Genomic DNA, 72,089 nt, shown 5'->3' on the forward strand with positions numbered 1-72,089 from the left:
CTGACTAGCTAGCCCCCCACCCCACACACCAGTTGGGTGGTTCTGAGGGTGCTGAGATGAAGTCTCCAGATCAAACCCCACGGGTTTGTCCGTAGCTTTCAGAGGTGGGACACATAAGGCTGGGTGGTCGTGGGGCCCCACCCCAGATTTTTTCTCACTTGGGTGAGGGTTTCTTGTCATAAAGAAAAAAAAAGACTAGTGCCCCTCTCTCACCCCCCAAAACCCGGCTCACATATTGCTTGGGTTGGGTTCGTGTCAACCCAGTATTATTTGGGGCTGTACTTTATGCTCATATTCAGAAATTTGATACAAACCAGACCCATTGACAGACCTAGTCTTTAAGACCACTTTACACATCTTATATCTATCATGGTGTTCGCGGGGGTCCTGTTTTTTCACACCGCCGTGGGGATTACCCATGCGGTCAGCGGGATCATGTGTCAAGCTGAAGGCCCATGATCGAATCCCGTTGGGGGCATGGGGACCCGTTGCTTTATCATGGTTGGGGCATGTAAGGCTGGATGGTCGTGCGTCAACCCAAAGTTTTACTTCACAGGGAAGGGGGCCCCATTAAGTGGCCTGGTTCTTGGTGAGGGTTTCCTTCTTCATCAAAAACAAAATCTATCATGCATGGTGTAAGTATAATTCACCTATAGTGACAAATCTAGCAAGATTTATGAAAATATTGTGAGAAATTATCCGTTAATTAAAAAAGGTGATTTCTCACAAGTTTTTCGTCAAAAACATAAATGTTGCATTTTAAACACGATATTTATGTTTTTATCAGCTGTTTATCATGAAAAGACCATGTTTTTTTTAAATATTTTTTATTTATATTTTGTATATTTTAAATGTTTTTTTTTTGCAGAGATATTGTCAAAAATATGAAAATTTCAAAAAAAAAAATCAAATTCTTAAGAGTTTTTGGCTGCCGATATTTTACGGTTTTTAACTTTTGTCACTGTGGTGTAACCCTGACCTAAAAAAAATTGCAGGTTTGACACCACAAATATAGAGGGATTGATGGAAGAGATGTCAAGAGAAGAGAAGGCAAGTTTTGGGTTCGACATGACAAGCATTGATTGGAGGGACTACCTGATGAACGTCCACTTCCCTGGTGTTCGAAGGCATGTCCTAAAGGACATAAGATGAACGAGACAGAAGTCTCATGATCATGGTAATGGCGTTGTTCAGTTTTGGCTCTGCATTCATTACAATAGATGCACAAAATGTCCCTTTGACTGCTTCCTCCTGTGAAACAGTAGTTTGGTTATGTTATTGTTGCTGTGTTCTTGTTTCATGTGATGTGTTACTCATCTTAGTCACAAGAGAACTCTTGAATAAAGGAAAAGACATAAAACACAAACATATTTGTGTGTATGGACGTGCGCGCATGCTATGTTACAGGTTCATATGTGTCTGCACATGAACACATGGTGCCTAAATAGAGAAACCCTAGTGAAATTATAGAATAATTTGATAAACAGGTATATTTTGCTTTTGCACTATTAGATTCTCTCTCTCTCTCTCTCTCTCTCTCTCTCTCTCTCTCTCTCTCTCTCTCTCTCTTGTTGAGTGCTTGCACTGCTCTTATGGGGAGTAGTCATTGTCATATTGTATATGAGAGTTATATTCCATCGCCATCGCCATCGCCATCACAGATGTGTTGTGGTTTCTGCCATGCTTCCATACTTTTCCTGTTTGTGAGCAGTCGCATTGCTGAAACAATGGGTTGGGACAGGTGTTGGCGAACACTGATCCCATCATTTGAAGTAGGATGGGTTCCATCATACATTCAATCATATTCATCCAGCAGAACCATCAGGCTGTTGATTGGATAGTTAGGATTGAATGTATGACGGAACTCATCCTATTTCAAATGATGAGATCCGGCCCAAAACACCATATTTCAACACCTTTCACCAGAGGATGTTTTTGGCAACTCTCTCTCTCCCAACATCATACATTGGCAAAACTATATTTTGGCAACACAAACATATATATAGCCTTGATAGAGGTGAGTGTGGGCCTCACTCCCACAATCCCACGGTTCCCAAGTGAGATGTTCTATGGGGATTGAACATCACCAGCCATTAGTTATACAACTGTTTTATACATGCGTATGGTCTTGTGTGTATCAAAAGCATGGCTAAACATATATTGAGGTGTTACAGAAAGATTTCACATTATATGCAGCGTAGCGGCCTGCCTGACAACTAGGGGTGTCAATGGGTCTGGTTTACCAGGACCCAACCCAGATCAAGCCCTATAGGGTCTAGGTATGGTGACAAATAAGAAGGCCCGATTAAGACTCGGGTAGGGACCCAAAGATCTGATTAATATATGTACTCGGGTATAGTTTGTGAAATTTTATACCAGACCTGGGTCCGACTCGGGTTCCGATTAAGACCCAAATTTTTTCATTGTCAAAATGATAAAAAAATATGATTTTATCGGGTATGGTACGAGTCTGGTTCATGTATTTCTTATCAGATCCGGGTATGGTTTCTCTTATAGTAGACCCGATTAGACTCGGGTCCGGACTTGACACCATACCCATGTGGGTCTGAACCAAACCTTGACACCCTATCCATCTTGGCTTTTCTCGATATGGGTGTGTTGTCCAAGGCATGTTGTGATGGATGGTCAGCAGTAGTGCACCACTGCATAAAAAATGGCTTCTTACCGAAATAGGAGAACAATTTGAAAAAGTCCATGTCCTGGTTGAGGTCCCCCTGGCTAGGGGAGAGGAAAAAGAGTCCGAAGGCCCTACATGTCTTGAGGTCGAACTATCAGAGGGTGTGCCAGTGATTTTACTAACACATTGTGGAGCCCATTATGACCTGTATCCTAGGGACATGCCATTTTGGTGATGGCGTGTCCTTGGTGACATGATAGGACACGCCATTGACACATACAGACACTATTTTGATATGATTTTATTATCTTTTAATATTATAAGGTTTTATTTCAATAAAAACACGTTTTTAACATTTAAATATAAAAAAATATATATTATTGATTAAAAAATTTAAAAAAAATCTGCATCCTCATACCCTATTTTCCAAAAAAAAATCGAACTTGCATGTCGAACCATCACGCATCCTCGTGTGCTCGTGTCTTTGAGACATAGCATGTATCCTGGGTGGGCTCCTCAGAGAAAACACATGAGGGTCCAGAACTTGGTCTTACACTGTGAAACAGCTGATGCATGTAAAATTCCAATAAAATGACACTAGATTAAAATGGGTGTTTTACTGGCACAAATGCATGCCCTAATTTGTTTGTTTTTGTTTACATCTCACCTCCTAAATGCTGCAATTCTTCTCATTTTTTCCCAAATGTACATTGAGAGTTTAGTTTAGAAAGTATAGCATGGATTATATCATCCTTTCTTTTTTTATGGTCTAATATTTTCATTTATATATGCCTTTTTATTTTATTAATAATATATTCATACTATACAAACTTGCAAAGTTTGGTCTTCATTGTTACATAAAGTATGCTAGAGGCCCCACTAATGCGGCATTGATATACGTGGCTGGCTCTGATTCGCTATAGTCGGCGCGATTATCAGAGAAACAGTCATTAGGGTCTGGCCCACCAACAACTGCTCCAGTTAAGATGTTGGGATTGGGATTACTGCTATACAATGAACTAAAACCTTCTTGACATCCAATGTGTTGGGGGTGAGTTGCTAGGGAGGGTAAGGATGAGCCCCTGTGGTGTATCCTCTGTGGAAACTTTCCTCCATAGCCTACCATGTAGGAAATCCCTTGCGGGTTGTCACCTAATATGTAGTCCACCTGAATAATTTCACATCACTTAGTTGCTACATCATCATACAAAGAGATTCATCAGGTACAAACGTTCTTGTAAATAAAAAATGCCTATGTTGTACATCTTTAGCCTACAAGGTCTCCCCTCCTATGGTAAGGGCAACTTGCATGTGAATGTCACCAAGTTGATGGGACCTTCAAAGTTCAAAACCCGTGGGTGGCATCCCTTTCTGCAAGGTCGAAGCTGGGTATACTCTCCAGTGAGCAAGGGGACCTCAAGGGATTTACCAAACAGTGCGATCGGTAATTGTTGTTGTGTGTGTGTGTGTGGGGGGGGGGGGGGGGGGTTCTCTTGGACTATAAAAAAAATGTAATATATCTTTAATGCTTTTCATGCTTATAGAAAAATGTCAAGAACCAAAATATATTAAAATATTCATAATAGAGGTGATTCTTAAATTCTATAAACTTGGATAATGGATATAGTATTTCTTAGTTCTTACCATGAAGTAGCATCACTTTATGAAAAAGGACAAAAGGAGACATGAAGAAGAGAACATTTTTACCTGTCTCTTGGCTAGCCTTTTGAGGTCATTTGCGGTAACATTTACATTTCCACAAGTGAATGTGTGCTTAGAGACTGTCATATACTTAGAATATGTTGACAGCAGGAAGGAAATGGATGTAACATATTGAAGATTACTCCCGCTCAACTTGTATATTAGTCCACCTGCAAAACAGCCATATATGCCAATGAAAACTTAGAGAAAATGAGAATTTGATGCAGGAGTGGGAGCAAGACACCACCAGGTCTATAGAGTTCATTTGGATCCATTTTGATTATGAACTTTTTTGTATAATTATTTAGTTGATTATTAGTTATTGAGTCATATTGGGATCATAGTTCAGAATTGAGATTAATTTCCAGTTTTTCCTATTGTCTTGTTATTTTTTTCTTAAATTATCTTAGATAAATTAGCTTCGTAGCTGCACTAGGGTGCCGATTCTTGCAGGGTTCAGGAGCGATCCTCCTGTTCACTGCATAAAGAGCCATGTGTATGTTTCAAGGTAAAAATAATGCTTCTCCAATCGTAGAAAACTCATCTTGAAGAGAGAGAGAGAGAGAGAGAGAGAGAGAGAGAGAGAGAGAGAGAGAGAGAGAGACCTGGCGTGTAGTGGGTAGTTGATGAAGGAGAGTTGGGAAGAATGCTGCACATGAAGTTCTCTGCCATCAAACTGAATGGTTTGTAGGACTGGTCATTGTTCACTAGAAAAAACTGCACAACCACAGTACAGGTGACCACATTTTTGCAATTGAAAAATGGCACTCATATTGGTATACATAATTCAACATATGAAAGAAACAACCCTGCATTAAGCAGAAGCATACCTTCGATAGAAGAACGCGCACACCGGCGAACTTGTTGTCCCAACTGAAGATATCTGTGTAGTCATTAGCTCCCAAGGAGTTCAAATATGCAAAATAAGATTTATTATTTGTTGCTCTGAGAAGCCATGAAGCACCCCAGAGCAATTCATCCTTCAACACAAAAAGGAAAAAGAAAAAGATCAGTCCACGTTAACAGAACAAGGCTATGATTTCCACATAAGAAAGAAATCAAACACTTGGGAAACTAAATAGGCACACATGATCGTCATCAAAATCAACATCATCACAATTGTTGGAAAATTTGGTTAGGCTATTCTGACCCTGATGAATTCTGACTTGATTATGGTACTTCATTGTTGACTAAAGGCATCTTGACAAACCACTGAAAATACTAATACCAATTGATCAGCAAATTTGGCACCAATTTGTAGAATTTAATTTGTTCACTTTTTCCATTTGTTTGTGATACTTGTGAGAATCTTTGATTGTTTTGTGTTAATAATAGCAACAAATTCTTGCAGAGTGCCGGGACCTATAACATGCTGCATCACTTTCACACTACCAAATGCACTAAAAACTTAGTCTAAATGTATCAAAGATGCACAAAAAGTTTATGAACTCCAGAGTTTGGTTAATAATAGATACCGAATTAGATGTACTTATAGTGTAAGGCAATTCTTGGCATCATAATTAGCATGACCAAGATCATTAACTCTATACACCAACATGCCATTACTATGCAAAGACAATGCAATTAGTGTCATAGTTCCTTGTATTCGATACCGTATATCCAGAATACGAGCAATAAAATGGGCAGACCACCGAGCCCAGCGAGTCGCTGTATGCCCCTCGGTACTTATCGGCGAAGTCCATCAACTTTTTCGCCGTCGAAAGCAAGGCTGCCGAGTAACGTGTGTCTCGCTGCCTGAAAACCAATGATGCAGCTGCCAATGCTGCTGCTGTTTCTGCTGCTACATCAGAACCTGGGTTCTGTGGGGAGACCCAGTACACATTTCTGGGTGTGTCCATGTCCTCTGGCCTCTCCCAACATTTATGGTCTGCGTTTGGATCACCGACACCAACATAGAGTTTTCCTGGCGTTCTAGTTGCTGCCTTCATTAGGTAGTCTGTTGCCCATCTCACAGCTGATCTAGCACTCTCAAGATTTGCTCCCATCTTTCCTCCATACTCAAGGATGCTCCATGATAGCATGGTGGTTGTGAAGGCCATTGGGAAGCCAAATTTCACATTGTCCCCAGCATCATAATATCCACCAATCAAATCAACCTGTAGCATAAAATAAAAGGATAACTTTTTGTCATTTACAAGTAATGAGAGACTAATTAGGAGCAAGATTAGCAGCATCTGGCAAGACATTTTATGTAACGAGTGCCTGAAAAACACATAAGTGACATGTTATTAAGTGTCATGATTAAATCTGCAGACTGATAAAATTGACCTTAGCCCCATGAAGTGTTTAAAGAACTGTACCTTGAGATAATTGTGATTAAATTGCCCCCAACAGTTTTTATAAAGTTGTTAGAAACATAAGTTGGTGTATAATTCCCTACATGACTCGAAAATAACCAAAAGGTTATATGAGATGCTATGGTTGAATCTGCAGTAGTAAGAATGTATTAGCCTCACAAGGAAGTGTTGAAAGAACTCTTGCTGCCTTGCACCATGAGATGATTAAATTACTGCTAATGTTTTTTTTTCTAAAGGGTACTTGGAAAAATTGCCTAGGTATATTTATACATGTCTCATATAAAAAAAAAAAAAAGTTGCATGAGTTTCTAAAATGTGTTCATATGAAATCTCACCATATTTATACTCTCATCCCCACCGGTTCGCCCACATGGTACTGGGCTTGTGGATAGGGAGGTCTCTTCCCTCCTGAATTCAAGATCATGTGTGGTTGCCCCGAAACATATGGCTCTTGGTCGAAGGGAGTGCTCACGAGAGAGGATCAGGTGCAATGTAATTGCACACTTTTAGTATGCTGCTGCCAGCTGCCATCATTGCTTGGGCCCCACGCTGGCAGGCTGTATCTTAAAGATGGAGGGTGATCAGGTGCAGCAGCACACTAAAAAGAAAAGAGGTTGAGGTCATAGGGGCTTTGGACAGAAAAACCGTCCATGGCACCTTGGATGTCATTCATCATGAAAATGAACACCTGACAAAAGCATCTTGTTTTGGATGGTTCTCAGCCCTTCATTTTTTGTCATTGATGCCCTTCATCTACAAAAGGAACAACATCAGAAAATTTTGTGGGACCTATCTAGGTCAAAACCGACATTTTGAATGGGTTTTGGGTGCCATTCATCTCCATGATGAACGGCATCCAGGAACTCCTTGGACCTGATCCTGTCTCCACTAAAAGTGTTCAATCACATTGCACCTGATCCTCTCTCAGAGCTCACCGAGTTTTACGCCGTTGGGACAAAGTCAGAAGGTACAACAAGCTAAGACCAGTATGATCAGGTTTCCAAGTTTCAGGTACAGTTTCTCTGTGTAATTAAAAACAAATAAGTTATGAACTCCCAGCATTTGAAGCATGACCAAAGTGATGCATTACAAAGGCAAGAAGTTCATGAACAAGGGTTCTGCTAAGTGCATGCTTATAAACACATGCTTTTGTATTGAAAACAGATCCTGACCACTTACATATATAGGTCATACGATGGTGAACAAGTTGATGAATTTCCTAGCTGGATCGTTCTTCGACAGAGAAAGCTGGGGTTCGGCAGACCATATACCATGGGGATTCGAACTTGCAACGTCACAACACAAGGTGACGTGCACTAACAGATTCTGCCAGACATGGGGAGCCCTTTCCTTGAAACCCTTCACCATGAGTGTATACCCTTCATTTGATATAAAAATCTTTGAGCTATAAAATAAATATTTTTCTGTAGATAATAATGGTGTAATTGATATTGATACAGGATAAGTTACTATAAAAATGAGATAATGTTTGCTACCCTCATGGGTAAGGAACTCCCTAGTAAAAAAATGTAAATTTTTTTTTGGACATAATAATGGTGTAATTTATATTAAACTTATATCTACATATTAAGTTTAATATAAACTGACTTTTGGATCATATTTTTCTGATGTATATATCAGATTTTACTAGGGTTGAAAATAAACAGCTTACAATCCACCAAATTTTCAAACATATTTTTTTTTTAAAGTTTAACTTTGATCCAAGGGTTGATTCCTACTATTTTGACCATGCTGAATACATCTATGAAGTGAGATTTGGTCAAAACAACCTCAGCTACGAGTTCTAACTACAATCCCCTATAAAATATGACAATAATATTTGAAATAAAATAAGGCTGCACATCAGAAATTAGATAACTGAAATAGATCAAAATCAGAATGCCTGTGTTTAGATGACCAAGTTGCCATCACCTTTTGCTTTAATACCCTAGTTAGATTGATAACTACCAAACTGTTTCAGGTGAAGCCAGTTTTTCAAGATGACCAAAATGCCCCTCTAACTTAATCAAAATGACAAAAATATCAATGTGCAAACTTTCTGTGTGTGCAGTGAAAGAACAAGCTAACTAATCTGGTAACAAGTAATGCTGGACGAACGTTAGCTGCAGCACCATCTTTAAGGCCCGAGTTCGACTGCCAAGTGATCTTTTGGTCCGGTGGGAGCTTCCCGGATCGCTGACCCTGGAAGAACAAGATGGATTTGGAAAGTGCATCCTGGTAGTTAGGACGGCCATGGCTGACACAGGCAGAAAAGGAGATGAGGAGAAGATAAAGAAGGTGCCTTGTCGCCATGGAAGGAAGTTGGAGACTGTAATTGCACAAGAACACCTTGGGCTCTACCATTTATAAGGAATGTGATAAGGGCAAAATGGTAATTATACATAATGTAAAAACATGTCCAATAGGTCTTTGGATCTTCGGTTATGCCTAGTTGGGCCCAAACACCAATGTAGTAAAAGTTTGTGAAGAAGGGGGTAGGAAAGAAAAACACAAAAATGCCCTTCAAGTTTTGTTAAGAGTCAGAGAGGACCTTTTTGTTTTGGTTCATAACACAATTAAAAGAATGACATTATTTGTCTAGCAAAATCAGTACCAATCTATTGAGCTCGTGACTCAGTTCGTGTTAGCATTTAGTCAAATTCTAATCGAGCTTGTTCTTGAATGAGATAAGCCGAACATGAGCTACCTCATGTAAAAATATTTCATATTATTTATACATGGAATATATAATTTTTTTATATATTATACTTAAAATATATATTTTTTGAGTGATGCGTAGTTGCGCAATCACTAGGAGTGCAACGTCCATCGCGTGCACGGCGTGATGGACGCTCACAATTAATTTCCGCAAAAATACTTTTATTGATGCACTAAAAGTGTGTGCCAATAAAAGTTCGGGACCTTTAGTGGTGCACCCCAGACCTTTACTGACGCTTTTATGAAGGTCCTGGACCTTTACTAGCACACACTTTTAGTGTGTCAGTAAAGGTCTTTTGTGAAAATTGAAGTTGAGGGAGATATTCTGCTGGTAGTTGTGCACCTAAGGATTGCGCAGCTACCACTTTTTCTATATATTTTATAACTATTATATACTTTTGATACATCCTTCTATTTGTATATATATATATATATATATATATTTTATGCATTCTTCTTTTTATATATTATACTTAAAAATAAAGATTTTTTATTTATGTGAGCTCTCCCAAGCCAAGCTACGACTGAGCTGAGCTGAACACCTTGTGTTCGGGTTCAACTCATGACTCAGCTTGCCAGCTATATGAACCGATCACAAATGAGTTTGTACCAGTGGATAAGGGCTCCACTCATCTGGTAGGGGCAACTTGTGAATGTCAATAAGTTGACGGAATGTCACAAGTTTGAAACCCACGGGCGGTGTCCCTTGCTACAAGGTCAAAGCTGGGCCTACTCCCTAGTAAGGGAGGGAGGAACACCAAGAATTTTACCAACCAGAGGCAATATACCTGATGAGGAGTATTTTCGTTGGATCATCCTAAAAAAAAACAGTAGTACTATTTTACAAGATATTCCCATGCTTGACCCATTTATTATGCATTTACTAAAAAGCAATTAGGGGCAATGATGTCTTTTTTTTTTTAATAATCATGGATACGAGATAAAAAAAACTTTTTCTTGATTTTAGTAAGATTTTAGGTTATTCTTGTCACTAATCCCCAAAAAATTGATACTTAAGAAAGGGATAAACTTTTGTACTTTCTTGATCTTAACGAGTAATGGCCTTTCAAGTTGACCAAAAAATAATCATTGAAAATCAAGGGCTTCCAATAAGTGCTCTCTAAGGATTTGTGACATTATCTTTCATTAGTCTCAAACAAGTCTTGGGTTTTTTCAGCCAACTTATCCACAAGTTCCATAGCCAATCAAAATTTGAAGACCACAATCTTAATTGGGACTTGGCAAGCCCAGGTGGGATCAAGTCAACTGGGTGAGGCAAAAATCCAAGCCTGGCGAGAGTTTGAAAAAACAAGCTTTCTCAGGAAAATCCCCCAAAAATTATCAGTATATATAAAAATATAAAATGTATATGAAAATAAATAACAACATGAATAATATAAAATTCCAAAAACGGTTTCTATTGCATAAATATTGTGGAAACATCACGACATTTTCAAAGTAATTTACATTTTGAAAATATTGCATTATTTTAGGGCATTTGAAAGCTTCACGATAAAATCATGATGTTTTCAAAATATTGGCAATATTTGTAACTATGGATAGAACTTTACTAGCTCATGGGCACATTAACTGCAACTAGGACTCGAAGATTGGTTAAGTCGTCAATAAGACTGGGGGCATGTCTGTGCCATTGTTGACAAGTACCAAAACATGCTTAGAAAAATTATTGATTAAGGATATAATCACTTCTTGTTTTTCACGTTATATTATTTAAAGGTTGTATTAAATCTGGGAAACCATGTGCTCAAGAAAGAAAGATGCATGTATGGAACCCTTGGACTTGATGAACTTTACCACTTGTGCTCTCTCTCTCTCTCTCTCTCTCTCTCTCTCTCTCTCTCTCTCTCTCTCTCTCTCTCTCTCTATATATATATATATATATATATATATATATATATATATATATATATATATATACAAATGGACTACAATTTGCTGGGTTATACTAAAAAAGCTAATATTTAATTAGCCAACTTAACCGAACATCATGCCAAATATCTGAACAGAACCATTCTTTAATTGTTAGAATATTTAGCATAAAGCCCGCTGCTGCAGATGCTAATGATGGTATTAGAACAGTTGCTAGTAATAAGGTTACATAAATCAACGACATATATCCTTTACATTTTTTCACTAATGCCCAAATAACAGACTAACTTCTTAATGCACAAGGATTGCAACCATGGTATAATTTCAGCTAATTCCAAACAGATAGAACGCATGCGTTGAAGCATTTCTTGTTACAAGAATCAGTTTAGGGCTATCATAATCATACCGATAACTAATATTTACTGACAATGCTATTTGGATTACTAAACAAACAAAGGGTGACAATGTAACCTTCAATCTTACATATGCATGAAAAGGATTGATACTGATTTTAGTTTTACACTTGAAGTCTAATCAACACAGGTATCTCAAACTTGAGTGGTATTGCACTATGATATCAACTTTTCCAAATATACAAGCAATATGAAAAATTCAACCCCATCCATTGATTATTTTAAACTCAATCATTGGATTGGACTCCAAGTTGAGCAACCACAGAGGCGCCTTAACTGAGGGATTCTGGGTTCAAATCCATAGAGAAGAAAGTCAAGATATCCATGTAGAAACCACTTTGTCAGGAATATAGTTTCCAACATTTTATGTGCAATGTAGTGTAATGAAATGGTGGTCTTCAACAAATGCACAAATAACTCACAAACAAGTGTCTATTGGAGACACTACAAGCATGACCCTTGAAAGGGTATAAAAGGAAGAACACTTGAAAAATAAATAATACTTTATTCATGAACAAAATGCTTAAGAAGCATGGTCATATACATTGAAGGGGTTCACCCCTATATATACAAAAAAGTGGGAGAGAGGAGAGCTCATTTTGAGCTCTCCAAAAAAGACGTTGGATTCCAACGTCTCTTAATATAGTTGTTGGACTACAGTCCAACAGCATTTATTATTATAGCTGTTGGACTATTATAGTTGTTGGACTACAGTCCAACAGCTATTTGCACAGTCAAGTTCCAACAGGAACTTGACTGGATCAAATATCTAGTTTCTATTAAACTAGATGCTAAAAAAGAAAATAAAGAAAAATAGAAAAAGAAAATAATAAAAGAAAATATAATAATATTAAATAATATATATATATATATTACAGTTTACATTTTAACACTCCCCCTCAAACTTACGGTACAATGAGCGAAAGTTTGTCTAAGAGGAAGTGAAATCTGGGAGCAGCGAGAGGCTTGGTGAAGAAGTCTGCTAATTGATATTCTGATATAACATATGGCAGATCAATGGTTCCATGTAAGTATTCCTCTCTGACATAGTGACAGTCCATCTCAATGTGTTTAGTGCGCTCATGGAATGTCCGGTTGCTTGCAATGTAGATCGCACTTTTGTTGTCACAACACATCTTTGAAGCTTGCGTTGCTTTAGCTCCCATATCCGCCAGCAATCGTCTGAGCCAAACAACCTCCATAGTGGTGGTTGCCATGGCTCTGTATTCAACTTCGGTGGAGGAAAGAGAGACTTTCTGCTGCTTCTTGCACCTCCACGAAATTAAGGTTTCACCTAGGAACACACAAAAACCAGTAGTTGAGTGTCTATTATTGGGATCACCTCCCCAGTCAGCATCAGTATATGCAATTAAATTTAATGAAGATGAAGCAGACAAGAAGAGTCCTCGTGAAAGAGAGGATTTTAAGTATCTAATAATACGCAAAATCGCTCCCATGTGCACGGAGGTGGGAGCATGATGAAACTGACTGAATGTATGAACCGCATGAGTTATATCTAGCCTAGTAATGGAAAGATAAGAAAGAGCTCCAACAAGCTGTCTATAAGGAGTAGGATTATCAAGAAGTTCTCCATCATCAATTTTCATTTTAACATTGACCACTTCTGGAGTGTTTACTTTCTTATCATCTGTAATTCCAGACCTGGAAACGATATCAAGAGCAAATTTAGATTGAGATATCAAATACCCCCGAGGGGAATAAGCAACTTCAATGCCTAAAAAATATCTTAATAAACCTAAGTCAGTCATTTCAAAGTGAGTTTTAAGAAGAGATTTGATATTTGCAAATCCCTGTTTGTCGCCTCCGGTGATGATCATATCGTCCACATAGAGAAGAAGAATAATGATGCCTGCATCAGATTTCTTAACAAACAAAGCAGTGTCAGTTAAACAAGGTTGAAAACCAATATCAAGCATAACATGACTAAATCGGTCATACCAGGCTTTTGGAGCCTGTTTAAGACCATAAAGAGCTTTTTCTAGACGAAGAGCTTTACCCTTAGGGATACTAATACCAGGTGGGGCTTCCATGTATACTTCTTCAACGAGATTCTCATTCAAGAAAGCATTTTTGACATCTAATTGAAAGATAGGCCATGTTCTAATGGAGGCCAAGGCTATTAAAGTTTTAATAGTGGTCATACGGGCCACAGGAGCAAATGTTTCTTCATAATCGATGTCATACTCTTGAGCATATCCTTTTGCTACTAAACGGACCTTATATCTTTCCAGGGTCCCATCACTTTTGGTTTTGACTTTGTATACCCACCTACAACCTATAGGTTTCTTACCCGGAGGAATATCTTGCATCGTCCAAGTATTGGCCTTTTCTAGTGCATCCAATTCTATTTTCATGGCTTCTATCCATTCTATATGATTTTTTGCTTGAGAATAGGATGATGGTTCAACATATGATTGTATTAATGTAATGGCGGCCCTATACGTGGGTGAAAAAGATTCATAAGACACAAATTTTTCTGGAGGTTTAGAGATTCTAGACGTTCTTCTAGGTGAGACTTCAGAGTATTTTTGTAATGCACATGGAAGATTTTGCTCTCTACGTCTTGAATATTGTAGACTAACATCCCTATGGATTTGCTCTTCATTATCATCATTTTCAACAACAATAGGACTTTGATCATTGTCAAGGTCACATTCAACATCACATTCATTGGATTTTGAAGTTGGATCAATTAAAAACGAGTATTCAGTGACATCCTTGGATTTTTCAAATTCAAAGAAGCTTTCTTTTTCCAAAAAAGATACATTTCTTGACACATATAATTTGTCATTTTGAAAATCGAAACACCTGTAACCTTTTTTATTATCAGCATATCCTAAAAAGGCACATGGGATTGCACGAGGAGAGAGTTTGTCATTTCTGTTGGTGAAAACAAAACATTTGCATCCAAAGACTCTTAATCTAGAATAATCTGGAGTTAAATTAACAAGCTTTTCTATTGGATTTGTATTCTTTAATGAAGAAGATGGCATCCTATTAATGAGGTAGGTGGCAGTTAGGACCGCTTCAGCCCAAAAACTTTTTGGAACTTGATTTGCAATTAGCAATGTCCTAGTAGTTTCCATAATGTGCCGATGTTTGCGTTCGGCTAGGCCATTCTGTTGTGGAGTGTGTGAACATGATCTTTGATGTGTAATACCATGTAAATTGAGATAGTCTTTGAATTCGTTGGACATAAATTCTCCCCCTGAATCAGTGCGAAAAACAGAAATATCATTTTGAAACTTATTTTTAACCATTTTATGAAATTTTTGGAAGTTAGCAAAGACATCAGATTTATGTTTAAGAAAATAAATCCAAGTATGTCTAGAAAAGTCATCAACAAAAATGACATAATATGTATAACCACCTTTGGAAATAACTGGTGCGGGGCCCCAAACATCCGAATGTATTAACTCAAGTGGTCGTGAGGAAACAAAAGTTCTACTAAGAAATGGTAACCTTTTCATTTTGCCAAGAATGCAGTCTTTACAACAAAAATTTTCAGAATTACAAAATTTTTCCAAACTTGGAAAATATTGAATTTTAGACATATGAGGATGGCCAAGCCTTTTGTGCCATAAATCCAATTCTAATTTCTAAATATTATAACAAAATGCATTCTTGGGTAATTCCAAAAAGTCCATGTAATAAAGTCCTCCTTCTCTATGGCCTTCCCCAATCAGCTTCCCTGACTGGTGATCCTGTACCCAACAACCATGAGAAGAGAAAGAGATATTACATCCATAATCAGATATTTGCGAGACAGATAAGAGATTCAAATTAAGTTTAGGGATATATCTAACTTTTGGGATAAAAAATCTTTTGAATTTTTGAAGATTTTCAAAACATCCTATTCCTTTTACTTCGAGAGATGTGCCATCGGCTGTAAAAACCTTTGACACACTTGAGTTATTTTTAAGACATTCGGATAGACTATTAACATTTGGAGTCATATGAAAAGAAGCACCAGAATCTAAAAGCCAAGGAAAGTTACCTGGACCGGAGAAAGATGCAACTGCCGCTCCAGTTGAGGCTTCGGTTGAGGAGGATACCCCTTTGAGAAGAGGTTGAAGGATTTCCATCAGTTGAGCCATAGACACAGGTGCATCTTGATCTTTTGACTCAGATTCAACAGATGCAACTCTTTTTTCTTCTCTTCTTTTTAACTTTGGACATTGAGGCCTATAGTGCCCCGGTTCATGACAATGATGACAAATAACTTTTCTTTTATCAAAGTCGTCGTTTTGCCTTCCAAAATGAGGCGGCTTGTAAGTACGAGTATGATTTCCCGGTCTAGATACAGCTAAAACAGAGTCATCATCAACTTTTGGAGTACTTTTTCTAAGTCTATTTTCCTCCATAGTGAGCTCTTCTATAGTATCAACAATAGAAGGAATTTTTCGACGATGTAAAAGGGCCGATTTGGTGGATTCAAACTCCGGCCTTAGACCATTCACAAATTGATAGAAATGTTCCATATCGAGTTGCTTTTGGCGAAGCTCGATGTCTTCGGCACAATGCCATTTGGGCTCAAGAAGCGCCAACTCTTCCCAAAGTTCGGACAACTCATTATAATATTCTCGAATAGTTTTATCTTTTCGAGTCATTGTCCGAACTTTATCTTGTAAATTGCATACATGTGCAATATCTTTAAGGGAATACATGTTTTTGAGGTATTCTCAAGCCTTATCGGCATGCTCAAACTTAGTTAGACTAGAGCATTTTTTAATGTCTATGCTATTGATGAGCCATGACATAATTTTTGCATGCCCTATCCTCCATTCTTTCCATTTCTTTTCATAAGTGGCTAATGCCTTACTCTTCTCTTCTTCCGTTAGAGGAACCTCTTTATCACCCGCTTTCTTGGTAAGAGATAGTTTAGGTTCCAAATCGGAACCATCCACTATACCCCATAAACCTTTTCCCCAAATGTGGTGCTTCATAATTGAAGCCCACATTACATAGTTAGTATCATTTAGCTTCATAGGAATGATGGTGATCTTATCATTGTCATCCATCTTTTACAAGGGTAAGAGAGAAATAAATAGGAGGAGAGAGAGAGAAAAATAAAAAGAAAAGAAAGAGTAGACAAAGGAATAAGAGAGGATACAAAACCAAAATTTTTTGTAGCACAAGTTTGCCTTTCTTCAAACAAATCTTCTTGAGCCAAGAACAAGGTGATGAAACACCTTTTGTAAATGTGGCACGGAAATCGAAGCGGAAGCACTTCAAGATCTAAGGATTTCGTAGCTCTGATACCATGTAATGAAATGGTGGTCTTCAACAAATGCACAAATAACTCACAAACAAGTGTCTATTGGAGACACTACAAGCATGACCCTTGAAAGGGTATAAAAGGAAGAACACTTGAAAAATAAATAATACTTTATTCATGAACAAAATGCTTAAGAAGCATGGTCATATACATTGAAGGGGTTCACCCCTATATATACAAAAAAGTGGGAGAGAGGAGAGCTCATTTTGAGCTCTCCAAAAGAGACGTTGGATTCCAACGTCTCTTAATATAGCTGTTGGACTACAGTCCAACAACATTTATTATTATAGTTGTTGGACTATTATAGCGGTTGGACTACAGTCCAACAGCTATTTGCACAGTCAAGTTTCAACAGGAACTTGACTGGATCAAATATCTAGTTTCTATTAAACTAGATGCTAAAAAAGAAAATAAAGAAAAATAGAAAAAGAAAATAATAAAAGAAAATATAATAATATTAAATAATATATATATATATATATATATATATATATATATATATATATATATATATATATATATATATTACAGTTTACATTTTAATAGGACCTGTGGATCCAAACAAGATTTCCATTCTCTGTAATCAGCCTACAATTCCACCATCCAAATGGCTTATGATGAATTTTCTTTCTGCATATAATATAGGCCATACTAATCCGGGAAGTGTCACTAAGACAAAAATGAACGAAAAGATTCCTTGACCCAGCTGTGAATTTGAAAAATAAGTCTTGACAGTTATTTGCTGCCACCCCAAGGTTTTCACATGTTTCTCTCCAAAATCTCTTCACCCTCTCCTTGGGATCCAAATCAGCTACTGTTTTTTACAACTGGTGGCACGATGTGAAGTAACTTGACTTGCTGAATTCTATTATGGGTACATGTACCACTGCTCATTTCAAACAAGGAGAGCAGAAGGGTTGATCTATGACAATGTGAAGACATTAGTGAGTCTCAGATAATCACCAATAGTCAAGACACGAACATCTTCCCAATTTAAAATGGTGAAACCTGCTGCCATCCCTAACAATCAACTCCCTGTCAAACACCTTTGAGATCAGCTTGATAACCTCATGGCAATCCCAACAAAAACGCAGATTTTTTACAATGTGAATTGGACATGCCGCATCTATCACAAACAGCCCAAATGCTACAGCCAACCTCTCACTGTGCTCTGCTATGACATGCTCCTTCTCTTCTTCCTCTATGTCATGTAGAACAGGTGATGTGTCCGGCGTGTAACCAGCATGTTTCAACCTTCTTTGTATCTCATTCAACATTTTGTAAATTTCAGCAGTCTGAGGGTGGTCTCTGTCTCCCATAACAAACCTATGTACTTTCCCTTCAGCTTCTATCAAACTCCACCCAGGAACTTTCTTTGTAATTCTGCTTTTCATCAACTCTCTGACTTGCAGTACATCGCTCCATCTCCTTTCTCTAGCATAGATGCCAGCCAAAAGCACATAGTGCCCATCATGGTCAGGCTCCAAGTTCAGAAGCATCTTTCCGACCAGTTCACCCAAGTCGGTGTATCCATGTATCTTGCATGCATTAAGAAGCATTCCCCAGATCACTGGATCAGGTGCACCCGGCATTTCCTTGATCAGGGCTTCTGCTTCAAGCACCAATCCAGCACGGCCCAACAGGTCTACCATGCATCCATAATGCTCCATCTCGGGCTCAACCCCGTAGTCCTTCACCATGGACTGAAAGTAGTGCCTCCCCTCTTCAACCAAACCCGAGTGGCTGCATGCGCTCAGCACACCCACAAAAGTTACGTTCTTAGGCCGAAATCCTTGGTCTAGGAATTGCTTGAAAAGGTCCAGTGCAACTCGGCCATGCCCATGGATTGCTAGGCCACAAATCATGGCATTCCATGCTGAGACGTCTCTTTGATACGTCGAAACAAACACTTGGCGTGCACATTCTATGCTGCCGCATCTCACGTACATATCGATCAAAGCCGTGGCCATTGTGTTGCTCATTGGGATCTCAGAGGATCTGATATAATCATGAATGCCCTGCCCCTGCTCCAACAAACCCAATTGCGCCGAAGCAGACAACACCGTAACGACCATCGCCTCATTTGCTGGAAAACCATTCTCTCTCATCGATTTGAACACCGCCAACCCTTCTTCCAAGCGGCCGCTCCGAACGTACCCAGATGCCAACGTACTCCAAGAAACACTATCTCTCTCAGGAATTCCATCAAATACTTGGCGCGAAACATCGATCTGGCCGTCACAAACATAAACCCCAAGCAAAGCGTTCCAAGAAACCACATCTCGTTGAGGCATTTCGTCAAACACTTGCTGAGCAGATCGGAATCTCCCACAGCAACCGTAGAAATGGATCAACGCGTTCGCGACGAAGACGTCGGCGACAAACCCGAGCTTTGCGACGTGCCCGTGGATCTGCTCGCCTTCTGGCAAGGCAGGGGAGCGCGCGCAGGCCTTGAGGACGAAGGGAAAGGTGTAGTTGTTCGCGGAGACGCCGCGGGAGACGAATTGGGCGTAGAGGGCGACCCCTCGGAGAGGGTCCCGACGTTCGGCGAAGCCCCGGATGAGCGTGTTCCAGGCGAAGGTGTCGGGGTTGCGGATTCGGTGGAAGACGGCCAGGGCGTAGTCCGGAGAGGAGGAGGGGGAGAGCGAGCAGGCGGCGACGAGCGGGCCGGCGGCGGCGGTGACGCCGGCGAGGCCGGAGGTGACGAGCTGAGCATGGGCTTGCTTGATGTGGGACAGCGGCGAGCATCGGTGGAGGAGGGAGAGGGAGGGGTGGGTTGCCAGTGCGGGAGACGTTGCCGGAGGAGGAGGGTGGCGGAGGCGGGTAGGAGAGAGAGAGTGTGTGTGGTGATGGGTAGCGGTGGGCATTTGGGGATGGACCATGGGCTGTGGTGGTGGGAGGGTCCAGGATGTCTCTGAGGAGGTCCATGGGTCAGATGGGAGTGATCCGATAGCTATTCCACACAAATAGGGGTGTCAACGGGTCGGGTTTGGGTCGGGCCCAAGTGGAACCAGACTTAGACCCGATTTTTGGGTTTGGTTCGGACTCAGGTGAAACTACATGAATCATACCCAGTAAAATAATATTTTTTTATCATTTTTACATTGAAAAATTGCTGGTCTTAATCGGAACTTGGGCCAGGTATAAAATTTTACAAACTATATCCGGATCCATATATTAATCAGACCTTTGAGTCTGAACCCAGGTCTTAATCAGATCTTATTGTTTATCATCATACCCGAACCCTATATGGTCTGGTCCGGGCGGATAAACCCGACCCATTGACACCCTTACACACAAATATATCGAACATTTATCTAAGGGAAATACTATAGGGTAATAGGGAATAGGGAATAGGGATGTCAATGAATTGGATTTTATCGGACTGAATTTGATTCCCAAGTAATAGGGAGATGTTGGAGTTTAGGTAGAGTTGAGTTGAAACCCAAATTTGTTATTTCCAGTTTAATTTTATTTATGTCAATTATTTTCTGTTTTTCAATAGGTTTCTTGCAATTTTCCGTTATTTCATGTTCTTCCTATATAATCAGAATTTTTGGTAGAATTTTCTGTAAATTCGTTTTTGGGTTTAGGTTTACATCACTTGCACAATTGCACTTACCAAACAAACGGACCAAAAAATGTGTTGTTCTCATCATTACACAAAGAGAAAGCAAGCCCAATAGTATGGTTTAGGGATGGCAGTAGACCCGGGGGAAAGCGGCCCCGCCCCGCCCTGCCTCACCCAGTTTGGACCGGAGATGAAGGGCATGAAACGGGGATGAAGGTTAAAATCCATCCTTGCACGGGGATGGACTTATGCTTTCCCCCGCTCTGCCCCATCTCCGTCTCAATCCCTGCCTTGCCCCACCCCGCCCCATTCTCAATACTTCTAAGGGATGATACTAGACCGAGGGAAAATGGGGCCCCGCCTCACCCCGTTTGGATCAGGAATGGAAGACATGAAATAGAGATGTAGGTGGGGGTGAAGGTTAAAATCTATCCCTGCCGGGATGGAGGTTCGGATTTTGAGACGGGGCAGGGGTGGAGACCTTGTCCACCGTCCCCGCCCCGGTCTATTGCCATCCCTAGTATGGGGTCTGCTCAGCTTTCTCTGTCAAAAAAAAAAAATAATCAACGTGGTTGGTAGGAGCTGTCAGTGTACAGTCTCCTTATGATGGAAGGTTGCAGGTTCAAACCCTAATGGTAACTTAAATAATAACGGGTGTGTATGCCTTTAATATAAAAAAAAAGACAAAAATTTGTGTTTTGACATATCACTGGATCCCCACCACTCTTTGGTCATTTGTCTGTGGGCACATGGCAAAGGAAACGGTCCAAAGATCTCAACCTGCCCATGCAAACTCGCCGAATCAGGAGATGTCAGAGACAGTTAACTGTGGGTCCCAAAGATTTTTTAGATGCCCAATCATCCGTCGATCTCAAAATCAGGCCCATCTTTTCCGGGTATTCCTGCCGTTAGATTTGGATTCTTCTGCACTTCTCACTCCAAATCGTTTGTTTTGTGCTTGGCTTTATTGATTCATATCATTTGAAAATGTGAGATGGCTTAAACGACTCAATTCTCAGTCAAAGACCAAAATAGACCTTAATTATGGTTGTAGCTAAATCTGTGTGTGGTCCTTGGCAATTAAACTTGGGTTACCAACTAACAATGGATTACAGGTAGTTAATTGAAGAAATTAGATAGAAAATGGCTCGAATTACTAACACCAGCTCCACCTGTTTTTTTTTTTTTTGCTTTAGCGACGGTTCCTCATCATAAAAAAAAGGTATACGAGAAAGATAGTTTTGTTTAGCTTTGAATTAAACGCTTCAAAAGCGATTTAGTAAGAAATAGTGTAAACAATGTTGTGATTTGTTCATTAAGTTTTTTTGATCGATCCGGAAACGAATTTTTTTTTTTAGCACAACACAATCAAGAATTGGTTTTCTAGATGTTGAGAAAATTAAATATCTAATTAATGGCCTTATTTGTTCTTTAATCAACACAATTTGTCTCTTGCTCCCTACTAAATCTTTGTAATTAAAACAATAAATGTTCTCATCCATATATATTGGCCATTATTAGCATGATCAAGGTTTTTTTTTGGTAATTTAAATATTAAAATAAAAAAGGCAAGAATTGAGAAAGAAGGGCCCTTTAAGGCTTTAACGACCCAAAGAGAGGGCCCATGGTCTCAACCGTTGGGACCCATGTCAGCAAAACTAGCCGTTACCCACGTCCACGTCATCACAGTCCACCAAATTTAGGGGCACCCCTTAACTACCCCGCCATTTCAGTTCATGGGAGCTCACCCATCCCATGTATTTGCATCACTCTCCATATGACTCCTTCCTCATTTTCATCACCATCTTAAACCCTAACCCTAATTCTAGCAAAGCTCCATTTTTACACCGAAAGGTACTCCACTAAACCTGCAATCTTAGGCTATTTTTGGCAGCCCCCCATCCCTATAAATCACTCCCTGTCCCTGCTCCACCAGCCACAGCTTGTTTCTATAGTCGTTATAGGGATACTCTATATACCCTACAAATGGCTAGCTTTAGGGTTGTTCTACACATTTTGGTCATACTTTTAAGTCTCTTGGTGGTGGGATCGCATGGTAGGAAAGTGCACCACGTTAGAGGGTTCGTTAGGGCACATAGGAGCAGGTTCTTCCTCAATGGCTCCCCATTCCTGTTTAATGGGTTCAATGCCTACTGGATGATGCATGTTGCTGCTGAGCCAAGTGAGAGGGAGAAGGTCTCAAGTGTGCTCCAAGAGGCTGCTGCTGCTGGCCTCACTGTGGCTAGGACTTGGGCTTTTAGTGACGGAGGCCACCTAGCTCTGCAGATCTCACCCGGCGTCTACGATGAACGCGTTTTTCAGGTTTATCATCTACCTTGCAATCTCTTCCTATGTAAAATGTGACCAAGTTCACGAACTCCATTAACACTAACAATGGAGAAAGTGATACATGGAGATCATACATTTCTACTAGCAATAGTGATATTATAGTTCATGAACTTGGCTACATATATGCCATGAGCCAATATATCTTATGAAAATGAAAGAGTATTAATTTTCTACACTGTTCTTTCTGACATCGATTTTATTGATGAAATCAAGGGTCTAGATTTCGTGATATCGGAGGCGAAGAAGTACGGGATCCGTTTGATTTTGAGCCTGGTCAATAATTTCCAAGATTTTGGAGGAAAGCCGCAGTATGTACAATGGGCTAGAAATGCAGGTGCTCGGATCAATGGGGATGATGATTTCTATACAAATCCTGTGGTGAAGGGCTACTACAAAAACCATGCCATGGTAATGATACTTGCTATATATATATATATATATATATATATATATATATATATATATATATATATATATATATATATATATATATATATGAAAACTGAAATCTGAGAACTACAAATATGGGCATTTTCAACACTTTTTTTTGCAAATCCAACAATGTGGATGTGCTTGGCACGGTGAATTTGCTAGGAGTCAACCATTGGATCGTGTATTTTTCATGAAAAAATGTGATTTTTGAATGCTTGAATATTTATGAAGATTATGAGCTATTGATTTTAAAGTTTAAAAAAAATCTAGTTTATGCATCAAAATCAGATGATTTAAGAGCGGGTTCTTATAAAACTGAACATGTAGGTCACATCCTGTTAGGTTCAAGAAAAAAGAACAAAAAATCCTTGAAAATCACGGTTAACACATTACTTCCCATATTCTAGTGACTATATATATATATATATATATATATATATATATATATATATATATATATATATATATATATATATATATATATATATATATATATATATATATATGCAGAAAACCAGGGTATCATGATGCATTCATGTATGTATGTGTGCATGTTATAGAAAAATTCCTAATGGGCATTATTGAATTGGAATGCAGAAATTGGTAACAAGGGTTAACACCATCACTAACATCCCATACAGAGATGAACCAACAATCATGGCATGGGAGCTCATGAATGAACCACGTTGCCAATCAGACTACTCCGGAAGGACAGTGCAGGTTAGCACCATCAATCCTCTGATCACCAAATCTCTGTCACAGGGAAATGCTAGTCGGTGTACTGTGTCAAGTGGATATGACACGACACGCCTCTAGGTCACATGACACATATCCACCACCATTTATATATGTTGATCTTTTACTGTATATTTTATTAATTATAAAATATAATTTTATGTATAAACTATTGAAAATATGCTTTTGATATATTGACTGCTAAAAAAGTATGTGTCCTCGTGTCCTACATTTTACAAAATCACAATGTATCAGGCTACAACTCTCGGTTGCCATGTGAAATTTCAACAACTCTAGCTTATTGAACAGTACAATTATTGCAGAATGTGAACTTGGTCATGCTTTTCGTGATGCCCAAACATGAAATGTTGGAGTGTCATGAAGTTGGTCATTTATCATGTGATGCCAAATCACACAGAGAACTTTCCTCTAACCCCACTTTGTTTTGAAACTAAACCAGGGCTGGGTTGAAGAGATGTCTGTTTATGTGAAGTCTATGGACAGGAAACACTTGCTTGAGATAGGGATGGAGGGCTTTTATGGGGATTCAATGCCAGAGAAGAAGGTGAATAACCCTGGTTATCAAGTCGGAACTGATTTTATTAGCAATAATCTCGTCCGGGATATCGATTTCGCCACAATACATGCTTATCCGGATATTTGGTGCGTAAGCCACCAACCTTACTACTTTATACATAGTAGGCCAACTCACTATAAGCCTGTCTATGTCACAGAGACACCTCAGTTTAGGCTCGTGTCGTGTCCTCTTGTATACTACTTTTCGCTAAGAATTTCACAAAGATGATGTGCCCATGTCCATGTGACATAGAAGCCTATGCTTAGTGTTTAATTAATACTTCCCTAAAACCGATTTGATTTCACATCATTCATTATTTTTTCTCTCTTTCTATTCTATGGCCTCGAATAAAGAAAATTACTTGCAACTGAGATTAGGATACATAAGTGTTAGTTACATACCGGACTTCGAACTCTCGTCGAGTGCGTGGAAGCATTGCTGCTTGGCCACTCGGCCGCTTGTCTGGTAGGAGCAGCTAGTGCACGTCAGCTTGTGTTGAGACGTTGCAAGTTCGAATCCCAATGATATCATTGTATAAATGGTAGGGGTCTGCCTAACCCCAGCTTGCCTTTCAAAAAAAAGAAGGAAAATTATCATTTATTGCTAAGTTTTACGCTTACTAATTACATTGGATGATAATCCACAGGCTTTATGGCCAAAGTGATGCTGCACAATTGGCATTCTTGCAGAGCTGGATGTCAAGCCACTGGCTCGATTCAAAGCGGATACTGAAGAAGCCACTGGTTTTCGCCGAATTCGGCAAGTCGAAGAAAGACAATGGCTACAACACTGGGATCAGAGATCTGTTTTTGAACACCATTTACAGAAATATCTATACTTTTGCTAGAAGGGGAGGAAGTATTGCTGGTGGGCTTGTTTGGCAGATCATGGCACAAGGAATGGAGTCATATTATGATGGCTATGAGATAGTGCTTCCAGAGAACCCCAGCACTGTGGGGGTCATCTCCAGACAGTCACACATGATGCTGTCCCTTGAACGCACCATGAGAAGAATTCAGTCTGAAAAGCAGAGGGTACAGAATGCACTGCCTTAAGAGTTTTTCAGGTTGGAGTATAGAACACATCAAGTTGAGGCTCCAAGATTTGGTGTAGAAGCCTCAAGTTTTTTAAGCACAAAATGTCTTGCTTAGGGTCTTAAGCCTAGCTAGCTTTCTTTTTTTGGGGTATTTTTATTACCCTTTTTCTTCATATTAATAGTAAGAATATATTTCTTGAAGGTCTAGGGTTTTGGGGTCATATTAGAAATGATAATGGAGTACATTAGGGTTTGTATGTCCTTTTTTTTTGTAATTTAGTACTTTTTAGAGTGTAGGTTACCTGAGAAGGTGCATTTGGAGGAGCACTTTGTCTCTTTTTTTGTTTTCAGGGTAATGCTTTTTTTTTATAAGCGTGTCACCGTGTCCTTAATCGTGAAGAAATCAAAGGAAATGAATACTTTTGGCTTCTCTTTTTACTAGCTGCATCATCTGCATTGTTTCTCTTGCCTAAACTGGAAAAGATTCGCTCACATGTGATGTACTCTCTCTCTCTCTCTCTCTCTCTCTCTCTCTCTCTCTCTCTCTCTCTCTCTCTCTCTCTCATGATTGATTGATTGATTGATACTGGATAGCCCGTTCCCCCACCTTTCATGCATAATTGTAGAAATTTTGGATAAATAATGACATTATATTTATCAATATTATTAAGGGCTCAGCTGATCTGGTAAGGGCGACTTGTGAACATCACCAAGTTGATGGGACGTGGTGAGTTCAAAACCCATAAGGGGTATCCTTTGCCACAAGTCTAAAGCTGGGTGTACTCTCCAGTTGGCCGGGGAGACTTGGGTTTTGCCAATTGAAGGCCAGCCAATGTACAGTTGGTGATGGGAGATTTTCTCTTGGCCTAGAAAAAAAATATAATTAACAAAAAAGAAAAAAAAAGACATGAGGAGGGGAACATTACCAAGATTGGGGCCTGGTTTAGTCCACAAAAAAGTCTATAATATTCAACACTACAAAGCAATATACATGTAATCTTGATGAATCCAACCAGGATTAAACGGATCAGATTCGATTCCAATCTAGGCAGATGTATTCAGATTCCAATGGGAAAAGCTAAAACCCGAATCCAAATCCAACTAGCTTAAATAGCTAACCAGATGTAGCATTTACAAGCATTCAGGCTTGTTTCCCCATTTGGATATAATACTTTACAAAAAATTTGGATCCAAGTGTTAAGTATTAATCAGATTGGATATTGGATTCGGTCGGATATCTGGCCTGAATCCAAACCATTTACATCCCTATATATCTCCATGAACTACCCTCGCGATGCTTGTCTTTTGGTCATGATTTTGAAAGTAATTTTCCTAACCAAACGGCTCACTAGTAGAATCTTCCATTATCCATTTATATAAAACACTAAATTAAAAAAGAATTCCAATTTGGTTGTTAAAAATCCAAATTTTTGTAATCCAAAGAAAGGTGGGTCCTACAAATATGGAGGATCATTGCGGGCAGGGCCTCTAAGTGGGTCGGGTTCCTTAAAGGCATCTGGATTGGATTATTATGTAAGTTCAGATACAACGAGATCAATCCATATTAATTCAAATCATTCTAGACTCTAGGCACTGAACACACATGGTAGAGATGTAATTTTTATGCGTTGATGGCTAAACACAGATTTGGATCCCAACCACATATTCTTGGCCAAGATCCAACCCCAATTCAGATTGAAGACATTTTTCAATCAGATCTCATGCGTGTTTGATCCATAAACCCAGGCAAATTAAGTGGCTGTGGTAGCTAGGTAACCAGTTGGGATGTGAATGGATTGGGTATGTGTCTGATATCTGACCAAATTCAAATATGATTAATTGGATTTGGTTTTGGTACAAAACAATAGTATTCAATTAATAATCAGATATGGATTCCAGGAAAAGTGGTAGCCGTCTACCACTTTTCTGGCCTACTGTGAGCTAACCGGTAATTTTTAAGCTGTTTTTTACAAATCCGACCCTGCAAATGTGTTCAGCATGACTGATTAGATAGAAAACTCACTTTAATCATATTTTTTTTATATAAAAACTTGATTTTTTAAGCATGAAAATTTTAGACTATTGATTTTTAAACTTTATAAAAACCTACCTGAGGATTGGAATAGGATGATCCAAGAGCCAATTCCGCCAATTCCTATAAAAGCAAACATGTACAACACATTTGTACGGTTAGATTTAAAGAAAACATGAAAAAATGCTTTAAAACTCGGTAGGCTGACAATAGGAAAGAAAAGTGGCAAGCAGCTACCACATACTCATGGATTTGGTATGCAGCTGCATCCCAATCCACATTCCAGACTGAATTTGAATCTAATGGATAATCCAAATGATTCCATATAAGACACACATATCCAACTAACTAATCGGATCTGGATTCGGTATTACCCTTTTTCATTCAACCCCAAATCCGAATCCAACTAGCTTGGATTCCATAATGCAGAGAGAGAGAGAGAGAGCTTCCGGAACGTGGCGGCAAATCGAAAGGCGCAAAGAGGTAAAGAGTTCTCCAATTTGGGCAATGTTTTATTTTGATTTTCTTGTGTTTTTGGCTATTTTGGGTGTGGATTAGAAGTATTACTCGTGCATTTAGTGCGTTTAGTTAATTGATATTGGGTCTCTTATTGCAATATACACAAGAAACCAATATCTGTGTTCTACAAATTGGATGAAAACCTTTATAACTCACTAAAAATAAGGGCACCCATTTGCTTTTCTTCGAAGAAATTCTGTTTGCCAACAACCGATGATGATTTCTTGCTTCCCATGCTCGATTTGTTGCCGATTGATAAAATTGATATCATATTGGAACTTTAGGGATGAATAGAATGGGCTTAGTTGTAGAATTTGTCTCAATTTCTTGCAAAGAAATCCGGTGTTTTCTGTTGGATTGGATAATTGAGGGAAGAAGTGATAATCACATGCAGGGTAACCGTCTACCTGATAAGGGATCACGATATACGTGAATCTCGTAACTCTCATAACCGCATACATGATAAGGATCACGATGAGATGGCTAAGCAAATGGTGGAGTCTCATAACCAAATGTGCGATAAACATAAAGAGGATCGTGATGAGGTGGCTAAGAGGCTAAGGCAAATAAAGGCAATCAATACTAACCAACTCTCAAGAGGAGTTCACGTAAAAGGTAAAGAGAGTCCAATTAGGATGAGTCGACTTCACAATAATGTGAGAAAGAGAGAGTCCAGATATGTTATCTACTTGTAAAAATTATATAAAGGCTCTCAATAATGGAACCTACTCAAGTCGTCATACTGAGTAGAGTTGTTGACTCATGGACATAGGTGTTCATAAACACCAAACCACGTAAACCGTGTGTTGTAAGTTGCTCTTTCTGTATGTTCTCATCTGTTTTCATGGTATCAAAGCTTGTTGCCTGGTGAAGGAATTTTTTGCTTTCATATTTCTTTTCTCATTATCATGGTTGGCATCTCAATTGAGTCGACTTCATTGGTGAAATATTCATACCCATTTAACCTAAATGTCACTAATTTTGTGACAATCAAACTTAACCATAACAACTTTCTGTTATGGCAAACTCAGTTTCTTGGTCTTGTGAAAAGCTAAGACATAACAAGCTTTCTTCATGGAAAATACCCCATGCCACCTCAATATATGCAAACTCCTACGGGTGCTGCTATGAATCCGGAATACATGGCATGGAGAAAATCAGACTGTTTGCTGTGAGGATGATTATTGGTACTCTTGCAGAAGTTTTTGGAATTGTTGTTGGCCTTCAAACCTCTTGAGATGTATGAAATGCTTTGATAACCTCCTTCGCACATGTATCTAAAGAACAAGAGTTCCTGCTTGTTCAAAAGTTACAACTCCATCGAAAGAATTAAATGCCTATAGTCGATTATATCAATAGCTTGCCATAGGCAAGCCTATTGATGATGACACCAAGGTGTTTTGGTTATTGAATGGGCTTAGAGTTGGTTATGAATCGTTTGTTACAACCATGCTCAAACCACTAACCCCGTCTTATGAACAAGTCGTTGGGTCATTGCAAAGCCATCAAACCAGATATGATTTATATGAAGGAGTGAACAATCACTCAGCATTTTTTAGTCAAAGAACTGGAAATCAAAAATATCGATACTCCAACAAAAAACAACGGTTCTTCAAAAGGTCGTGAGTTTACTCAAGCAGGTCAAACCATAAATCGTGGAAACAATTCCACCCAAAAGAAGCCTTTTAATGGTCAAACAGAAAATCAAGTTCAAGCGAAAAATAAGGAAAAGGGCGTGATTTGTCAATTTTTTTTTAAGTTGAACCACACTGCTATCAATTATTGGCATCGATTCAATCAGGCTTTTCAGGCTGAAGATGTTCTCCAAGTGCTTGCAGCATTAAAACTCTTTGATGGTCAAGACAATTCACGGTTTTCAGATATAGGAGCTATTGTTCATGTTACTTCATATGCAGGTAAACTTGACAATCTTAATGAGTATTATGGTTTAGAGAAAATTATGATTGGTGACAGATCTAAACTTGCTATTACTCATATGGGAACGACAAACCTAAAAGTTGGAAACAAAGAATTGATTCTTGAAAATGTTCTTGTTGTTCTTGAAATTAAGAAGAATCTGATTTCTGTTAGCTAGTTAACCTCTGACATGCCTTATTTGTCTGAGTTCTCGTCTAACGGTTTTTTGGTGAAGGACAAAGCCAACAACAAAGTGGTGGTGACGGGCAATAGAATCGGTGGCCTGTATAGAGTCATGCCAAAAAACAAACAAGTCTTCTATTCTACATGGTTTCAATATGTTAGCAAAGATGTTTGACACGCGAGACTCGGCCATCCCAATATGCAACTGGTTGATTTTCTAGTTAAAAATAATTTTATTAAGGTAAGTGCACAGAATAAGTTCGTATCTATTTGCCTGAGTTGCCAAATGGGCAAAATGTGCAGGTTATTGTTTCTTCAAGTTGATGAACATTGTTCTCGGTTGTTTGACAAGGTTCATTGTGATTTATGGGGACCGACACCTATATCTTCTTTTCAACAATTCATGTTTTATGTTATATTTGTTGATGAATACTCTAGATTCACATGGTTCTATCCGTTGAAAGCCAAATCAGAACTCACAAAAAAATTTATTGAATTTCACAATTTGGTGATTACTCAATTTGAGAAAAAAATTAAAGTTTTTCAAATTGATGAAGGAGGTGAGTTCCATAGCCGTGTGCTTAAAAATATTTGAAAGAAAAAGACATTAAACATATAAAGTCTGCCCAAAAACACCAGAACAAAATGGAATGGCAGAACATAAACACCGCTCTATTACTGAACTGGGATTAACTATAATTTTTCATGGTAATATTCCAACACGTTTTTAGGTTGAAGTTTTTTCCATGACTGTATGGTTGATTAATAAACTTTCATCTCCAAATCTTCATATGAAGTCACCATTTGAGTTATTAACAAGAAAACAATCAGTTTTTCATGCCTTAGATCGTTTGGCTGCATATGTTTTCCTTATATTAGAGACTATAACAAGAATAAGTTTGAACAACGGTCTCTACCATGTGTATTTTTGGGATACATCAAGTTTCATAAGGAATACAGGTGTCTCTACCCTCCTACTGGCCATGTTTTTATATCTAGACATGTTGTGTTTGATGAGCATGTTTTTCCATACAGAACTCTTGGCAAATTGTTTGCATCTATATCTGACAATAAAGAATTAATGAGCTTTATTGATTCCAACCATTGTCACCAGGATGATACTTCTACAGAAAAAAAGAGGCATTAATGATAACCATCTAACTAGTGCTCTCCAAGATAACACGTCTAGTTTTCTCACTAAGTGTCAAAATGATTCTCAAAATCTTGATAATCATAAGATTTATGAAAATCTGATTTCTCTTGAGCCTGATGTTCAGAACATTCATCCTAAATATTGGGACAGATGTTCAGAACATTCATCCTATGGTCACACGGTCAAAAGAGGGAATAATCAAACCAAATCCTAAATATTTTTTGGCATTAACTGTTCCACTAGAACCAAAAATTGTTAACGAGGCTTTGAAAGATCCAGAGTGGCGTTGGAAGAAGAGTTTCTTGCTTTAGAACAGAATGACACGTGGGTTTTGGTTTCCCGCACACCTAATATGAATGTGATCGAGAGTAGATGGGTATTTAAAACAAAAATTAAAAGTGATGAAAGTGTAGAACTCCTTAAAGCTCATCTAGTGGCTAAAGGGTTTAGTCAAATACCCGAAGTCCATTTTGCTGAGACTTTCTCTCCTGTCGTAATGTCTTCATCTATTAGAATTGTTCTAACAGTTGCTCTTGCCTATAACTGGGATATTAGACAGATAGACGTCAAGAATGCATTTTTACATGGGTTTCTGACTCAAGATGTCTATATTGATCAACCCCCTGGGTACTGTGATAAAGATAAATCTGATTTTGTGTGTAAATTAAATAGAGTTATGTATGGTTCAAAACAAGCTTCATGAGCCTGGTATGACAGGTTTGGCACATTGTTGTTCTCTATGGAGTTTTATTCCAGTATTGCTGACTCATCCATGTTTATTTATCAAAGTCATCATGGAACAATGCTTCTTCTACTTTATGTTGATGAAATTATTCTCATAGGAAACAATCTTACCATGATAAATGAGTTTGTTGCCAAAGTTAGCCATGAAAGATCTGGGCTATCTTCACTATTTTCTGAGAATTGAGGTTCATCGCTTCTCTCAAGGCCTATTCCTAAATTAGAAAAGGTATGCTTATGCCTTATTGGATCATGCTCAGATGCTTGGCACCAAGCCCGTCTCTACCCCAATGGTGTCTAATCTTCTCCCTACAAAAGAAAGTGAAAGATTATTCCATGACTGCACTTTATACAGAAGTCTGGTTAGAGGGTTACAATATTTGACATTCACTAGACTAGACATCTCATACATCGTAAATTATGTTAGTCAATTCATGCGAAATCCCACTGAGTTTCACTTTCAAATGGTGAAAAGAATTTTGCAATATATTCATGGCACTATTGAGTATAGAACCTGGTTATTAGTTAATACTCCAATTCAGTTATATGCTTTCTCTCATCCGGATTGGGTAGGTTGTCCTCTTACCAGAAGATCCACCACATATTTTTACACTTTTCTTGGTGCCAATTGCATATCCTAGAGTGCTAAGAAACAACACACAGTGGCCCGTTCTAGCACTGAAGCTGAATACAAGGCAATGGCATCGACTGCAGCAAAACTTATATGGTTAGTGTTAACTCTTCGGGATAGTGGGATATATTTATCTTAACTGCCTATTCTATTTTGTGACAATCTTTCAGCTCTTCACGTTATTATTAAATCGGCCTTTCACTCTCGCAGGAAGCATGTTGATATTGATTTTCACTTTGTTTGAGAAAAGGTAGCTCGCGGCAGTCTTGTCACTAAGTTTGTACATTCATCACAACAAGTAGCAGACATTTTAACCAAGGCTCTCCCTCGGATTATTTTTGTTCGGCTTCATAGCAAACTCGGGTTGTGGATTCACCCCAACTCGAGTTTGAGGGAGAATGATAATCACATGCAGGGTAACCGTATACATGATAAGGATCACGATATACATGAGTCTCATAACTCTCATAACCGTATACGTGATAAGGATCACAATGAGGTGGCTAAGCAAATGGTGGAGTCTCATAACCAAATGTGTGATAAACATAAAGAGGGTTGTGATGAGGTGGCTAAGAGGCTAAGGCAAAAAAAGGCAAAAATTCTATCCCGACATTCATCTTTGATGTTTTTCATCTTGCAAGTTCTGTTAATGGGAAGGAGTATCGCTCTATAATAGACAACGTGGTTCTTCCTAGAGGTTCAAGCATCACTAGAATTTTGATAGCCTCGATTGTTGGGGCACTTCCAACATCTCGAATTGAAGAGGCTGGTTTTATGAATATTTTATTGTAGTTTGTCAAATGTCTTTCTGTGTGTGGTTCTTAAAAGTTATAGCTGGACCAGCTTGTTGAACCAGTCATAGATCTGGTTGGGGTGATAGAAGATCTTGGGATTTACCACCAAAAAATTAAAGCTTTAGGTCATGGAAGCATTTGAATTTGGACAAATTAACCCAATCCCAACCTTCAAAATGTAATCTTGCCTTCTCAAAAAAGGTTCAAACAATTGCAGATTTGACTGGTTTTACAAGCATCAACTTTTACTTTGATAGCCCCTTCTATAAATTGAAGACCATCCTCAATTTGTGATTTACATAGATCAGATGTCTAAACCAGGGCTGCAAATACCGATGTTTGTGAGAGTAGTTTAAAGATGTGATGCTGCTCGTGATAGGAATGATCAGCCTACCAACACTAATATTTGTCATGTTTTGATTAAAGAAAAGTCTCCATTGGCTGTCTTCAGAGACCCTCTTTCTCTCTCTTAATTTTGCTCGTTTATCATAGTTGAGAAGACCCACTCTCTCTCTATTGCTTTGCTAAAACTGTGAGGTCTGCAGTAGTAGTTTCTGAGGTTATTTTCGAAGGGTGATCTACCATCGGCGTGCACCGATCCAGATTGTTGAGGCTATTGTATCCTAGGGGAAGGACGCTGGACCCTGTTTGCACTGTATGTGGAGGCAGATCTTCTCTAAGGGGAGTACTTTAGTACGCCTTAGCCGTTTATACAGTATTAACATGTTTCTGTTGTTTATATTATGTTCTATGCATATGTTTGTTCATTTGCATATGTCTGGATTTTGGTATATGGTGGAACCTGACATGTTTGCTCCCTGTTATTGTTTTGATCGTTTGTTGATCATGATGTTTATAATGTTATATTTCCTGATTTATATCATGTTTTATATCATGATGATGATTGTGAAACTGTGTGATCCAAAAATCGATCCAACAGTCTTAGAGAAGATTCTAAACATGTTGACCTCTTCCGCTTTTGTACCAAAAGTGGACATGTCCGGGATGCCGGAAAAGTTTGCCGGTCAGAATTTCAAGCGTTGGCAGCAGCGCATGAAAATCTGGTTCACTACAATAGGGCTGCTGTCGGTTCTGAAACTCGATTGCCCTTCAGTTTCTGATATTGACCCTGACCCTGCTGCGGTCTCTGTGGCTATAGAGTGGAAAGAAAAGGACAGTATATGTCGTGGTTGCATACTGTTGGCTCTGTCCAACACGTTGTTCGATGTGTACTGTTCCTCGTCTACCACTGCTAAGGGCCTATGGGATCAACTTGACAAGAAGTACAATACCGAAGACTAAGGTCTTGAAAAGTACTCTGTTGCCAAGTTTCTGAAATATCAGATGGTAGAGGGCAAGTCGGTCACTGAGCAGGCACGCGAGTTTCTGTTGCTACTCCATAGTTTGGTTGAGGCAGAGATGAAACTTCCTGAGAAGTTTCAAGTTATGACCATCGTGGAGAAATTTTCTAAGTCTTGGGTAGACTTTGATATGTCTCTCAAGCACCGTAGAGGAAAGATTTCCCTTGATGATCTTATGGTAGCCATTGCCATTGAAGAAGAGCATAGAAGCCAGAAACAGATCGTGATGCCAACTGAACAGCCTAAGGTGAACATGATGACCGGATCTTTTAAGGGCAAGGGACAAAAACCAAAATCTACAATGAAAAACTAGTTTAAACCTAAGGCCAAAATCCAGAAAAAGGCAAAGAACAAACTGTGTTGGAACTGTGGGCAGGTTGGGCACTGGGCTAAGGAATGTCCTTCCAAGAAGGCCAAAGCTCATGGGACCACAAATGAAATGCCTCAAGTCAACATGGTGACTGAGGTCCTTGGGATCAGTACTGGGTATGTTTCTGTTAATCCGCAAATCTATCACGTTTATGAGCCAACAGAGTGGTTGGTTGACACTGAGGCTAATGTACACGTTTGTGCTGATAAGTCTGTTTTTGTCTCATACCAGGTTGTTGCAGGCAGATCCGTGACTATGGGCAATTCAATGGCTGCAAAGGTGTTAGGGATTAGACGCGTGAATCTGAAGTTTCCTTCAGGACGAGTTCTATCTTTACACAGAGTGCACCATGTGCCTATAGTTAGAAGGAACATTCTAAGTGGTTCATGTCTTGTTAGAGAGGGTTATGAATTTAACTTTAAATGTAATAAAGTTGTTATTTTACATTCTGGAACATTTATTGACAAGGGATATTTAGATGATGGTTTGTTTAAACTTCGTGTTGAATATGTTTGCAGTGATAATTTAAAAAATGATGTTTCTTTTGATTCATTGTCTAATGTTGCATATAATATAGAATCATCTGATTTGTGGCATAATAGATTAGGTCATGTGAATTTCAATTCTGTGAAATGCATGATGAACTTGAAAAATGATTCCTGAGCATTCCATGGATAAAACTAAAAAATGTGAAATTTGTGTGCAAGCAAAACAAAGTAAGAAACATTTTTATACGATTGTTAGAGATTCTGAAATATTAGATCTAGTGCACACAGATATCTATGAGTTTAATAGAGTGTTAACCAGAAATCATAAAAAGTATTTTATCACTTTTATAGATGATGGCACTAAATACTGTTATGTGTATCTGCTAAAATCAAAAGATGAAGCTTTTGATAAGTTTCTTGTTTTTAAGAATGAAGCAAAAACACAAACTGGTAGAAAACTTAAAAGATTGAGGTCTGATAGAAGGAGAGAATATACCGCTAATAAACTCGATGAATATTGCAAATCTGTTGGCATAATTCATGAGTTTACTGTTTCATATTCTCCTCAATCTAATGGGATTGCAGAAAGGAAGAATAGAACCATAACTGACATGATAAATACTCTACTTGGGAGTTCTGGATTACCTACCTATATGTGGAGGGATGCTCTGAATACAGCTTGCCATATTCTGAATAGAATTCCTCAGAAGCATAAGAACAGTAGCCCTTTTGAACTTTGGAGAAATAGAAAATCTAGCTTGAAATACCTTAAAGTGTGGAGGTGCCTTGCAAAGGTACTTGTCCCAAAGCACAACAGGAAGAAGTTGGGTCCTAAAACAGTAGATGTTGTCTTTTTGGGTTATGTAGAGAACACCTATGCCTATAAATTCTTAGTAATTAAGTCTGAGATATTTGGCATAGATGTAAACTCTATTGTTGAGCTTCGAGAAGCTACATTCTTTGAAGATGTATTTCCCATGAAAGTTGGTGTACCTCAGGATCTTTCTTCTTTAGATATACCTTCAACTTCTGGTTCCATTTCCGAACATGTAGAAAGGATGACAGATGTGGGGGTAGAACCATCTTGTTCCCATTCTAGATCCATTGAGTCTGAGGAAGTGGCTAAACCTAGAAGGAGCAAGAGACCACAGATTACCAAGGATTTGGGAAGTGATTTTATCACTTACCTTATCGAGGATGATCCTCCCACTTTCCGAGATGCAATGGCTTCACCTGAAGCAAGGCATTGGAAAGAAGCCATAAAGAGTGAAATGGACTTCATTGTCTCTAATGGCACTTGGGAACTGGTTGACCTCCCTCGTGGTAGTTCCACAATTGGGTGCAAATGGATCTTTAAGAAGAAGTTGAAACCAGATGGATTCATTGACAAGTAAAAGGCAAGACTGGTTGCCAAGGGGTTCAAACAAAAGGAGGGAATAGACTATTTTGATACCTATTCTCCGGTTACCCGGATGACCACAATTAGAGTGTTTATTGCACTGGCTTTCATTTATGATCTTTCGGTCCATCAAATGGACGTGAAGACCATTTTCTTGCATGGCGATCTTGAAGAAGAGATCTATATGGATCAACCTGAGGGTTATGTGGCTCCTGGTAATGAAAATAAAGTTTGTAGACTTGTTAAGTCATTATATGGACTAAAATAAGCCCCTAAACAATGACATGAAAAGTTTGATAATATTATTTTATCATTTGGCTTTGTTGTCAATGAATCTGATAAATGTGTTTATTGCAAAGTTAAAAGTGATGATTGTATTATTTTATGCCTGTATGTAGATGATATTCTATTGTTTGGTTCCAATATGGAAATTGTGAATGAGACAAAGTCATTTCTTAGTAGTAAGTTTGATATGAAGGATATGGGTGTTGCAAATGTGATCTTAGGCTTAAAGCTGACTCATTCGGCTGAGGAAATAACCATTTCTCAATCTCACTTTGTTGAGAAAGTACTTGAGAAATTTGACTATAACCAAGGGAGATCTGTAGCAACTCCATATGACCATTCTATCCCTCTTCATAAGAATACGACTGGTGTTCTTGTGTCTCAATTGAGGTATTCCCAGATTATTGGAAGTTTGATGTATCTTGCAAATTGCACGAGACCGGATATTTCGTTCTCCGTGACAAAATTAAGTAGATACACAAGTTGTCCAAATCGCACTCATTGGAAGGCATTGGACATGGTACTTAGACACCTGAAAGGAACCATTTTCTTGAGTTTGCATTACAAGAGATTCCCTGCAGTCCTTGAGGGATATAGTGATGCGAGCTGAATAGCCATGAACTCTGGTAGTTATGGCATGACAGAGTATGTTTTTACCTTGGGTGGCGGCGCGGTCGCCTGGAGATCAGTAAAGCAGACCATCTTGTCTCGGTCTACTTTTGAGGATGAATTTTGTGCTTTAGATGTCACTAGAGTGGAAGCTGAATGGTTAAAGGGACTTCTTGAGGAAATTCCTTTAATGTGCAAACCAATTCCTGCAATATCTGTGCATTGTGATAATATGGCCACTATTGCAAAGATTAAAAGTACAAAATATAATCAAAAGTAGAGGAGACACATCCAAGTCAGAATAAAGTCTGTAAGGGAACTGGTGTCTCAGTTAGTCGTTGTTGCGGACTATGTTGGATCCAAAGAGAACACAGCTGATCCATTAACGAAAGGACTAGATAAGTCATTAGTCTTAAAATCCAGAAAGGGGATGGGACTGAAACTCATCAGTAGTTCATCTGCAGTAGCAACCCAACCTATCTGAGTGGAGATCCCACAAAGTAGGTCCAATGTGGTAATAACAAGTTGTAGGGTGAACTGGATAACACCTTATTTATGAGATACTTTGTATCGGTGTTTGTTCCTCTGATTACTCTGGAAAGGTGTTGTAGCTGCTAGTTAAGGAAGAGTTAAAACTCTGAATGGGTTCAAAGCCTTATAGGCGAGATGTTAGCAGTGCATCTCTGGAGAAGCTCACCTATGTGAGTGTGATTGTGTGGCCGCAGTTTAAGGAATTGGGTTATTCCTGAAGTCACTCATGAAACAGGATTCGGGCGCATGGCCTTTAACGCGCCGCCCCTAAAGTTTATAACTAGAACCTTTATCATGTTGTTGCTAATGAACACTCCTACACCAAAGGTTCAAGTTCAAGACTTCAGTTCACTTCGTTCCTGTGGGGGTAAAGTTAGTCAACTAAGGTAGTGGTTCAAATCAGAAGGCACCATTACTAAAAGCATGATATGTCCTGCTGCAGATTATCTCATCTTGCATCTTGGTTTCCTCATGTTTCATTCTTTGAATTTGTGGGGGAATGTTAAGTGCAAGAAGGGAGAGGAGAGAAAATTCGAAGAAGAAACGTGGGGTGTTTTTCCTTTTTTGGAAAAAGTTTGGTTTTGATTTGGAATTGGTGACCCTTGGTAGAGTCACACCCGTTCAGAACTGGTGACCCTTGGAAGAGTCACACTTATTCAAATCAGGTAACTCTTTGCAAGGGTCATATCTATTCAAAATGGGCAACTCTTCAAGAGTCATGTCCTTTCAAACAGATCTCTTTCACGTCTATATAAACGTGGTTAGAGAGGTTCCAAGGGGACGGATGTACACTCTATCATCTCTCTCTCTCTCTTCCTTTGCTAAAACTGTGAGGTCTGCAGTAGTAGTTTCTGAGGTTGTTTTCGAAGGGTGATCTACCATCGGCGTGCACCGATCCAGATCGCCGAGGCTATTGTATCCTGGGGGAAGGACGCTGGACCCTGTTTGCACTGTATGTGGAGGCAGGTCTTCTCTAAGGGGAGTACTTTAGTACGCCTTAGCCGTTTATACAGTATTAACATGTTTCTGTTGTTTATATTATGTTCTATGCATATGTTTGTTCATTTGCATATGTCTGGATTTTGGTATATGGTGGAACCTGACATGTTTGCTCCCTGTTATTGTTTTGATCGTTTGTTGATCATGATGTTTATAATGTTATATTTCCTGAATTATATCATGTTTTATATCATGATGATGATTGTGAAACTGTGTGATCCAAAAATCGATCCAACACAATATTGTCCAGGGTATTTTATACTTGGAAATAGCTATAGAAATGTATCACAAACTTTTTGAGCAATCTACCGAAGCAGTTGATGCAGAAGCAATGCTGCAAATAGAACAAAGAGGATTTTTCAGGGAAAGCTTGAGTGCTATTTGTGAAATGTTGAGTGTTTTTTGTGAAATTTTGCAAAATTGGTGTTATTTTCTCCTACAGTTGCAGTGTCATGTAAAATCAGTGACTTGTTTAGAATTTTTTATAACGTGTATCATTTGTCTTTTTTTATGATAAGGAACCCTTGTCGAAGGGAGGGAAAACCCCAGGTGGGCCCCATGATCACCCTGCCTTACGTGGCCCACCTCTAAAAGCTACAGACACACCCCTGGATCAGTGGGGTTTGATCCAGCGTCTTCAACTCAACTCAACGCCTTCACAACCATCCTGCTTGCCATGTGGGTGACCCCCACTGTGGTATAGCGTATATATTTGTCATGTTGGTGTAGCAGATGGACGGATGGAAAGTTTTTTGCCTTCAGGGTATCTTCTACATAATTTGTGCTTGACAGGAATGCTGAGATCTTGGACATTAGGCATTAAAATGGTTATGGATTTCTTGTATCCCCAAATAGATCAGATTTGGAGCAGCTAAATACATGGGAGAGTCGGATCTTGATCAGGTCGGAACAGCCAAAATATCACAAAATCCAATATTGGATGCGACCCATTTGCATCCCTAATTTCTTGCGCTAGAAATGAAGCAATTTAGTGTGAAACATAAACCATGGGATGGAATGAGTTGTAACATCTGTATGAACGGTTTATAGGACCTAGTGTAGCTCATTTGGTTTTTAACACAAACACGAGTGTCTTTGGTACTCATGGTGCGCACACACAAACAGTAGGCAGGTTGTGTAACTATTATTACTTTGCAACGCAATCAGTTGTATTTTACATGTTTGCCCTTTGTGTGTATAGAATTTTTTCCCTTGAATTGTGTGCTTGTATATTCAATCCCAACCACACATCTCACTTGAGAACGGTGAGTGAAGCGCATGCACATCTCGATCAAGCAAGATGTGTGGTGGAGATTGAATCAAATTTAAGTGCTCAATCTGCTTCAACAGTCTTTCAGTAGCAACTAAATGTAGGAAAACAACAGATTTTGTTTTTTTTTTAAGGCAAGCTGGGGTTAGGCAGACCCAATCCTCATGTGGCAGAGAGATTCGATCTTGGGCCTTCAGCTTGACACAGGACCCGCTTACCACATGGGATACCACCTGGGTGGTGATGAAAACAACAGATTTATACATCCAAAACAACAGTGGGTACAAAAGCCCCAAAGGGGTTTGGCACGGTGGAATGGGGGCCTAGGCCACTAGATGGGTGGTTGAGGTTTCATTCCCATGGATGTCACCCCTTGTGTTATTAAGCCAAAGCAAGGTGACTCCCTGAAGACAATAAAATATAGAATGGAGAGAAAAATGAAGAACGATGATGGAGAATGACTTCTAATACTTTTAATCAAAAAGGCTCTTCACACTTGAATTCATACAATGACTATTAGACTACACTTTTATAGCACTAGTAAGACTTTTCTAGATGTATTGAGGCTCCAAAAAACTCTTAGAAACTTGTACATACTCAATAATTCTAGAAGACTCTTAGAAACTTATACATACTCAATAATTCTACAAGACTCTTAGAAGCTTGTACATGCTCAATAATTCTAGAAACATTGTTCAAGTTTAATTTATTCCCAACAATGTCTCTTCTAAATTAAACTTGCTCCTTACGCCCAATCTTTCTGCATTTCTCTTGAAGACTTGTCCACTTAGTGGTTTCGTGAAAATATCTGTCATCTGATCTTTCGTTCTGTAGTACTCCACATGAACATCACCTTCATTCACAAGTTCTCTCATAAAATGATACCAAATCCGAATGTGTTTCGGCCTTCCATGAAGAACTGAATCTTTCGCAACTGAGATAGTTGAGTTGTTGTCACAGAAAAGAGTTGTTGGCTTATTTTGCTTCTGCTTCAAACTCTCCAAAATTTCACGCAACCAGATTAATTGACAACCTGCAAAAGTTGCAACAATATATTCTGCTTTTGTAGTAAAAAGCACAACAATTGGTTGTTTCTTTGAGCTCCACGAAATTGCTCTACTTCCAAGATTAAATACATAACCTGAAGTACTTTTACCATCATCAACACTCCCTACTGAGTAACTATCAGTATAACCAATAAGGTTGACTGCAACATTAGTTTCATAAAAAATTCCATAATCGATAGTTCCTTTCACATATCTTAGAATTCTTTTTGTAGCTTCCCAATGATTTGAATATGGCTTTTACATGAATCTACTCACCAAACTGACAGCATAGATGATGTCAGGCCTTGTGGATGTGAGATACATTAGATTTCCAACCAAACTTATGAACATAGTGGAATTTACAAGTTTTCCTTCACCTTCTTTAGATAGCTTCAAACCTGAAATGCATGGAGTTGAAATTGGATTAGCATTCTCCATCTTGAACTTCTTCAAGATCTCTTTTGAATAGCTCTCCTGCGAAATAAAAATTCCTTTCTTGGTTTGATAAACTTCAATACCAAGAAAATGATGCAATTCACCCAAAATTGTCATCTCAAACTCTGTCATCATTGAGTTCTTGAACTCATTCAACATCTGCACATCATTCCCTGTGAAAATTAGATCATCAACATAAAGACTTACAAGAATGAATCTTCCTTCCGAATTGACTTTGATGTAGAGAGTATGCTCATATGGACATTTCTGAAATTCACATTTTTTAAAATATGAATTGATGCGGCTATACCATGCTCTGGGTGATTGTTTCAACCCGTACAAAGCTTTCTTCAACTTGTACACTTTCTTCTCTTCTCCTTCATTGACAAACCCAAGTGGTTGGTCAATATAAACTTCTTCATTAAGAACACCATTCAAGAATGCAGATTTTACGTCCAATTGAAAAAGCTTCCAATTATTCTGAGCAGCAATAGAAATAATTAAACGAACAATCTCAAGTCTTGAAACAGAAGCAAATACCTTTATAAAATCTTCTCCTTCTTTTTGCATGTACCCTTTTGCTACCAGCCTCGCCTTGTGCTTGTTGATAGATCCATCTGGATTCATCTTTGTCTTGTACACCCACTTTACTCCAATAGAACTTTTGTGTGGTGGTAAATCTATAAGCTCCCATGTATCATTGTTTTCAATTGAACCAATTTCTTTTTCATGGCTCTCCTCCATTTTTCTTCTTGACATGCATCATCAAAAGAAATTGGATCTTCACCTGCAAAGAAGGCAAAACATATGGCATCATTCTGACTAACTTCTTTTGTGATGTCATATAATTCTTAGATGCTTCTCATTTTTCTTATAGGGTTGCTCGATGAAGAACTTGGGGAAGCAAAAGAATTTCCTGCATAGACACCATTTTCATTATTTTCAAATGTTGGATCATTCTCTTCTTCTTCAAACTCAAAAGGAAAGATAGGCAAATTTTCTTTTTCAACCTCCAAGTCTTCAAATATGAAATTTTCATCAAATCGAACATCTCAACTGATCACAATCTTCTTTGTCACCGGGTTGTACAGCTTGTAAGCCTTGCTTCTTTCGTTGTAGCCTATGACAATACACTTCTCTGATTTATCATTCAACTTGTTTCTCATAGCATCTCGAACATGAGCATAAGCCACGCTCTCGAATACCTTAAAATGGTGAACACTAGGCTTTGAACCATACCATGCTTCATGTGGTGTGCAATTTTCCAAGCTTCTTGTTGGTGATCTGTTAATAAGATAAATCGCACAAGAAACAGCTTCTGCCCAAAATCTTCTTGACAGTTTCTTCTTCTTAAGAATGCATCTGGCCATCCCATAATTGTCGGATTCTTTCTTTCACACACACCATTTTGTTGTGGTGTATGTCGGACCATCATTTCATGCCGAATACCATTATTCTTGCAATATTTTTCAAACTCATTTGAAAAATATTCACCTTCGCGGTCAATCCGCAAAGTATTGATTTTCAGCCTAGTAAATGTTTCAACTTTCGCCTTGAAGTCTTTGAATTTCTGAAAAGCTTCAAATTTTTTTTGACACAATACACCCAAACTTTTCGTGAGTAATCATCAATGAAAGAGATAAAATAACGATTACCTCTCACGCCATGACGATTGAGGAGGAAATGGATTTCTGTGTTGCTTTCCGAGTTGGCATGCTTCACAAACTTCAACAAGATGATCAATTTGAGGCAAGCCTTTGATCATCATCTTCTTTGAGAGCAACTTTAAATTTCTATAATTCAAGTGTTTATATCTATCATGCCATAGCTTAGAAACTCCATTATCAATACTAGTAAAACAAGACATATTTTTATTTTGAAGAGTAAGTGAAAAAAGATTATTTGAAGCAACTCCAACCCTTGCAATAACTTATTTTTTTCTTGATAAGTAGCAAGTCATGTCATGGAAATGAATGTTGTATCCCTTTTTCAAAAGATGCCCCACATTGAGCAAATTATTTTTCAAACCAGGAATGAAATAAACTTCAGACATTTTCTTCATTTTCCCTGATTTTGTTTTGAACTCTATTTCACCAACACCACTAACTTTGTAAGCTTTTTCATCTCCTACTAACTTCACCATAATTAGATTCAAAAAACTTAGAAAATAAATTTTTGTTATCTGTCATATGCTTGCTAGCACCACTGTCTATGTACCAGACATCATCAAGATCTCCACCATGAGATACAAGCAACAAAGTGTCATGATTTTGCTCTTGGTTTTTGTTTTCATACACCAAACGAGCATCATGCATTTCTTCCTCCTTATACCAGCATTCACTTATCATATGACTAGGTTTGTAGCAATTATAGCATTCAAAATAGCTACGACCTCTCCCTCTTTGATTTCCATGACCTCTTCCTCTTTGCGAGCCTTTAAAATTTTGATTTTGATTCAAGTCATTCTCCTTGCTTGAATAATCGCCTCTTCCACGAGCATATGAGTCTCTTCCTCTAAAGCTTTCACTTCTTTCACGACCACGTCCTCAACCTCTTTGATTTTTGAAATTCTCCTTCTCATTTAGTGACAATTTCGACTGGAGTGCTTGATCCAAAACTACTTTTTCATCTTTTTGATTAGCCTTTCTTCATGAGCTTGCAACGAGCTTGTAAGTTCATCAATGGTCATGGTATTCAAGTCCTTTGATTCTTCAATGGCTACCACAATGTAGTCAAATTTTGAATCCAAAGAACGAAAAATTTTCTCAATGACACGAACATCATCCATAGTTTCACCATTTCTTTTTAATTGGTTAACTATAGACAATACTCGTGAACAATAATCGAAAACTGATTTCGACTCCGTTTTATGCAAACCTTCAAACTCTCATCGAAGAGTTTACAAACGGACCATTTTTACATTTTTACCTCTTTTAAATGAACTTTCCAAAATCTCTCATGCTTGTTTTGAGGAAGTAGCACACGCAATCTTCTCAAAAGCGACTTCATTTGAGGTTACTTCTTGGTAGATTACCACAAGAGCTCTCTTATCTTTCTTTCTCGACGCTTTTAGACTCTCTCTTTGAGACTGTGGCATTTCTTCTTCATTTTCAACTTCAACATAGCCTTTTTCGACTATCTCCCACAATTCTTGAGATCCAAGAATAGCTTTCATTTGGATACTCCAATTGTCGTAATTTTCTTTAGCTAATTGAGGGACGAAAGGAAGAGGAATAGAGTTGTTCATTTTAATCGAACAAAGCTCTGATACTAATTTGAAGAGAATAAAATATAGAATGAAGAGAAAAATGGAGAACGATGACGGAGAATGACTTCTAATACTTTTACTCAAAAAGGCTTTTCACACTTGGATTCATACAATGACTCTTAGACTAGGCTTTTATAGCAGTAGTAAGACTTTTCTAGATGTATTGAAACTCCAAAGGACTCTTAGAAACTTGTACCTACTTAATAATTCTAGAAGACTCTTAGAAACTTATACATACTCAATAATTCTAGAAGTCTCTTAGAAACTTGTATATACTCAATAATTCTAGAAGACTCTTAGAAGCTTGTACATGCTCAATAATTCTAGAAACATTGTTCAAGTTTAATTTATTCCCAACACTCCCTTGGGACAAGGGGTGCACCACAGTTTTATGCCATCGAAGAAGCAGCCATAAGTTGGCAGGCATTGACCAGCGCAACCAGGTCTCTTACTCTGAGGGTGGTTTCTCCATTCCCCGTAGGAAAAAAAAAGTGTACATAGGTTTTTCCCAAAACTGAATGGAAAAGAATAAATAATACTATCACTTCTTATTTGGTTATCCTAATGGGAATGGTAAATCATGTTTTATGGGATGCAGGTCCCACATCTTGTGCTCACAAGGGCTCCACATACTTGGTGGGCAGAGGGTGCCACTGAAAGGCATGAATTGCACCTCTTCAAGATTCAAAAAAGGGTTAATCTCACATTAAATTAGTTGTATTTAACATTAAATAGATTTAGCTTTATTAAAATGACTAAAATATTTTTAAAATAATAACAATTTTTAGAATGCAAGGTTACTTTTTGAAGTCAAGTTATTTTTTAGAAAAGGTGTTTGACTTTTCATTTCCCTTCAAGTTCAAATGCTCAAAAAAGTAATCATGCATTTTAAAAAATATGGTTCTTTTAAAGGTATTTTAGTCATTCAAATAAGGTTGAATTCATCAAATGTTAAATACAATGATAGATTAACCCTTTAAAGAATCAGCTGTTTCTATCAATACAAAAAAAAAGGTTCATATATCTTGTAATAAGCAGCATGTTCAACAAATTAAGTACATAGTACTAATAACAGCCAAGATAACAATAACAGTCACACCAGATACAAAATATACATTTAAATGGACAAGCAAACATTCAAAATTATAGATATGTACTTAGTAAAGATCCAATTTGCTGATAAAGTATCTTTTCCCTGTCTAATTACCAACCACCTGTTAACTGTGATCTAGTGATGCTCAAAACTTCACGGTAAAAAATGCTTCTTTGATTTGCACTTGTACGAACAAAGTATCTCATCTCAATCCAATTACCGGCCAAGAAGATGCACCAGCAGGCAGCAGCGTTGATCTGATGACAGGAACACGCCTTACCACAGAAAATGCTTCATTGAGTCGCGCTGCTTGCACCATAAACTGAGAAACCTTCTGCTGCAAATCAAATAATCCATCAATCACCATTTAAGTAATCAGTTGCACCTCAAGTAAAAATGATTGATGAATTGTTGCATGCAATGCCTATCCAATCTGTATCAATCAATCCTACTAGAAGATTAAGCAAGCATTTGAAGCTTATGAGGGAATGTATATTATGGATTTTTGAAATGCATGACACAATCCAACAATGTAGCAATGGAACAAAAATGGACCCACGGCAAGCAAAAAACAAGATTTATGTCTGAAATTTTACAAGCACAACCAGGAGTCACTGAGAAAAGGATTTTCCCAACCACATAATCATGCTCTGATTTCTGTTGTTCAATAGGGAAATGTTAGTATATGATACTACGTGGATAGAAACAAAACAACACTAGTCATATAGTCTAGGTAACCACAACCTTGGTTGAACAAAGTCATACATCAGCTACGTCAATCAGCAAGACTTATAAAATGAAAAAAATGCAATATGAATAAGATCAAAAAACAAGATCATAAAAAACAAATTAAGTAATGAACACAATTCATCACACCCAACATGTGTGACCATGTCATGTGAAAGTCAACACTAATATGCAAACCCGAGTGAAGCAGCTTCCAACCTTTAATTCATGTCATTCAGTTGACAGGAACAGTCTAATCATGACCTCATTACCAGTCTGATCACTCATCTTAGACAGCCAAATCCATTCAAAAAGAAATTAAATACTTCAAAAAACTTTTTTTTATCGTACATAAAGTTCTGTGGGCAAAACTTGTCTAGATTAACAGATAACATCCAGAAACCTGCTTCCTTTTTAATGAGGACGGATTTGCCAGATTCCGAACTTGGTGTAAATAATATGTAACTATGAATCATCCAGCAGTCATATTACATTGACAGGTGATTGAAATGTTCAGACAAAATATACTGAAGTTGAATCAGCAAAAACTGTGGTTATGTAATATCATGTGAGTTCCAAACCAAACAACAATGATGGTAGCTATGTAACATGGAATCTTCTAACAGGGCACCGCACCTGCATCGCACCCACACCCATGCGGGTGTGACACTTGGACACGGCCTCCTTTGTGTCAGGTGAAGTCAACAACACTGAGGTGCATTTCTGTCCAAAAGTAGATTCATTTAAGTCTAACCAAGTTCAGTTTTATCTATATTATATATATAAATACATAAATGCACACACATACACGTAGTTTTAACTTAAAACTGTTAAAAATATATATATACCCTCCCCGCACCCAAGTTTTTTTAAAGTACAGCATCGCCGCATCCACACCCGTATCCGCACCCACACCTATGTGACATAGGATGGTAGCATACCAACGGGGCCTACGCTTATCTGGAAGGAGCAGCTAGTGTGTTGGAACGTTGCTGGTTCAAAACCAAATGGTATAGTTGTATAACTGGTAGGGGCCTGCCTAAATCCAGCTTGCCTTTCAAAAAAAACAATGATGGTAGCATGAATTACTGAGCTCAATGTTGCCAGAATCAGTTTCTGAACCGAATCATTTTTCAAAAAGATTCAGAAAATCAGCCCAAATTGGATCGACTAATCATTTTGACTTGGTCTATTTAAAACTTTATTTTTAGATTAAAAAACATATAAAATAAAAAGTGTGAAAGTTCAAGAAAATTTATCTAAACAAAGAAAATACAGAAATGAAGTAAAAGATGACATGGGGTTTAATCAAATTCCAAATATGCATTCAATGCTTAAATAAAATAATAACAAATATCACAAGCATAACCCCAAAAAAAAACAATTCTGGTTGTATCAGCCCAAATCAGGCCGATACAGCCAATTCAATTGAAAATCAGGAAATGCTTAGAGGTGAGGTACTGATTTGATCCATTTGGACTAACCACTATTTTTATGTCTATTAGAAGTTGGTGTTGGAATATCTAACTTTCAGTGTCATCATATTTTATTTGAAAGTTCGATTATAATACCGAAATCAGATATCATCTCATACGTGATGATATTTTGGCTGATGATGATGCTAAATTATCATGAAGTTATGTCCTGGACACCAAAAAAATTGTGCCAAAATAATTGAATCATGAAAAGAAAAAGTAAACAGACATTTATCATTATTTTACTCTTCATTACTGCCCTGTTTGGATTTGCTTACATATATAAATTTAAGCACATTTTATAAAGAAGAGTCTTGCCTTTACTTTTAATTAAGTGAATGTTTGGATCATCACTATTTACATTATAATACAGAAGAAAAAATATTAGTAAGGGTGGTGATGGTGGTGGCAATGATGGTGACGGTGGTGGTGATGATGGTGGTGATGACAAAGTGGTGGTGGTGAAAATGGTGATAGTTGTGGTGGTAATGGTGGTGGTGGTAATGGTGATGGGGATGGAAGAAAATAGGGAAAATTCCATTTATGGGCCTAATTCCAAATATGAGCCACATGTTTCTGAAATTCCATATATGGGCCAAACTTTTCCTGAAAACTGCCAAACAAGGGCCTGCATTTATTATTGTCCTTTAACTTAGGTTAAATCAAAAGTCAATTTATAACAGTGCCCCTCATCATTAAAAGTTCACACTGTTTACTTTTTCTTTTTTTAATGAGGATAAGTACTTTTCAGTTTTAAAGGGATAATACAGGAAACCAAAAAGGACTCACGTTTTCCAATATGATGGGTGTTGACCTGTGGTCCCTATTTGACAGTTTCTAGGAAAAATTTGGCCCATATTTGGAATTTCAGAAACCTGTTGCCCATATTTGGAATTAGGTGCAAAAGGTTGGCCCCTAAATGGAATTTTCCAAGAAAATAAGTACTAAAAATGATAAGTAGGCCTCTCCCTACTTTTGAAAAAAGGGGTGAAATTTATAAAAAAAAAAACTATTAAAATTAGTAAAAGAAAATATTCAAACACCAAAACTTTCTCTGTAAAATAAGCATAAATGGCTAGGTGCAATTTATAAAGTGATCTAAATAGGGGGTACATTTTTTGTTGCCATTTCATAGAAGATTGTGGGCACCATATTTTACAAAATAAGAATCCAGACTAGATCAACAGGCCTAAATCCAACTGAATACTTTTGAACTGTGCGAATTAGGAAGACAATGACATGACCATCCATTCACCATGTTCCTACACAATAATATGAATTAAGAAGAGACGACATAGAAAATAAAAGGAAATTAGAAAGCTAAGCATCACCTGGAGATAGCGATCAGATTGTCTTAGAATCCAAAGCACCTCCATTAAATGAATAATATCATAACAGGGTAACAAGTTCTTATGACAGTTCCAAACAAACAATGTATAGTGATACAGATAAATACTAACTGTATGCAGCAGTCAGCTAATAAAGCAAGTAAACAATCTTACTTATGGGAGCACCAAGAGTAGTAAATGAAAAGAAAAAAGATCAAATAAATCTGAATTAAATAGAATCACAAGAGTTGTTACATGTGCTTGCTTGGGTAATATTCTATATGACAAACTTTGAAAAAATGAGAGCTCTTAAAAATTTGTTCAGAGTGAATTTCATGATGAAGACAGAATGTTAAGCAAGAAGGATAACAATGAACTATTTGCATGTTGTTGCATCTATAAAATCACAAAAAAAGAAACAGATTTCATCGAATAAACAAGCAGTACCCAGGCCTTCTTGGAGTTAGAAGACATGATCTTTTTTCTAATTTAAAATGGGAAGAAACAACAAAATGAATATGATGATGCCCATGTCACTCCAATCCTACCTTCTTGTGGTTCAGATTTGTCATTCACCCCATCAAATACTTAAAAAGAATAAATAACTTGTAACACCATCCAACTAAAGTAAAAAAATTCAAACCATACAAGAAGATAAAATAAAAGTATTTTCAAACCATACAACAACAACTACGCCTTCATCCCAAAACAATTGGGGTCGGCGATATGAACCAACAAAGAAAATCATTCTTGGTCTTCCACATGAATCCTTCTCCTCCAATCATTTCTATCCAATGTCATGTCCTCGGTGAGGTTCAAAGCATTCATATCCTTTCCTATCATCTCCATCCAAGTCTTCCTAGGCCTACCCGGACCTCTTTTAACTAATATATTTTCCCATTTCTCCATCCTTCTAACTGGAGCATCATTAGGCCTTCGCCGAATATGTCCAAACCACCGTAAACGATTCTCTCTCATCTTATTTTCAATGGGTGCAACGCCTACCTTCTTACGTATCTCCTCGTTCCGAATCTTATCTTTTATTGTATTTCCACACATCCATCTAAGCATACGCATCTCAGCTACACTCTTTTTTTGAATATGATGTCTCTTGGCAGCCCAACATTCCGTACCATATAGTAAAGCGGGCCTAATAGTCGTCCTATAAAACTTTTCCTTCAACCGCAATGGCATTCTACGATCGCACAACACTCCAGTTGCACTTTTCCATTTCATCCACTCAACCTTTATCCTATGATTTACATCTCTATCAATTTCTCCATACTTTTGAATGATAGATCACAAATATTTGAAACAATCATCCACCAGTATTTCAAACCATACAAGAAGATAAAATAAAAGTCCAATTCATTTTTCATCCAATACCATGATGAATAGAACACATCAATCACACTACTAAAACAAGAATATTCAATCAAATCATAACACGCCTACCTTACAACTCACTACTACAAACACATCATAAAACCTTGTCATTCACACAATCAAACTTTAGATAAGAATCAATAAACAACTCATAACACAATCCCACAATTCAAGTGAAATTCCAAATCATACAACAACAACAACAACAACTACGCCTTCATCCCAAAACAATTGGGGTCGGCGATATGAACCAAAAAAGAAAATCATTTTGGGTCTTCCACATGAATCCTTCTCCTCCAATCATTTCTATCCAATGCCATGTCCTCGGTGAGGTTCAAAGCATTCATATCATTTCCTATCATCTCCATCCATGTCTTCCTAGGCCTACCCCGACCTCTTTTAACTAATATATTTTCTCATTTCTCCATCCTTCTATAAGAAGATAAACCTCAATTCTTTCTCTATCAAATTAAAGACACGAGCAGAGCACATCAATCACATCAAATGAAACAAGAACACTCATCAAAGATTAATGCTTCCTTTAACACTGCCCCCATGGGGTAGTTATAGGAGAAGGGGGAACCGCCGCCCCCTTCCTCTCCCACGAAAATAGAACGTGGGAGAGGAAGAAGGGGGGGAAACAGTTCCGCCCACTTTTTGAAAGATCGTGAAGGGGGGTAACCGACGCCCCCCATGGCTTTTAATACAGGGTCGCCGGCAACTTCACAGTTGCGGCCGAGTTACAGTAGAACAGGGACATGGAGAACCCTGTCCCTGCGCTACCGATTGGAAGGTGGGGTAGCAGAGGGCATTTCCTCTGCTACTGCCATCGAAAAAAGGGGAAAGGGTCGGCACCTGCCGGCGATCGCCAGCGATGCCGCCCCCAATTGCAAAAGCACACAACAGTTCGGCAACAAAGGTTGCCGGAACTGCGGCGCTTGGCATTGGCAAACTCGATCTGCATTTTCTGCAGACCGAGTTGGCCATCGATCTGGACGACCCAGACTGAGCCGCCAGGTGGGCTCAGTCTGGCCATGCCCAGACCAAGTCAAACGTAGAAAAAAAAGGGGCGACAGACCGACTCAGGTCTGGGTTAGTCGACAAATTGACTCGGTCTGAACAGACCGAGTCGAGTCTCTGCTAGTTGACAGACCGAGTCGGGTCTGGATTACTTGACATACTGACTCGGTCTAGAGAGACCGAGTCGGGTCTGGGTGGTTGACAAGACCGACTCGGTCTATGGATAGACCAAGTTGAGTCTATGACACTCGATAGACCGACTCGGTCTGGACTGACCGAGTCGAGTTTGTGTAACGCAATGGACCAACTCAGTCTAATCGAATCGAGTCGAGTCTAAATTAGTTTTTAGACAGACTCGGTTTGAGTAGACCGAGTCGGGTTCATAATTGTGGAATGACTCGATCAGCTCAAGTCGGGTCCGATCAGACCGACTCAATTTAGACCGAGACAAGAATATTTAGCACGAACACCATACAAATGCCAAACCATCACGGTTTCTCCAGTTGTTTTCAAGAAAGATTCGGGACAAATCTTCTTATAAGGAGGGTGAAATTGTAACACTGCCCTCATGGGGTAGCTACAATAGAAGGGGGAACTGCCGCCCCCTTCCTCTCCCACGAAAATAGAACGTGGGAGATGAAGAATGGGGGGGAGACGGTTCCCCTTACTTTTTGAAAGATCATGAAGAGGGGTAACTGATGCCCCCCATGGCTATAAAAGCCATGGGGGGCATCCTCCTTTCCCTATCCGCAATACAAGAAAGAAGCAAAGAAAGAACGGGAGAGGAGACGAGAAGTAAGTCCCCTTCCCTCTCGCCCTTTTTGTTTTAATACAGGGTCATCGGCAACTTCACGGTTGCCGACGAGTTATAGTAGAACAGGGATAAAGAGAACCTTGTCCCTGCGCTACCGATTGGAAGGTGGGGTAGCAGAAGGCATTTCCTCTGCTATCACCACCCAAAAAAGGGGAAAGGGTCGGCACTTGTCGGCGATTGTCAGCGGTGTCGGCCCCCCGATTGCAGAAGCACGCAACAGTTCGGCAGTAGAGGTTGCCACAACTGCTATGCATCACGTTGGCAGACTCGGTATGCGTTTTTTGCATATCAAGTCGACCATCGGTCTGGACGACCCAGACTGAGCCGAGTCAAGGTAGACCGGGTGGGCTCAATCTGGGTGTACCTAGACCAAGTCAAACGCAGAAAAAAAGAAGGGACAACAGACTGAGTCGGGTCTAGGTTAGTCGACAGACTGAGTCGAGTTTGTGTTAGATGACAAACCGAGTCTTGTCTGGATTACTTGACAGACCGACTCGGGTCTGGGTGGTTGACAAGACCGACTCGATTTGTGGACAGACCGAGTCGGGTCTATGAAACTCGATAGACCAACTCGGTCTGGAGCGACCGAGTCTGGTATATGTAATGCAACAGACTGACTCGGTCTAATCGGATCGAGTCAAGTCTAAATTAATTTTTAGACCGACTCGGTTTGAGTAGACCGAGTCGGGTTCATAATTGTGGAATGACTCGGTCAAATCAAGTCGGGTCCGATCAAATCGACTCAAACTAGATCAAGACAAGAATGTTTAGCACGGACACCATACAAATGACGAACTATCACAAACAGGTTTGGTTTGGGTGTACCGGATCCAAGATCCAATTGAAATGTTGGTTAAAAGCCTAAATGATCCATTTTGAAATCAGTGTGGATTTGGATCCGAAATTTAATACGAAGTTGACCTGGTGTAAAGATTGGTCAAAAAGTAAAAAGACCATTTTGCCCTCGATATGCCTAATTAGTAAACAAGGTATAACTTAGTAAGTCGGATTCAAGTGATTTTTTGATCCTTGGATTCTACTTCTCGAGTAGGATCCATGAATAGGGGGTGTGATGACAAACTCTAAAAGAATGAAGTTTGAGTTTGACATTTAAGTCTAAGGGTATTTTGGTAATTTTATAAAGACGAGAGTGCAAATAATGATACGAGATACTCGTTGATTTCAGATCAAAACTTGCGTGAGGCTAAGAATATTCCTTAGAATTGGAATTTAAGTGTTTCAAGTAAGTGAACATTTGCAAATTCCTACTTAGTTGAATAAAATGCATGTTAGTTAGTTTAAGCATATTTCAATGGGATTTTATGTGCTTTAAGTATACTAGTTTTATTTATTGTGAATAGAACATTGTTTAGCATGCTTAAGGATCTATAAAGTTCAGTATGATGCTTAGACATATTGATGCATATTTCTTGATTCATAGCATGAATATGAATGTGGCATGACATTACTGCATGTAAAAGATTGATGTCATTTTGAGAATTGAGAGTAGAGTTTCAGAGTCTTAGGGTAAGAATTATCCTGATAATGTCATGCTTATGTCATGGGAGGGGCATTATAAGTGTCGTGAAATAAATTTGTGGTGGGTTGCTATCCTTAAAACTTCGAACATGTGAACGTGTGTTAAAAAGAAGTTAGTGAACATACATTGTTGATTGTATAATGCACTGACTTTAAGATATGAAAGAATTTTGTATATATGATAACCACACATAGCATAATGAAAAACTCTACTAGGAGGCATGGTCGGGGGCACTATTGAGGTGTGTACCTCGTGTGTACTTTGAAAATATCTCAGACGTTCCTCGGTGATCCTTAGAGGTTACAACAATGCCCACTAAACACATGTAGTATATAACACGAACCACAAAACCTTGGGTGCAGGTATAGCTCTTTGAGACACCTTGGGGGCATGTATAGCTACTCTGTCTTTTCCGCTAGCTACCGATTGAGCTCTTTAGCTTCCGACGAGCAAGTGCAACACTTGTGTTCGTAGTCTGAACCAGTTTGAACTACATTGTTAAGACTAGTTCATATGTCTGGCTAACATTATAGACTCTGAGTTGCTACGCCCGAGAAAGATATGTTCGAAATAGCCGTTTAGAATAGAGGATGTGTTTGAAAATGATGATAGAGATACACTAAATGAAGGTAAAACTCATACATAAAATGTGTGCAAAATTAGCAAAGTAAACTAAGACTAGGAGCTTAGAGCTCACTATAGTTGTAACGGTTGTATTTATTTGTAAACAGAATCTTACTGGGTTGTAGACTTACCCTTGCAAATATAGGTTTAGGAACAGCTGTCACCTACTAGACTTTGACTCTGGCATCATTTTTCAGTACGATTAAAGTATGATTTACTTTCACTCTAAAAAAATGAACGTATGTATTAAATGAAAAAAAAATTTGACATAGTTTTGAATTTGTTTTGATATTATTAGAGTAATTTTCCTCTGGGAACTACCGTCCAGGAACCCAGGATTGAGAGGCCCCGGATCGAGTGGTTACACTTCCCTTGAAAAACCAATCATACTCTAAAGAAAAACTTGAGTCTAAATTCATAGACACAAAGGAAGAAAAAGCATTACCTTGTCTTCAACGCAGACCTTGATAGGTGGACTCCGGTTCTTACGCTTAGCCTCATACCATCTGCTTCCAAGTATAAGAACTCCCATCGCCACAACACCGATGGAAAGGGACCAGAACGGGCTCGTCCTCAAAACAAAATCCTTCATGAATTCGAAGGGGATCTTCCACCAAGTCATCTGCTTGCTCGCTCCTTCAACAACAGAAAACCCTCCTTCAACACCTCCACAATCCAACCCACCACCAACCTCCCTCCCCTCCACGTTACAACCGCCACCCACCTCCTCTTCCATCTTTTCCACATCGGAAACACGATTTCCCGGCACATAATCGCCGGAATCCGACGATTTCTCCGGCTTCTCGTCCTCCGAGTCCCCCATCTCGACGACCCTCTCCCTGAGGCAAGACTCCAAACAAGGATCGACCCATTTGAGATCGTCGGATTCTGGGGCGACCCCCGAAGAATCTCCGCCATCGGTCTCCTGGATCCCCACGAAATTGACGGTGGGATTGGCGGAGAAGTACTGGGGTTTGATCATACCGTGAGATTCGTCGTCGACAAGCCCCAAGTTTTCGTGATCTTGAGCTTGTTGTGGAGGCCGAGGAGAACCGAATTCGTGATCTGGGAGGATCTCCCAATCGGGGAAGTCCTCTCCAGAGAGATCTTCCATGGTGGTTTCGCAAAGAACCAGAGGAGGAAGAAAAAAAAGATTCAGGTAAAAACAGAGAGAACAGAAGGCAGGATGATCAGATAATATGAATCAGACAACGGTCCTTGAAATATCTTGTTTTTAATTTCCCCTTTATTTTAATATAATTAAGAAAAAGTTTTCTTCTTAATTCTTAATTTGGGTAATTTCTTGATACATTCTTACTTTTACCTGAAATTTTGCCAGTTCACTGATTTTTTTTCATACATAAACCTAACTTTGCACTGATTTTTTTGTCTTAGATGGACCTAACTTTTTCTGACAATAGTCAAATAAAGACTAATCTAACCTGCTGTTACCTTCACTCGCTTAACCTAATTCAGATATTTTAAAATGCCGAAGCTATCTTTCTAACCTTTTTTCATATATTAATATATTTGTTTTGATTTGTGTTTCACGGAAATTAACTCAAGGTCTTTATTTTTATTTGTTCATTATCAGAAAAAGGTAAGTCTATGTCAGGAATTTCTGAAAATGTAATACCTGAAATGAAATTTCAGGTAAAAGCGGGAAATTCTTTAATAAATGTTTTTTCTTTGCTGATAACTGATAATTGAATATTTTGGATGTTGGAAAACTTGGAACAGTTTCCGGACAGTAATTAACCGGAAGGTTAAGCCGTTAAAGAATAATTTGCTAAAAATGAGTTTTGGGTTTCTGACAGGGGAATGAGATCTTCAGAATGTTTGAGACAGTGTTTAATTACGGGAAATTTTTCATTTATGTAGCAATCTTTTGCCCTTAATTTCATAAACAAGTTGAGTTTTCTGAATTTTCTGAGATAGCCACAGGTTTTCTAACAACTGCCAAACAGAGGCTTCACATTAACTTCCAACATCTTGGAAAACTTGATTATTTTGAGTTCTTGGTACTATCCTTTGAAGTTGAAAAAAATACTTATCTACAGGGATGGCAGTGGACTTGGGGAAATGGGTTCATGCTCGGCCTCGGCCTGTTTGGACCCGGGATGGAGGACATGAAACAGGAATGAAGGCGGAGATGAAAGTTAAAATCAAAACCCATGCAGGGCATGTGCTAGGATGGACTTACACTTTCTCCCACCCAGCCCAGCCCAGCCCCGCCCCCCATCCCCAATCTTTCTTTAGGGATGACAATGGATTGAGGGAAAATGGGGCTCCGTCTCGCCCCGTTTGGACTGGGGATGGAGGACATGAAACGGGGATGAAGGTCAGGATTTTGAGATGGGGTGGGGGTGGAGACCTTGTCCCCCGCCCCGTTCTGGTCCACTGCCATCCCTACTTATCTACCTTCTCGGTATTTTAGTCATTTGTAGATATTATTATAATAACAGATTCAAAAATATTATATATAAAAAAAAATCAGAAATGTGACCGGGTTTTTTAAATTAAGCATAAAATCTTGGACCTGAAATGGCATTTGTGCTTTGACAGAAGAGTCATCTTCTCTTTGTTGGGTAAGAATTTTTCTTTTCCTTACCCACAGGTTTTAGTGTTTGGACACACATGGTCTGTCCTTTTTAATGATTGAGAAGTTTTTGTGGACTGGATCTAGGGCAGTCAATGGTCCGGTTTGTCTCAGATACTTAGCCCGAACCAAACATGGATATCCAGGTATGGGTATAAAAAAAGCTGGCCGGATGTCATTTGGGTCGACCCGAACCTGACCCAAGAAACACCTGGGTTGGATTTGAGCTATGCTTGTTCCAGAATATCGAACCCAACCAGGCTGCCTGAGTGTTTTCTTATATACATGTATGTGAAAAATCTATTATAAATACCCCTCAATTGTTCGGGTTGGGTTTAAGATTTAACCCAAACCCAAATGCTTGTTATTTGGGTGGGTTTAGGTGCACCCTGATGAGTTGGATACCTGACCCATTCACAGCCCTACCCAAATATGTGAAACTTCGTTCCTATACTTGTTTGTGGGTAGGGCTGTCAATGGTCGGGTACCCAAACCTACCCATATGACAATTTGTTGGGTTCGGGTTACGAAAATAGAATCCCAAACTCGGACCCGCATAATTTGAGAAATTTACTTTTACTGCAAATAGATATAAAATACTCGGGTCTAGCTGGCTACCTGAAAAAAACCCGGATTGGGTCGGGTACCTGACAAAAATTATAACATAACCCAGCCCACATATTGCTTGGATCAGGTTAGGGTCAGCACTTTTCATGCTCATAGTTGGGAATTCAGCTTCAGGTCAGATCGGGTATCCTGTACAAGCCCAACCCATTGATAGCCCTATATGTGGGGCTCTCAACCTGGTCTGCTGGTCCTTGCTGTCACTTGAACACTAGGACTAGGGATTTAAAAGGATCCGATATTCAGTTCAGACACGAGCATTACTGGATCCGACACTGTTGGATATGGCCTGATCAAATCTGGAATCGGATTTTGGGTCTGGATGAGAAAAAACTATTACTGAAACCGGATATGCCATTTGCATGTATTTGGCTACGGTTGTTAGTTGGTTACAGGCTAAAACGTAAAACACTAAAATGGAATATGAAACCAATTATTAATCAGATATGATTGTAACTAAATGGATTGGATTTGATCAGATATCCAACCCAAACTCGAACTGTTGACATACCTAACCTGGAGGAGTTTCATCTTTGTTAAAGTGCATTGGATCTTATGTCGAAATCAGATCAAGTTCATGAACTCCAAAGTTTCTATTGGTTGAGTTAGGGATGATTCCAAAGCAATCCATATAGGTTAAATTTGATCCAAGTCAGACAACATCTTCCATTTTTTTAAGTTAAGTTGATTAGGTAATATTGAGATTTTTTATTATGAAGAACCCTCATCGCGAACCAGGTCACTTAATGGGCTCACTCTCTTGCCAGGTAAACCCTGGGTGGGGTCATCAACACCCAAACCTAGGTGTGTCAACCGGATGGTTTACCCAGACCTGACCCAAACCAAACCCTATAGGGTCCGGGTATGGTGATAAATAAGAAGACCTGATTAAGACTTGGGTCCAACCCTGAAGGTCTGATTAATACATGGACTCGGGTATAGTTTATAAAATTTTATACTAGACCCAGACCCATATCCGACCCAAGTTTTGATTAAAACCCGCAATTTTTCAATGTAAAAATGATAAAAAATGGATGTCTGATTTTTATTTATGCTTGCATATTTATTATCATTTTTACATTAAAAATTTGTGGGTGGGTCCAGGTCTGGTATAAAATTTCACAAACTATACCCAGGTCCATGTATTAATCAAACCTTCGGGTCTCGACCTGGGTTTTAATAAGGTCTTATTTATCACTATACCTAGACACTATAGAGTTTGGTTCGGGTAGGGTCCGGGTAAACCAAACTCGTTGACACCACTAATTAAGATAAGTGTTGAGCTTGTTATCAACTAGGAAAATGAGAAACCAATGGGGGCTCCATGTGACTGGTCGGAGCGGTCAGTGCATGTCTTGTAAAAACTGTAATTTTTGTACCCTTTTTACAATAAACTAAATAAAAAATTTCTTCTTAGTTAAATTATATATAAAACATATTTCATATGATTTTTCTGGAAAACCAGGTTTAGTTATGAGGAATAAAAGAGGGCTAAGAGCAAAATCATAATTTTAAAAGCTTATTTTACACTACAAGAAAAATGCGTAATGGCGACGGATGCTATCTGTCGTTGTACATGTTTACGACGGATTTTGCGACAGACTAGCGACAAATATCATTCGTCGCATAACCCTAGTCGCTAAATTGCGACAAAATTTATCTGTTGTCAATCCAACGCTATGTGGCGACAAATCATTTACGTCACAAATTCATTGTTAAATGATGCCCGATTTGGTTAAGCAACGAAATTTAATTTTTCTCTATTTTCGTTGCTACCATTCATCGACGGATGAATATCCGTCGCTAATGTCCATCGCTAATTAGCGACGGCTTAAATTCCGCCCCAAACCGACGACTACCTCAAATTGGTGACAGAGTAGCGACGGATAATATCTGTTGCTACTCCATCGCTAATTTGTAATAAAAAAATAAAATTTTTTTTTTGAAATATTTTGAAAATCGAGAAAAATTTCTCGTACAATTTATATATCCTGCTTATAAAAAAATAGTACAAATAAAAAATGCATAGAAATTAAACAGAAATGCTAAGTTAAGCAAACTTTAACTACCAAGTACAGTCCCTACGAAGTAATAATTAGTTACAAGTTTGTCAAACAAATTAAACACAAAAATCTAATCCTCGCCAAGATTTTATGCATCATTCTCTTCATTTTCTCGATCTGCCCCTTCTTCTATGCCTCCATCAGTTCCTCTATGTTGATCATCTCCATCATCTTATAAAAGAGAACCAAAATGTTAGTATTTATAAACAAAACATAATGAAATAAATTATATGCAATCCATTTAATCTAATGCAACAAAGTAAATGGTTGAATGACAAATAGACTAGTAATAAACTGAAGGACATTAACAAAATCATAAGAAAAAATTTATAGCAATTCAATCATGCATACCTGACGGGTACCTGAGCTCATGTTGAATGCAGATGAAGTTCTACTGTGTTGGAAAAAGTTGCATAACTCATTGCGGACAAGGTTGAGAATGACTTTATTTAAAAAGTGTTGAATTTTGTCCTCAAGACGCCGATAAACACCATCCCAAGACACAGCAGGGTCACTAGGATGTTGGGAGTTGATGTTGATGGGAGAACTCTGTGAGCCCGGGTTGCAGGAGGCAACGACTGGTGTGGTGTTCATGTTACTCCCAAACCCGAATACACGACCCTTTTTGGGTTCACCTGTAGCAGTCACTCATGCAGCAGGATCAAAAGGCGGATGCTGAGTTGAGTCATCGCCATATCATTGTATCATTTGTTGCTCGTATAACTCCTACAAAGTAATAATTAGAATATGAATTAATAATTAAGAATTATAATGTTTATGATAACATAATTCAAAGTAACTTGTATATTACAATATTTATTAATACAATAAATACATACCGTTGTCGCTCTCGCCTTCTCTGATGCAAAATCTTTCATGTTCTTATGTTTATGTGTTTCAACAAACACATCCTTGTAAGGCACAATGCTTCTTCTTTTTGTTTCCTTCAATGTGACATGATGTAAAAAATTGATTAATAAGTATGCAGAAATACTCATAAATTTAATAATATATATATATATATATATATATATATATATATATATATATATATATATATATATATATATATATATATATATATTGATGGCTTACCATTTTCTTCTGGTGGCTTCTAAAAGTCCTAGATCCACCTGTGTATAGATGTGCATCGGGTATCGCTGCTCGATTTTTTGCAGCCTTTGCTGAGTGGTTTCGAAAATCATTGCTCGCCCACTTATCGCACATCCTTCCTAATAATCTCTCCTGATAGTAATCAGCCTATGGCCCTTCCACTGCAGTGGATCATCTATCACACCAACTGTTTTTTTTTTGCTGCAGTCTTCATATTGTGCAGCATGTTGACAAATCGATTGGCAACCACCTTCTGCCACACTACCCTTAGATCATTCTACTCGTTTGCACTCACGAAGTGATAGGAGGCCTACAAATACTTTCAGAACGTTAGCACACATTTCAATAAAACACTGCTTATTATGATAAATGATTGCATACCATGAATGAGGAAATTAAGCTATCCAACACCTCCCTTGGGTACTCTTTCCATTACGCTACCGGTCCTGGAAGATGATGCAGTAATAACTTCATAATTCCTCGTACTACTTGTTGCTCAAACCTCGCACTGCACATGAAAAGATACACATTAACAATCGATCGTCAATATACATTTTTTATAAGTTAAATATTGAACAAGTGATAATGAAATACTTACGGTCGACCATCGATATACACAATTTGAATTATTTGTCGTGGGTTACACGAAAAAGACCTTGCATCCGACGTATGTGGGTCATGTGTAGGCGAAACAACACCTACAGAACAATGAGTTAGAAATTCATATAATGTAAATTTCAACTAATCAAATATATAATTATTTAAATAATATACCTATTGAAGGAGCCCGTGAAGATGAAGGCTTAGACTGGCTACCACTGGGTGCTCGACGATTGTGTCCTCCATGAACCATATTTTAACAAATTAAAATGTACTGGCAATACATTCAAACATTGCATTACATTTCAATATATTCAAATCATTCAGATCAAATTGAAAAAACCTTCATGCAAGACATTCAAACATTGCAACATATTTCAATATATTCAAATCAATACAATATATTTCAATACATTCAAATCATTGAGTTGAAATTGAAAAAAACTTTATGCAAGACATTCAAACATTGCAACACATTTCAATATATTCAAATCAATACAATACATTTCAATACATTCAAATCATTCTAATCATTCAGATCATTCATATCAAATAAAAAAAAATTTCATGCAAGACATTCAAACATTGCAACACATTTCAATTTATTCAAATCAATACAATACATTTCAATACATTTAAATCATTCTAATCATTCAGATCATTCATATCAAATTGAAAAAAACTTCATGCAAGACATTCATACATTGCAACACATTTCAATATATTCAAATCAATATAATACATTTCAATACATTTCAATACATTCAAATCATTTTAATTATTTAGATCATTCATATCAAATTGAAAAAAACTTCATGCAAGACATTCAAACATTGCAACACATTTCAATATATTCAAATCAATACAATACATTTCAATACATTCAAATCATTTTAATCATTCAGATCATTCATATCAAATTTAAAAAAACTTCATGCAAGACATTAAAACATTGCAACACATTTCAATATATTCAAATCAATACAATACATTTCAATACATTCAAATCATTCTAATCATTCAGATCAAATTAAAAAAACCTTCATGCAAGACATTCAAACATTGCAATACATTTCAATATATTCAAATTATTCTAATCATTCAGATCATTCATATCAAATTGAAAAAAACTTCATGCAAGACATTCAAACATTGCAACACATTTCAATATATTAACATCAATACAATATATTTCAATGCATTCAAATCATTCTAATCATTCAGATCAAATTGTATTACAAGTTGTATTTCACTAGCTCGTGAATGACTCATCATCACTTGTCTGACTTTCATAGTCTTCTTCTTCCTCCTCCTCCTCTTCGTCATCATCATCTTCTTCTTCTTCTTCTTCTTCTTCTTCTTCTTCTTCTTCTTCTTCTTCTTCATTTAGTGTCCATTCACTTTGTATATCATTTGGATCACATTCTTCCATGCATGTGTCATCAGCCAATGGAGTTATGACATGCATACCATGTGCGACATCGCGATTATAAGAGAAGTCATACATATCATCTGATTGATAATATTCATCTTCTTCATCAATCTTGTCTTCTTGTAACTGATCATACTCGGGGTATAGTTTATACTTCACCTTACAAACTGCCTACTATTCATTTCTATCTAACTTTCTTGTAGTCAGATATGATGTATAGTATACTTGTTGAGCTTGCGAAGCTAATATGAATGATTCATATGTTTTAAACATTGACTTACCATTCACCTTTATAATGCTTGAGACTTTGTCGACTCTTGTTGTTGTGGGATCAAACCATTGACACTTGAATAAAGTTAACCTGTTATTTGTGCCTAAGTAAGTCAACTTCATTATTTCTTCTATAACACCTAGTAGTCATGTTCATTTTCACCATAGCTTCTACCATTGATGCACACGCCACTATTCATCATTGACTTGTTGACACCGTAGTCTTTTGTATGAAAATGATAACCATTTACGATGTACCCATTGTAACACTGCACAACTTTAGACAGACCATTTTGTAAATTACATATTCCTTGATCTTTAACATCACCATGGTGAACCTACAAGCACAAACAAGGACTATGATCACGACAAGTATCTTATTGCTGTATAAAGGGAAAAAATGTATACAATCGTCCTTATCAACTCTTTTAACCATGCCACAAATTTATTTTCACATTCTTTTTGTACTTCTGCATTAGTGAGTCATGGAAGTTTTCTTCGCAACTCCATATCAAATCGTCTACACTTAACATAAACTTATTTTACTGAACCATGTACACATGTATAGAAATTAATGTTACGTATTAATTATACTTACTCAATGTATGGGTCGATTGTTGAGTAATTGAAAAGGATATATATTTGTGTTGAGTATTGCTCTCGATCTTCCAAGAGTCTTGACCGGCAACTGCCAAATGCATGTTCAAGTGGTTAAAATATAGACAATTTGTCAGTTCCAGTTAATTTTTCTCCATCATTATTACGAGGTGGGCATGTGTAATGTATTGGAATGTGAGGTTCAAAGTACATAGATGAGAAATTTGAAATCTCTTCCAAGGTGTATGCCTCACAAATAGAGCCATTTATTCTTGTTTTATTCCAAACCTTTTTTTTAGGTCAAACATGCATCTGTCAACAATATACATCTTGGATTATAATAAATTTCTCAATAGTATTGAAAAGAAAACTTTAAATAAATATATACTTTTAAAATAAGTATTCTCTCAACCATTCCATAGTAGTTCATCAGCATCTCTAAGTCATAGAATGTACTAGCCGCCTCGTTTGTTGCTTCTTCCTCTACCCCAGTTGGTGCATCACTATGTCCCAAAGCAGAACCCATTTTCGGTCCTGCGACATCAAATATCAGATCCATATATAGATTATTGTGCACCACATCCACCCTTGGGTCATAATTATTCCAAAAATTTTCACCATGAAGCATCCAATTTTGATAACCACTAACAAAACTCTTCATATATAAGTGATGTCTAACGCTATGAGGTTCTATAAATCGATTGTTCTTAAACATTGTGCAGGGGCATCTGACTCGACCTGTAGGATCCACTGTACTGACACTTGCCGTTGCAAATTAAATAAAACTGTCAACACCATCAATATATTCATGTGACACCTCATTATCAACTATCTTACGATACATCTATTCACGGTTTGCAGTCATTTTGTCCTATAATATTACAGATATTATCATCACCACTTTAAAAAAAATCTTAATAATATGTAGATTTTTGTGTGCAATACACCATCACATCATATTTATACACATAAAGAGAATATTTAGAAATTTAAAATCACATTACATATAAGGATACATTTATTTAAACAAAAAAATTATGATACAATTTCACATGGAAGGCATAATCAAATGGAAAATAACTTCGTGCAAGCATGGATACAAAAATATCAAACATTGTAATACATTCAAATCATTCATAGCAAAACATATATCAAACACGTACCTGCAGCAAACACACTCTAATATTCCACTAACTACTACCATGTTGAGCATGGAATCCGTACTCCAAAAATAAGAACACTTCTACTCATACATTAAAATCATGCTCAGCATGATCTCCAAACTCCATCAAAACAGTCTTAGATATCCACAACTATGTGAGTGTGTGATCACAGAAAAGTGTTGCATCCAATAAATTAAATAACATGTGATGTGCTTGCATCACTTACTCACCACAGGTATTTACCCTATTTTGCATTGCATTTTTAGCCATATGTGATGCTTAGCACTAAGCATCGCATGTCTTTGGCTCACCAAAGTACCTACAAAGCACAAATATACAATACAATACAGAGAGGCAGGCTGGAGGGTTACCTGCGAGGTCGCCGAAGACGGGATAAAAGCATCAGAGATGTCTGAAAAATGAGTGAAAAAGAGGGGGAAAGGGGATGTCCGAACGGGGGTGTAGGCCTAAGTCAAGTGCACGGCGAAAGGGGCTCAGCAAGGCTGCCGAAGAGAGGGGAGGGGCAAGAGGAGGCGGGAAGGGGGGCGGCGGGCTGGGGGGTAAGAGGAGGGGGGAATGGGGGTTGAGAGGAGGCAAGAAGGGGGGGGGGGGGGGGGCGGGAAGGGGAGCCAAGGAAAGGCGGGCTGGGGGGCGAGAGGAGGCAGAAAGGGGGACAACGGGTCCGGGGTCGACAGGTGGCGGGAAGGGGGGCGACACTCGGCTGACCATGGGGCAACAAGAGGTCGACGAGAGGCGGGAAGGGGGGGGGGTCCTGGGGTCGACATCGATGGGCAGGGGGCGACGACCGGCGGGCAGAGGGGCAACAGGAGGCCAACCGGGGACCGACAGGAGGAGGCGGTTGACAGAGAGCAGGAGGGGGTGGTTGCCTGAGAGCGGGAGGGAGGGGGCGGTCGACGGAGTGCAGCACGGGTGAGAGAGGAAAAGATCGGTTTTGTGCCCTAGATGGGCATTTTACATCGATATTTAGCGACAGATAGGTGACAGAAATAGGTTGTCGCTACCTAGCAAGCGCAATTAGCGACGGAATATTTTTGTCACCACATCCGTCGCTACGTGCGATGGGTTTTGCGACATAAATTGTTCGTCGCTAATTAGCGGCGAAACTTTGCGACATAATTTTTTACGACGCTAAGTTCGTAAATATTTTGAGTGTTTACGACGAATGGGTTTCGCTCGCTAATCAGTCGCGACTTTGCGACAAAAAAATCATCGCAAAGTTTTGTTGCTAATTAGCATTTTTCTTGTAGTGTTATAATTTTTAAATATGTGGTTTCATTTGTATCAAAAAATCGAGAAAGACAGTCTTTATTTTGTTAAAAATGGAGTTGACACATATACGAAATATTCCTAGCAAAATTCATAGGTAAAATGATAATTTCAAATAAGTTCAGGGTCATTTACGATTTGTAGGTCATAACAGTCCTAATCAAGGTTGACCAACTTGTCATACTTGTCATTACAATTTGACTTTAAGGCATGTTAATAAATTATTACTTTAGTTAGCAATCAACTAAATCTTAAATACTAATAGACTTAGTTACCTTAACTAGATTAGGATCTAATTAAAGTAACTAAGTAACCTAACTAAATCAAATATAGTATGGATTTGAACTGGGTCACATGGGACCCAACCCACACCCAAAACCGATAATAATCAAAGCTTTTAACATGTATTCTTCTTATCACCAAGTGTTGACTTCATTAAACACTTGGTGGGTACAAGTCAAAGTTTTGAATAAGATTCAATAGTTGCCACCTCACTTTCTCTACCCTTTGCTCTATAAATACAACCCTGCCCTCTTTTACCTTCATTCAGGTAACTCTCTCACTCCTTAACCTACCCTTCTTATTTCCCTCTTGTTATGGTGATTTTATAGATTCACCACCACACACCATCAAGTTACATACCTCAATTCAACTCCACCACCACCTAAACACCCAGCTTAGCCACCTTATTGCATTTATCTCTGCCAATGACTGCCATCTTTGTTGGGTTTTGAGGTAGGTTTTCTTATGTGAATTGCTTGGTATCATATAATGTCAAATTATATATAAATGCATGTTAAGATGGTGAATAATCACTACAAGAAATCTGTGGATTAGCGACGGACGTAATCTGTTGTTAATTCATTGCAAATCTGTCATTAAACAGTTTAGCGACGAATTAGCGATGAATAACTTTCATCTTAATTTCCTAGTCGCTAATTAGCGATGGAATATATTTGTCGCTACTTTTGTTGCTAATTTTCAATGGATTAGCGAATGCCATGATCCGTCGCGAGGCCATCGCTAATTCGTAGAAATTTGGTTTTGCGACAGATACACATCTGTCGCTATTGTAGCGACGGATTACAATCCATCGCAAAACATCGACCGATTCAGTTTTGCGATGAATAAATATTCGTCTCTAAATTGAAGGCTGATACTAATTAGCGATGAATATTATTTGTCGCTAATCCATCACAAAAATAAAAAAAAATTATTTGAAATATAAATATCAAGAAAAAAATTGTTATATAATTTATATATCATGTGTATAAAAGACAAAGTTCACATAAAAAATACATATACAAAGCAGGTGAAACAAATTTAACAAAAGTTACAAGGAAAAAAATTTATCGATCCACTATGATCCTCGCCAAGTTCTAATTATTTAAAAGTGAACATATACAAAGAGTTTCTTTTGAAACAACAAGAAGGTGCAACAAATTCAACACATGAATCTAATCATCGCCAAGATTCGAAGCATCATCCTCTTCATTGTCTCGATCTGCCCCTTCATTCATGCCTCCATCAGCTCCTCTACGCTGATTATTTCCAACATCCTACAAGAGAACTGAAAGGTTAGTATTGATAAACAAAATATAATGAAATAAATTATATGCAATGCACATAATCTAAGGCAATCAAAGTAACATGGATGAATGACACATAGACTAGTAATAAAGTGAAGGACATTAACAGAATTCAGATATGTGTTCTAAGGCTGACAAAAAAAATCATAGTGATTCAATCATGCAAATATGTGTTCTAAGGTTGTCAAAAAATATCATAGTATTCAAGCATGCATATATGGTTATAAGTCTATCAAATAAATGTTTTATGTATTATAATCATGCATATATGTGTTATAAGGCAGTAAAAAAGTTTCATAATGATGAAATTATGCTTATATGTGTTCTATGGTTTGCCAAAAAACTTTCATAGAGATTCAATCATGCATATATGTGATATAAGGCAGTCAAACAATTTCATAGTGATGAAATCATTCTTATATATGTGTTTTAAGGTTGTCAAAAACTTTCATAGTGATTCAATCATCCATATATATGTTCTAAGGTTGTCAAAAAACTTTCATAGTGATTCAATCATGCATATATGTGTTATAAGATAGTCAAAAGACTTTCACAGTGATGAAATCATGCTTATATGTGTTCTAAGGTTATTAAAAAGCTTTCATAGTGATTCAATCATGCATTTATGTGTTATAAGGCAGTCAAATAATTCCATAGAGATGAAATCATGCTTACATATGTGTTCTAAGGTTGTCAAAAAACTTTCATAGTGATTCAATCACGCATATATGTGTTTTAAGGTTGTCAAAAACTTTCATAGTGGTGAAATCATGCTTATATGTGTTCTAATGTTGTCAAAAAACTCTCATAGTGCTTCAATCAAGTACATATGTGTTCTAAGGTTGTCAAAAAACTCTCACAGTGATTCAAGCATGCATATATGTGTTCTATGGTTGTCAAAAACTTTCATAGTGATGGAATCATGCTTATATGTGTTCTAATGTTGTCAAAAAACTTTCATAGTGATTCAATCATGAATATATATGTTATACGACAGTCAAAAACTTTCATAGTGATGAAATCATACTCCTATGTGATGAAATCATGCATATACTAGCTTGAAATCTAACGACATAAAATAAATAACATGAAACTTTCATACCTGATGGGCACCTACAGACGAAGTTTCCCTGTCTCTAAAAAAGTTGCACAACTCATTACTCGCAACGTCGAAAATGGCTTCATGTAAATAGTGAGGCACTGTGTCCTTAACAAGCTGACGGACACCATCCCAAAAATTAGCAGGGTCAATCGAACATTGAGAGTTGATGCTGGCGAGAGAACTCTGAGAGCTTTGGCTGGAAGATGCAACGATTGGTGTGGTGTTCATATTACTCTGAAATCCAAACACACGACCCTTTTTTGGTTCACCGGTTGCAGCCACCCATGCTGCAGGATCAAAAGGCAGATGCTGAGTGGAGTCATCGCCATATCGCTCTATCATTTGTTGTTTGTATGACTCCTACAATGTAATGATTACAATATGGATTAATAATTAAGAATTACAATGTTCATGGTAACTTGTCTATTACAATGTTTATTAATATAATAAATACATACTGTTGTCGCTCTCACCTTCTTTGATACAAACTCTTTCATGCTCATACGTTTATGTGTTTCAACAAACACATTCTTATAAGGCACAATGCCTACTTTTTCTACAATAATATTTATAAATTTGACAATATATATATATATATTGATGAGTTATCATTTTTTTCTGGTGGCTCCCAAAAGTCCTAGATTCACCTGTGTGTAGATGGGCATCAGGCATCTTCGCTGAGTTTTATGTAGCCTTTTGCTGAGCGATTTCAAAATTTATGACACACCCACTTGTCACACATTACTTCCTAATAATCTGACCTGATAGTAGGAGGGTCATGGCCCTTCCACTGTAGTGGATCATCTATCCCACCAAACGCTTTTATTGTTGCAGTCTTCATATTGTGGAGCATGTCGGCAAATCAACTGACAGCCACCTTCTGTCATACCCGCCTCACGTCCTGCTTCTCCTTCGCAGTCACAAAGTGATTTGAAGCCTACAAATAATTTCAGAAAGTTAATACATATGATTATAACAAAAAATTAAATATAAAACACATTAGCTATGATAAACAATTGTACACCATGAATGAGGACCACAATCTGTCAAATACCTCCTTCGGGTACTCTTTTCATTGAGCGACCGGTCTTGGAAGATGTTGAACTAGTGACTGCCTAATATCTCATATTACTTCTTGTGGCTCGAAGCTCGCGCTGCACATGAATTTGTATACATTATCAATCAATTATCAATATGCACCATTTATAAAATAAGTATTGGATAAGTGAAAAAGAAATGCTTACGGTCGACTATCGATATACACTATTTGAATGAGTCATCGTGTGTCAGACTGAGAAGACCTTGCATCCGACATTGTCTCATGATGTGTATGAATAGCTGGTGTAGGTGGGTCATGTGCAAGCGAAACATCATTTATAGAAAAATGAGTTATAAATTCACACAATGCATATTTAAACTAATCAAGTATATAATTATTTAAATGATATACCTATCGAAGCATTACGTGAAGACGAAGGCTGAGACTGACTATCATGACCTCCACTTGATTCTCGACCACTAGGTGTTTAACCACTGTGACCTTCATGAACCATATTCTAACAAATAAAAATATTATTTGGATCAGTTACATAACTCTTGATCTTATCATGGACATGACATATGCATGAAATGTAAAGATTTAAAGGTCCTACATGAATCAGTTTTATAACTATGCATGAACTGTGCATGTACATGATAAGTATGCATGGAATGTAATATGATATGCAATTCCATGAACATGGACACATAATCAAATCGAAAATAACTTCATGTAAGCATGCATACAGTCACATCAAACATTGCAATGCATTCAAATCATTTATATCACAACAATGTCAAACAAGTACCTATAGCAAACACACTCCAATATCCCGCTAACTACAACCATGACTAGCATGGTCTCCGAAATACAAATATAAGAGCATATGAGAAAGTG

The 72,089-nt window shown here is 38.1% G+C and overlaps 4 protein-coding genes and 1 pseudogene across 6 annotated transcripts in view; 2 read left to right on the plus strand and 3 right to left on the minus strand.

Annotated features, from left to right (window-relative positions):
- LOC149817351 (fatty acyl-CoA reductase 2, chloroplastic-like) overlaps window positions 1–1,152 on the plus strand; it is an 11,609-nt gene extending 10,457 nt beyond the window's left edge. The window contains exon 9 of the mRNA XM_089987064.1: window positions 996–1,152. Within this exon, the coding sequence (XP_089843190.1) occupies window positions 996–1,152 (157 nt within the window). The remainder of the gene's footprint in view (window positions 1–995) is intronic.
- A 2,339-nt stretch (window positions 1,153–3,491) lies between these two features.
- On the minus strand, window positions 3,492–8,970 carry LOC149817352 (endoglucanase 9-like). Its single transcript, XM_089987065.1, has 6 exons — window positions 8,776–8,970; window positions 5,953–6,456; window positions 5,170–5,319; window positions 4,945–5,056; window positions 4,346–4,509; window positions 3,492–3,806 (listed from the first exon to the last, which is right to left on the minus strand). Exons 1-6 carry the CDS (start codon window positions 8,968–8,970, stop codon window positions 3,492–3,494), a joined length of 1,440 nt encoding a protein of 479 aa, XP_089843191.1.
- An 8,605-nt stretch (window positions 8,971–17,575) lies between these two features.
- Window positions 17,576–19,859, minus strand: LOC149817353 (pentatricopeptide repeat-containing protein At5g66520 pseudogene; annotated as a pseudogene). The gene has a single exon (XR_016427601.1). The product of XR_016427601.1 is annotated as a pentatricopeptide repeat-containing protein At5g66520 pseudogene (transcript).
- On the plus strand, window positions 19,858–25,696 carry LOC149817354 (mannan endo-1,4-beta-mannosidase 5-like). Its single transcript, XM_089987066.1, has 6 exons — window positions 19,858–19,907; window positions 22,609–22,870; window positions 23,111–23,305; window positions 23,927–24,049; window positions 24,525–24,727; window positions 25,288–25,696. Exons 1-6 carry the CDS (start codon window positions 19,858–19,860, stop codon window positions 25,694–25,696), a joined length of 1,242 nt encoding a protein of 413 aa, XP_089843192.1.
- A 21,073-nt stretch (window positions 25,697–46,769) lies between these two features.
- Window positions 46,770–56,909, minus strand: LOC149817355 (uncharacterized). 2 transcript variants are annotated; one of them, XM_089987937.1, is made up of 2 exons: window positions 56,160–56,909; window positions 46,770–47,135 (listed from the first exon to the last, which is right to left on the minus strand). In XM_089987937.1, the coding sequence occupies exons 1-2, from the start codon at window positions 56,826–56,828 to the stop codon at window positions 47,004–47,006; spliced, it is 801 nt and encodes a 266-aa protein (XP_089844063.1). In that variant the 5' UTR covers window positions 56,829–56,909; the 3' UTR covers window positions 46,770–47,003. The 2 variants fall into 2 exon arrangements, with proteins under 2 accessions (XP_089844063.1, XP_089844062.1); XM_089987936.1 differs by having other exon boundaries at window positions 46,770–47,138.
- Between the last annotated feature and the right edge of the window lie 15,180 nt (window positions 56,910–72,089).

The sequence above is a fragment of the Nuphar pumila genome, chromosome 14, assembly GCF_984573655.1.
Source record: "Nuphar pumila chromosome 14, dmNupPumi1.hap1.1, whole genome shotgun sequence".
Lineage (NCBI taxonomy): Eukaryota > Viridiplantae > Streptophyta > Magnoliopsida > Nymphaeales > Nymphaeaceae > Nuphar > Nuphar pumila.

What these genes read in the sequence shown, in the direction of transcription:
- LOC149817352 (XM_089987065.1), bottom strand. Translation starts at nt 8,970, where the DNA reads ATGGCGACAAGGCACCTTCTTTATCTTCTCCTCATCTCCTTTTCTGCC. An exon ending in AAGATGGTGCTGCAGCTAAC is followed by an intron (nt 6,457 to 8,775) that starts GTTCGTCCAGCA and finishes TTTATGCTACAG; the next exon opens with GTTGATTTGATTGGTGGATA. An exon ending in AAAGGCTAGCCAAGAGACAG is followed by an intron (nt 3,807 to 4,345) that starts GTAAAAATGTTC and finishes GAAATTATTCAG; the next exon opens with GTGGACTACATATTAGGTGA.
- LOC149817354 (XM_089987066.1), top strand. Translation starts at nt 19,858, where the DNA reads ATGGGCTGTGGTGGTGGGAGGGTCCAGGATGTCTCTGAGGAGGTCCAT. An exon ending in ACTACAAAAACCATGCCATG is followed by an intron (nt 23,306 to 23,926) that starts GTAATGATACTT and finishes ATTGGAATGCAG; the next exon opens with AAATTGGTAACAAGGGTTAA. An exon ending in ACTCCGGAAGGACAGTGCAG is followed by an intron (nt 24,050 to 24,524) that starts GTTAGCACCATC and finishes AAACTAAACCAG; the next exon opens with GGCTGGGTTGAAGAGATGTC.
- LOC149817355 (XM_089987936.1), bottom strand. Translation starts at nt 56,828, where the DNA reads ATGGAAGATCTCTCTGGAGAGGACTTCCCCGATTGGGAGATCCTCCCA. An exon ending in AGGTCTGCGTTGAAGACAAG is followed by an intron (nt 47,139 to 56,159) that starts GTAATGCTTTTT and finishes TTTGATTTGCAG; the next exon opens with CAGAAGGTTTCTCAGTTTAT.